Here is a 72,089-nt window from a genome sequence, read left to right as displayed (position 1 = left end):
TTAGCCTGTTTTCTATTTCTGCCAATTCAAGCTCTTTTGTTCCAAGGAATCTACCTGCAGCTTTAGCAATGATCCTGATCCTTTCAGTGTTTCTTTCAGCAGCAGACAAAAGAATGTCCTTTCCACCCAGACGTTTAGCTCCAATCGCCTTCCTCTGCTGAGCCGCGAGCCATTCTTAAGGACACTCGCACGCTTGATCACTCCCACAGCTACAATTAGGCTCTTTGTCAATGCCACTGCATTCCACTCTTTAATTCAATTCAATTCATTTTTGTAAGGCCCAAAATCACAACAGCTGCCTCTGAGGGCCACAGTAGAAATGAATCAACAATGTCTGTGGTGGTGATGGAGTCAAACAATGTCTGTGGTGGCGAGGGACGATGTCCCAGAGTCCTCTGTCCTTAGACCCTCCTTCTCGGCCAGGAAAAACTACAAAACACCTCCTTGGGAAAAAGTAGAAACCTGGAGGAGTTCCAGAGTGTGGTGGGCTCTGAACCCTGACTGGAAAACTTCAAATAAGTTATTGTCCTGCAGGTGGCGACAAAGCTGTTTTACTACAACTTTTTCAAGGATTTTAGAGACAAAGGGAAGATTTGAAATAGGTCTGTAGTCTGTTTACCAATAGGTCGGGATCTAGATTAGGCTTTTTCAGAAGAGGTTTAATGACTGCATGTTTGAAGGATGTGGAACATAGCCACTTTCGAGTGAAGTATTTATTATAGTGAATGTCTTTGGCCTCACGCAGAGCCTGCTTATAGGACAGCAGGCAACTTTTCCATGCTTTTAGGGATTCTTCTGTGTGAGAGCGACAAAATAATCCCTCTAACTTTCTAACTCTTTTTTTATGTGAACGCAGTTCTTCGTTGTACCATGGGGAGGCGCGCTTTGGCCTAATGACCTTCTGTTTTACAGTTTTTTACAATTGAATAAACACTAAAATCTAAAGTTTAGCCCAATTATCAAAACCTTACACTCAAGGAGCAAAACTGGGCCTCAGATCTGCTCCACTGTAACACAATAAGTCAGTACACTACACTTACACACAGTGATTTACAACACTGAACACACTTGTGCATTTACACACAGAAGTATAGCAAGATGTCACTTCTTTGCAATTCTAAAGCACTGACTGTCAAATGACCACACCCATGTGCCAAATGACCACACCCATGTGCCAAATGACCACACCCATGTGCCAAATGACCACACCCATGTGCCAAATGAACACACCCATGTGCCAAATGACCACACCCATGTACCAAATGACCACACCCATGTGCCAGCCCATTGAACACTGCCATTAGGTGACCAAACACAAGATCCCTTAATTGTAGACGCACCAATCAGGTTTAAGCACTATAAAAATGCAGCAGGTGAGTTCATCAAACTGAACCAAAATGGAAGGAAGAGGAAGAGTGAGGATGAGAAGGAGGAAGAGGAGAAGGAGAGGAAGGAGGCAGAGGCCGTGCCAGAGGTGGAGGTCGAGGTAAAGGTAGAGGAAGAGGAAGAGGAAGAGGAAGACTTCAAGCAGGAGGAAGAGGGGGAGGAGTTTGGGAGGATTCTTTTTTGTACTGGATAAAATGTAATGTTCATGAAAACTGGGTATTTTTTTCTTTTCCACCATGTTGGCTTGAGTTTATGGAAAAAAATAAATGACATTGTCAACAGCATGAGTCTTGTGTCCTGTGTGGTGTCTACAGTGATGCACAAGTGTGTGTAGTGTTCAAGTGTGAGCAGACATTGTGTTTACCGAGCCATGTTTTACAAATTCACTGTGTTCTTCACCCACACGACTCTGTGCAGCAGTGTGTAACTGTGTGTAACTGTGTGTAACTGTGTGTAACTGGTGTGTAACTGGTGTGTAACTGTGTGTAACTGTGTGTAACTGGTGTGTAACTGGTGTTTAACTGGTGTTTAACTGGTGTTTAACTGGTGTTTAACTGGTGTGTAACTGTGTGTAACTGTGTGTAACTGGTGTGTAACTGGTGTGTATCTGGTATGTAACTGGTGTGTAACTGGTATGTAACTGGTGTGTAACTGGTGTGTAACTGGTGTGTAACTGGTGTGTAACTGTGTGTAACTGGTGTGTAACTGGTGTGTAACTGGTGTGTAACTGGTGTGTATCTGTGTGTATCTGGTGTGTAACTGGTGTGTATCTGGTGTGTAACTGGTGTGTAACTGGTGTGTATCTGGTGTGTAACTGGTGTGTAACTGGTGTGTATCTGGTGTGTAACTGGTGTGTAACTGTGTGTAACTGGTGTGTAACTGGTGTGTGTAACTGGTGTGTATCTGTTGCAAACATAGTTAAGTCATATGCAACGTGTGTGTTTCATATGGTCAAAAAATATGGTTTTGATCAATTAGTGTGTAGTTTTTACAAGAGTGTTTCATTTTGCAAAGGAGCTAATGTGTTTTGATAGTTGGGTTTGTGCTAATTGTGTGAAGGGTTTTGCTAAATAAAACAAAACCTTAAAAATTGTGTTTATTCAATCGTAAAAAACTGTAATGGAGCTGCAACATCAAGAGCAGACTTCAGAGAATTCATGGTCAAGTCGACAAATTGATCACTTATACTGGGACTAGAACTATTCTCAGCAGGATCACATGACATGTCACTGAATATTGGCTCTATTATTTCTTTGAATTTTGAGATAGATTTTTCAGATATTGTCCTTTTCATTCTAACTTTATTCTGTGGCTGGATGATCTTTAAGAATAAACTGAAAGGTAATTATGAAATGATCTGACATTATAGTGTTTTGAGGGAAGACAATGAGGTCATTAATCTCTATTCCATACGTTAGGACAAGATCCAGAGTGTTCTTATGACTGTGAGTCGCTTTATTTCCATTCTGACGCTATAACGCGGTTCACTTTTCACGGTCTCGCTGCTTCACGGATTTGCATCATGCATTGTGTTCTGCATTCTGATTGGCTAAACAGTCTCTCCGCGTCTTCTCTACCTGTGTGTCAATAACGTTACACCCTTATTGACACCCACAATGTCGACAAAACGTTCTGCACCGACAAAGGTGTTAGTCCAAATGATAACTCCACTTTAGGTTTGGTTCATTTATTTAGCGAACACCACGTTCACGTTAGCCAACACAACAACGTCTACCTCGGTCCCACCCAGACACGTAATACAGGTAAACAGAACAGTATTGCCCCCTAGCTGTCAGGCATGAGAAGTGAAACTAAGAGAAGTGAAACTTAAGAAACTAACAAAAGTGTTGTTGTCATTTGTGATTGTTATTTTCCTTAAGTTATTTGGTCTTTAAAGGACGCATTATCCTGTGCAAGCTTTATGAACACGTTACACTCTCTGCTCTCACCCCGATATCAACAGCTTCATCCTGCTGCTCACTTCCAGAACCCTCGGACGAGCTAAGGGACTTTCCAGGCACCATCAGCCAGAAAAGGCTGCTCCTCCACGCCGTCCAGAACGCCACCGATTATCGATCCACTCTTCGCCATCCCCTGTCTCTCCAGATCAGCTTTTACCAGCTTTAATACAAGGGTCACCCGCAACCCCGAAAGGGAACAAGCGGTAGAAAATGGATGGATGGATAACTATATATCATCATATAACTGCTGTAAGAGTGTTACTTTTGTTACTATTATTATTATTTTTTACTTTTTTATTAAGAGTTTTTTATAAGAACTTCTCTATTAAGAGTTATCTGTTCTTTTACTTCTGTACCTACTTTGTGTTGCAACACTGGAATTTCATTGTGGGACAAATAAAGGCTTATCTTATCCTAAGCCACAGAGACAAGTAACACACAAGGGGACATTTTTCACACAGTTTTTATGTTTCAAAGTCTCATAATCATCATTTGTGTTTTTACCTCATATTTTACTATTAATTTTATTTTACATTTTATATTACTCTGGCCCGCCATACGTTTTAATCCGGCCCGCCGAACATTTAAAATTTATACATAAAAAAATTATGTATTTTAAAAAAATATTTTTTAAAATCGATTCATAGAACCGTAGTTACATCCGTAACCGTTTTTATGGCTAAAACTACGCGTCCCACAATGCCGCCGGTGGGCGCCCCTCCCCCACAGGGCTCTGCTGCACTGCTGTGTGAGCTGTGAGGGAGAAGTGCACTTTAAGCACTTTTGAGCAGAAGTTTAGTGGTGAGTCAGTTCAGGTGAACAGAGAACTACACACACATGGAAATGTTAGAACATTTAAAAGGTTTTTTAGATCTTGAGAAGGTTATTTTGTTATAAAGTCAAATGTTTATCTGTAGATCAACTCTGAAGTTGTGATGACATAAACTGAAGCTCAGAGTTGGTGAAATTACACTTGTTTTTCTAAATACATTTCAGTTTATGAGAACAAACGTTTTGTCATTTTTTTAATTGATCCATTAATTGCTTCAAAACAGCGTAGGCTTTATAAAGCTATTTATTTCTTATATTTTAATCGTTTTATGTTTTACTTTATGTTCGGGCCGCGACCCAAATGAGTTTGACACCCCTGCTCTAAAGCTTCATGTGTCTGAGCAAACACACCCGCCCCCGCCCCCTGAGCGGCCCCTCAGGGGGCGGGGCACCATTAGACGTGTGCACTGTGTTCCTGCCACTACCGTGTCCAAGTTACAGGCTTTGTTAAAATCAATCAAATTAGAGCTGTGCTTTCTGTTAGATTACTTTTATTCAAGTTATTTTATCCACTTATAATGAAAGGATGAATATCTTGTTCATGACCTGAAACGGGTGAAACTGAGTGAAAAAAGTGTCTCGGGAGTTAAAGTCATATTTACTCCTGGGAGTTCTTTTAATTTTGGTATTTGCTTACATTTTCTTATTGTCTGGGTTGAGCATTATTCAGATTTCTCGTGATGCTGTGGACTGTCAGATTTATGTTCCAGTATACACGCATTTGAACACATTTTATATTTAAAAAAATCAAGCCCCTCCACATATTATATATATTATTTCACTCACACAAACTGACTTTACTGTGAGAGTGCTTGCCTCTCCATAGCCTGACATGTAACTGGGCCTGATGGAGAGTCCACCACATGCTTGTTTCCATGGAGATGTGATTTTTGAGCAGGTCTTGACTCCATGATAACGCTCGTCACCAGAAATTGGTGTGGAACATTCAGGCGACGCAAGAACATCACCATGGAGACGAGCAGGCAGATTAGGCTATGATTTGGCTTATGACGTCATGCACTGGAGCGTTTTAAATATTGAAAACTGCTTTACATAGTTTTATTCTTATTTAGCTTTAATGCTAATTGTGAACAAAATGTAACAAAAACAATGTAATTACTCACATATGACAAGTGTCCTGCCCAAGGACACGACTGCAGTCTGCGCTGGAGGAACTGAGACCAAACTGCTGAACTTCAGATTAGTGGGTGAAAGTTGTGCCACAGACAGGAAGAGGCGGAGTCAAACTGACACTTATACAGACCTGTGACAGTCCACAGCATCACAACCAGAAGCACCATGAGACCAGCACCAAGGCTCCAACGTGAGTACAGCCTCTTTTCACCACCTAAACGTGCACTATTCTCAGTCTAATGCCACCGGCTTGTCTCCATGGAGAAGTCTGCCTGAAATGTTCCACAGTGTGGCATTAAGTGTCTCAGTATGTGGTCCTTTGATGTAAAGATTTCTGAGTGCCTTGAAAGTGGAAAGTCGTATAAAAATGATATTTATTACCTTTCTCCATAGAGACATAAGGTTTTTGGCATGGAATATTGTAAGTACGAGTCATGTTTATGGAAATGCAAGCCCGCTCAGCGTGAGGACAAAGGATTGTATTTGAGAGCAAAAAACATTCAATTGATAAAATAATCAAAATGTTTGCTCCAAATTTACACAATGAGGTTTTAAATGATGTTGTGTGGAACATTTAAGGCAAAGCATCTCCATGGAGACGAGCAGGTGGTCGACTGTTCAACAGAAATGTGACATAGTGCATCTGTTATTATTATATTATTATTATAATCTGTTATTTAGATTGTGTGTTTGTAGTGGCTATAGTTTTTAGTTAAGGCAGTTGAGATTTGATCTGGAAGAGTTTTCGTTTGACACGTTTCACTCTCTCCCTGTTACAATCGACTCGCTGATATTGATCGTTTTTTATGATGATTTCCTCAGTGAATCCAGACACGTCCCACTTCTTCAAATTTGACCCTGTGTCTCTGAGCTGTTCTTCTGGAGACTCTGGACCATGGGCCGTGGTCAGGAACACCAGCAGAGACACCAGGGGGCGCTGTGGAGAGGACTGGGGCAGACTAAATGACTCTGTGTGTACAATCAGAGCACTTTTCACTGATGACACTGGTCTGTACTGGTGTGAGAGAGACAAACTCACCTCTGAACCCGTCAACATCACCGTTTCTGAAGAACGCAGAGGTAACTTCACAAACACAACAACCCACAAACACCAAAGGTCCTGTGCACCTCACAACTGCCTTATGAAAATTATTGTTGCTTCAAATCCTGTCGCTGCCAAATATTTATAAATCATAGAAAACCAACCATTTCAAGAAATAAAATGTGTGAAATATGAATTAAAGTTACAGTTTTATGTTCGCTAATCCACATTTATACTGAACAGTTCTCACAATTTACATGTGTGCGTTTGTTTTAGGGACATTTAGCACCAGTCGTCCTCGTCCTCCTTCCACGTTCTCATCAGCTCCTTCCACGTCCTCCACAGCTCCTTCCACAGCTCCTCCTCCTCCTCCCTTCAGTCCCTCCTCCTCCTCTGATCTTCTCGTCCCCCTGGTGTGCTCCGGCCTGGGCCTGTTTCTCCTCCTCCTCCTCGTCCTCCTGCTGCTGTGGGTCAAACGCCGCAAACAAACTCCAGGTCAGACATTCAGACCACACGGTTGTCAGGGTTTGTGCCTTGATTTATTTATCGATTTTCGAATGTAAAACACACAAATACACGTCACGGTGGAGGTGTTTAGTTTAGTTTTTCTGAATGTTGTGAAGTTTGAAGCCTAAACTGAGTGTATGATGATGTAACATGCTGGAATACAGTTACTCAAACTTAGGATGGCAATCAGAACTGTAAAATGAAAATGATGAAACTCAAACAGCTGCACTAGTCTGATTTTAGTTTTGCTACTAACTAAATCACTTCTTCGGTGCTGTAACAAGAGCAGAAATAGATTGCAACGTAGTTTATTTTGTATTATTTAATCAGCTCTTTTTGCACCATTTTAAATTTTGCATAACCTAAAAAAACGTTGATGTGGTTTGTTGGTGTATTTGAAGCCTGTACTCGGAGCCCTTTACCAGGTCAGCCAGACAGGGTTGTGACTGGTCACCACACTTGTTCACTACTTTTTGGAACTGCTGGTCTTCAGACCGTCAACGAGTTCCTGCCAACTCTATTTCCTCTGTGGTTACTGACAAATATTCAAACCTTTTCTGGGAATAAAAGCAATCGGCATAAATCGCCAGCGTCCGAAACGTATTAATGGGTTTCAACATTAGATGGCTGGAAAAACTGTGAAATATCTTGGAATTCAACCATTGGAATCCTCATTGAAGCTATTGTTGAACAAATAGAAAACATACTTGGATCAGGGTAAATTTACTTCAACAATGTGGGTCAAACTTGTTAACTATTATAAGAATGTTACCTCTCGACGCCTCATAGCATAATTATAATTTTTTTTGAATTGTCTCAATGTTTACTCTCCAGACCATGGTTCAAAAACAACATATACCAGAGACTCATAACTAGTAGGACCGCCTCAGGAGCAAGAACACCGCATTCCACAACTTCCAAAATTTGGCAAACTACTTTCCATAAAAAACTAGCTCATGTACAAATCTGACGTGGTGGATGTTTCACTATTTGAATTTGGGTGAATTACGACAGTACGTCCGCTTTCCCGTTCACCGATGCGCTTTGTCCCAGGCATACGAGACGACGCCCGTCCAGAAGAGGGAGGAGCCGGCGACGTCATATACAGCGACGTAGTACATCATCAGCAGAGACGACCAATCAGACGCACAGGTCAGAATAATGCTGTTCATTTTTATGTTTGTGTGTTTGTGTGTGACAGGCCACCAATAAGTCACCCTGAAATGTTGATGTTATACAAAATTTGTATAATGTGTTTAATGGCTCAACCCTAACTGTGCTATAAACGTACTAAAATGTCACAGTTGTACATTTTACCGTTGGTGGTACAAAGTCTGTGAGTGGAACAAACTGTGCTTTATAAAGTCACTGCTGCAGGTTCCTGTGCAACGCTCTTTAGAATGCTGCTGCTTCACACCTCGTCCACTCACCAGTTTCCTGTGCGCGTTTAGGCACGATAAGAAACGTTTTGGAGACTGTGGTTTTTCATCATCATTTTCAGTTCCAAAATGAGAGCTGTAACTGAGCTTAAGGTCAAATAAGTTTATCATGGACCGTTTAACTGTCAGATTGTTTTGACCTGGTTTATGGTCCGTGTCGCTACAATAACTGGATCTATCACAATTCCAGCAGCCGCTCTGACATCCAACTTCCGTTTTTCCCTGGTGCTGACACATATATATATATATATACATACATATATACATATATATATTGTGTCAGCACCAGCAGTGATCCCTCGCTATAACGCAGTTCACTTTTCGCGGTCTCGCTGCTTCGTGGATTTGCATCATGCATTGTGTTCTGCATTCTGATTGGCTAAACAGTCTCTCCGCGTCTTCTCTACCTGTGTGTCAATAACGTTATGGATTCATATGTATACGTATGTAAAACCGCTTGCCAAAGTGAAGTTTGCGAGGCCGTTGAGAGCGGCGCGCGTGAGCTTCAATGTTTTATGGAGTATTTCATTGGATAATAACTGTAAAAAAATAAAGGTTTCTACTTCACGGATTTCAACTCCCGCGGGTTCTTCTTGGAACATAACCCCTGCGATAAACGAGGGATCACTGTATATATATATATATATATATATATATATATATATACAGTGAACAAAATGAATATTCATGACGGTAGAATCTGGTCATGCTTCCGTTTTTTCTAGCAGAGAAGTGTTCTTTTGTCCACTTTAAGACAGGAAACAGCGTCTGTAACACTCAGAAGTGACACAGAAGTGACCTTTACCGTCTGCTAACCCATGACACTTTTCTGCAGAAACGCGTCTCGTGGTTTGACCGTCGAGTGAACTTGAGTGAACCATTGAGCAAAGCAGAAGTGGGCTTTGTGTGAGACGGGTGTACGTGCTGACTATCAATCAATCAATGCACAAACAGAAAAATATTCATAAATAATTTGAGAAAGTAAAAGGACTACGGCAACTAGGATTAGCAACTTGGATTCATGCTTAATCATGCTTTTTTTTTAAAGTTTAAATATGTTTGAAATCAAACTCACCAGCAGTGGATCAGTGGTTGTGGTTCCTGGTGTTGCTGTTCTCAGGTGGAGAGAGGGACTTTGGTGTAATTACTTCACGTCCACAGACGGAGGCGATCGGTGCCGGACGCTCAAACGTCCCTGATGCACGTTCAACATTTTGGATGTTTATTTCAATCGAAAATGTGTAAAATTCTCAAATTGTACATTTTCAGAAAAGGACGAGAATTCAGTTTATTCCTCTGTGAAAACTGAAGACGTTTGTCATTCTTCCATCACCTTCAACAAGACCAAAGGTGAGACCAGGACTGAACCAGGACTAAACCAGGACTAAACCAGGACTAGACCAGGACTAAACCAGGACTAAACCAGGACTAGACCAGGACTAAACCAGGACTGAACCAGGACTAAACCAGGACTAGACCAGGACTAAACCAGGACTGAACCAGGACTAAACCAGGACTAGACCAGGACTAGACCAGGACTAAACCAGGACTGAACCAGGACTAAACCAGGACTAGACCAGGACTAAACCAGGACTAGACCAGGACTAAACCAGGACTAGACCAGGACTAAACCAGGACTAAACCAGGACTAAACCAGGACTAAACCAGGACTAGACCAGGACTAAACCAGGACTAAACCAGGACTAGACCAGGACTGAACCAGGACTAAACCAGGACTAGACCAGGACTAAACCAGGACTGAACCAGGACTAAACCAGGACTAGACCAGGACTAAACCAGGACTAGACCAGGACTAAACCAGGACTAAACCAGGACTAGACCAGGACTGAACCAGGACTAAACCAGGACTAAACCAGGACTAAACCAGGACTGAACCAGGACTAAACCAGGACTAGACCAGGACTAAACCAGGACTAGACCAGGACTAAACCAGGACTAAACCAGGACTAAACCAGGACTAAACCAGGACTAGACCAGGACTAAACCAGGACTAAACCAGGACTAAACCAGGACTAAACCAGGACTAGACCAGGACTAAACCAGGACTAAACCAGGACTAGACCAGGACTAAACCAGGACTAAACCAGGACTAAACCAGGACTAAACCAGGACTAAACCAGGACTAGACCAGGACTAGACCAGGACTAAACCAGGACTAGACCAGGACTAAACCAGGACTAAACCAGGACTAAACCAGGACTAAACCAGGCTTGCTCTTGTGTTTCAGGTAAAGGCCGTGGCACAAACAAAGGTGAGAGTCAGTGATGAGCAGACTGAGGATCTAAGGATCTGTTCATAAAGATTTCCTTAAGTCGTCGTCAAGGAGACGGTGGATCATTCTTATCATTTTGTTTTTGCAGAGAATGAGGAGAATTCAGTTTATTCCACTGTGAAAACTGAAGACGTTTGTTATTCTTCCATCACCTTCAACAAGACCAAAGGTGAGACCAGGACTAAACCAGGACTAGACCAGGACTAAACCAGGACTAAACCAGGACTAGACCAGGACTAAACCAGGACTAAACCAGGACTAAACCAGGACTAAACCAGGACTAGACCAGGACTAAACCAGGACTAAACCAGGACTAAACCAGGACTAGACCAGGACTAAACCAGGACTAAACCAGGACTAAACCAGGACTAAACCAGGACTAGACCAGGACTAAACCAGGACTAAACCAGGACTAAACCAGGACTAGACCAGGACTAGACCAGGACTAAACCAGGACTAAACCAGGACTAGACCAGGACTAAACCAGGACTAAACCAGGACTAAACCAGGACTAGACCAGGACTAAACCAGGACTAAACCAGGACTAAACCAGGACTAAACCAGGACTAGACCAGGACTAAACCAGGACTAAACCAGGACTAAACCAGGACTAAACCAGGACTAGACCAGGACTAGACCAGGACTAAACCAGGACTAAACCAGGACTAGACCAGGACTAAACCAGGACTAAACCAGGACTAAACCAGGACTGAACCAGGACTAGACCAGGACTAAACCAGGACTGAACCAGGACTGAACCAGGACTAGACCAGTACTAAACAGATAGATTAAATCCCAAAAGAAACTCAAAAACTGAACAACAATAACAACCAGCGCCCTCTGCTGGTCACAAGGGACATTTTGAACTGAGCTGCTTGACACAGGGTTGAAACTAGGTCATATAGGGAATTGGACAGGAAGTGACGAAATCCGACGGTTCACCATCTTGCTACACCGTTTTACTACACCTGGTGGTGAGAGAAATAAATTTACTGTCTCGCAATACTGATTCAGCGGACTTGCTGGCCTGATAGTTAGAGACACGGCTTAGCACAAAGAGTTCGTGGTTTCAATTCCTGCCCAGAGCTTTATTATCTCGAGTTTAACATTTTTTTGCAGTCTAGTTTGTTTTGGGATGAGTTAGCTACACTTTTGCCAATACAAAGTCATGGTATAAACTAGTTTTAACCAAACAAAGTAAACCTAAAACTTAGGGTTGGGTTTAGGGGTTAAGGATTAGGGTTAAGATTAAGGTTAAGGTCAAGGGTTAAGGTTAGGGTTAGGGTTAAGGTTAAGGTTAGGGTTAGGGTTAGGGTTAGGGTTAGGGTTAGGGTTAAGGTTAAGGTTAGGATTAGGGTTAAGGTTAAGGTTAGGGTTAAGGGTTAGGGTCAAGGTTAGGGTCAGAGGTTAGGGTTAAGGTTAGGGTTAAGGTTAGGGTTAAGGTTAGGGTTAAGGGTTAGGGTCAAGGTTAGGGTCAGAGGTTAGGGTTAAACCCAGACCCATGTGATTTACATTTTCACAATTCTTTGTTTTACATTCAATGCACGCCCATTTAACACTATTTATTTCTAAATTATGAATATGATACGACCGTTCGCCATGTTTACTACGGTCGACCACCTGTTTACTTCCGCCCGGCTCCCGCCATGTCGTCACGGGCCATGTCGTCACTTCCTCCTGTCCGATTCCCTATATGACCTAATGCCAACCCTTGACACAGGCCTTTAGACATGAACTGACGCCCTCTGCAGGTGGAAAAGGGAATCAGTTCAATTCAGAATCAGAAATCAAACAAAAACTAAAATTCACCAACTACAAACTTGCTTCAGTGATGACATACATCACACAAATAAATAAATAATACCAAAATATAAAAAAGTAGGATATGAATAAAAATACTTTCAACTAAATATATTTACACACAATTTACAGTTTGCAGACATAGTGCCAAACTAAGTACAAAAGGACAAGATGTTTCTTTGTTGTTCATCTTTTAATTGTATTTTTTTTTTCCAGATCCAGCCAAATGAACCAAGAAAAAGACAAGGGAATGAATTGACTCAAGTACCTACGCCCAGATCAAAGTCAGGACTATGTAAACCTGGACTAAGATCCATGCACCACAAACAGGTTCAAACAGGACTAAACCAGGTCTAAATGAACCTTTGTTTAGTCCTGGTTCAGCCCTTGTTTACTGCTGGTTTAGTCCTTGTTTACTGCTGGTTTAGTCCTTGTTTACTGCTGGTTTAGTCCTTGTTTACTACTGGTTTGGTCCTTGTTTACTGCTGGTTCTGTATTTTTTCTATGCTTTTCACAAGTGTTTTTGTATTATTATTAGGAGTAAAACTAAATAAAATGAGAAGTATGACTAGATAAAAGTACAAAGTGGCAAGAATAAGTAAGACTTATTGAGAAGACCAGGTATTGTATTGAACAGCTACAAAATCTCCCCTTTAATATCGACGAACATTTAGAGATAATTAATCATACAAACCAACCACCAGTCCTGAGAAGTGCAGTTCAGGAACAGCAACGAAACTGAAGAACTATCATTTAATTCATACATTTGTGAAACATTCTAACAACCTTCTTTTCAAGTTGTCATTGTGTTGTATTTTTTGTAGAATTTTGTGGCAAATAATGAATTTAATATTTTTTGGAATAAGGCCGTTACGTAACATAATATGGGAAAAGTGCTGTGAATACATTCCGGATGTTATTATCTTATATTATAGCGCTGTGCTGGTGCAACCAATGAAAACTCAAAAATACAGTCAAAATGAATATAATTTATTCCATATTCAAAACATACGACACCAGAAACAACACGACAATCACCACATTAAAGACTGGCTCTCGGCACAAAGCAGGACACTTACACAGCTCTCCACTCCTTCAGTGCGCCTCCACCGTCACCGGGTGGCGACGTCACCACAACAGTCCCACTGTCAATCTCACGCTCCATCCTTCCCTCACTCGTGAACAAGACCCCAAGATACTTGAACTCCTCCACTTGGGGCAAGGACTCCCCGCCCACCTGGAGAGGAAAAGACACCTTTTTTCAGTTGAGAACCATTTCTGGGATAGAGCCCCCAGTACGTGGCCGGATCAGACAATAGGTTTGACCTAGAAGTTTGCCACGTAGGAAATACACTGCGGTTCATGAGTCATTCTCCTTGAATTCCATCCCTCTGTAACTAAAAATGTGGATAAAATGTTCTAAATGAAGTCGAAAGAGAAGTTAATAATGTACGAAATTACATAATAAATAAAACAAAGAAAATTAATCTTAACAGGAACGATGTTAATGCTAATTCTAATTATATTAAAGGGACTATTTATACATTATTAGTTTCCGGGTCATTGTTTCAGCCAAATTAAAGCAATTCTAGAAAATGTATTATGTAGTAAAATGGGGACCTGATGTTCAAAAAATGGGTCAGCTAAAAAAGTAAATGGCGAGTCAAAATGTAATTCAAAGGAAATCTTATCTTGGCTTGTGAAAATTTGAGATTTACAACTAAAAGGTCAAGACAAAAAAAAAGTACAAAATGTCAATGTGCCGAATCATGGTTTAGTTTTGCAAAGAAACAAGCTGCAAGAAGAAAAAAGTCCAAGACAAAAATGTTAAAGAAACCGTTTTTTCCGCAAACCAGATATGTCTGTTTTATATTAAGTCTCATTGTTTAATGAGTTTGATATATATTGGAATAAATGTGTTCACCTATAAACATATGAATAATAATGATTGTGATAAAAGAATCAGTTTGTGCTCTCTTTATAGACTCAATATAATTTTATACTGTATTTCTTTCCAACAACATTTTGAACTATTGTGAACTGAGTGAAAAGTACAGATTGTTCAGAATGTGATGATGTCATAGTCTAAGAATATTGATTATATTGATTATATTGTATTTACCATGAAATATCTCCAAGATGATGATTTATAAGAGTGACATATTCACTTCTTCCATTAGAACAAAACACTACATTATAACAATGTATTACATACATATGGCCCGTGGAATGTTACAAAACATGATCACTGGGTGTGATTACACCAAAGACTGTGGAAACTCCCGGTAGAACGTGTGACGCTGTTCAACAAATCAGAAAGCAGCAGTGTTTACAGAGAAAAGATCTGTTTTGTGCAGGTAATCTAATGGTTTGAGTCTGTGGAGTGTAAACTCTGCTCTAGACTAGAATACATGACACAAGTAAAAACTATATTTATTGAATAAATGCCACAAAGTCTACAAATGTATGTAGTTATAGTATATAAATATTCTTACCCACGGAGCAAAATACTGAGTCAAGTAAAGTCAACGAGAGAATTAAAAGCAAAATCCATATTTACAAATGTGAGTAGTTTATATTGCGTACAGCCACATCTGTACGAAAAGGAGCTCTGTGTGCACACGCCTAGAGATGAGTAATTTGAAGCCCTGCGAGGCTTGCGTTAGTTTGTGACCGGTCAAAGGGAGGCTTCACTTTTGTCCCTGGCAATGTTCCCTCGAATTTTTCATGTCTCTGAGCAAACAAACATCCTGGGCAGTCCCTCGGACCAGTGTGAAAAACATCAGGCGTGTGCACATTGTGGTCACACCAGTACCTTACATACTTTCTTAAAATAATCAAATTGCAGCAGTCATTCCTGTTAGTTTACTTTTAATTAAGTTATTTAATCCACTAACAGTGAAAAAGACCCAAATCTTGTTCGTGACCTGTGTATCAGGCGCGGAGTTGGAATAAGGCCGTTACGTAACATAATATGGAAAGAGTGCTGTGAATACATTCTGGATGTTATTATCTTATATTAGAGCGCTGTGCTGGTGCAACCAATGAAAACTCAAAGATACGGTCAAAATGAATATAATTTATTTTCATGTTCAAAATATACGACGCCAGAAACAACACGACGATCACCACATTAAAGACCCCTCCCTTGTCACGTGTCTGGGGTTGCCGGTCGACGTTACCGGGTTGCGACACCTCACAGGGCTCACCTCAGACCTGAGGGGGGGGGGGCGCTCCATCAGGCCCAGTTGCAGTCGTTCAAGTCGATAGTTCAATTCAGTTTATTTTTGTAACGCCCAAAATCATAACAGTCATTGTCTCGAGGAGTCTTGGAGTGCGACAGTGAAAAACTGATTAAACAATGTGACGAGGGGCGATGTTCCAGAGTCCTCTGTCCTTAGACCCTCCTTCTCGGCCAGGAAAAACTACAAAAAACCTCCTTGGGAAAAAGTAGAAACCTGGAGGAGTTCCAGAGTGAAGGAGAGATCTGACTCTCACAGACGGACAGACGGACGCGAGGGAGACTGGAGCTGGAGCCACTCAGAAGGAGAACCAGATCTTCAGGAGGAGAACCAGATCTTCAGGAGGAGAACCAGATCTTCAGGAGGAGAACCAGATCTTCAGGAGGAGAACCAGATCTTCAGGAGGAGAACCAGATCTTCAGGAGGAGAACCAGATCTTCAGGAGGAGAACCAGATCTTCAGGAGGAGAACCAGATCTTCAGGAGGAGAACCAGATCTTCAGGAGGAGAACCAGATCTTCAGGAGGAGAACCAGATCTTCAGGAGGAGAACCAGATCTTCCAGGCAGATGAAGAACCGTTCATATGGGGTAGAGACCGCTTCACCAGGAGAGGAGCATCTGGGTCCAAAGGTCCTCCTGTCCCACTCCCCACGGAGTGCGGAGAAGTGGGGAAAGAAAAAGAAAAGGCAAACAGTTTGCAAGTGAAATTAATTATTAAATATTGTTTGATAGAATAAGTAGTCAGAAGCACAGGGATAGTGCCAACAGGACCAGGATTGAGACCAGACCATCATCTGCAGCTAATAACAAATCATTTGTGACTTTAACTAGTGCAGTTTCAGTGCTGTGGTGGGCTCTGAACCCTGACTGGAAAACTTCAAATAAGTTATTGTCCCGCAGAGAAGAAAGTTGGAGTTTCAGGTCACGTTGATTGCTGCGGCAACAAGCTGGAGAAAAATAGCTAAAATCATGCAATTATTTAAGATTTACTCATTTATGAACAAGCAATAGACATTAAGACTTTAAAACCGCAGTCAGCCCTTTATTTAACGTATAACGAGTCTTCCCGGTGAGACAGGGAGGCGCGTGGGAGGCTCCGGAACAGATGCCCGAGCCACCTCAGCTGGCTCCTCTCGATGTGGAGGAGCAGCGGCTCTACTCCAGGCTCCTCATCCTCTCGCTCCGGTCGTCGAGGCCCCCGCCGTTAACTCCCGCGCGATTTGTTCTCTCTTCCAGCACGAGATAATAACTATTATAACTGATATAAGATAAACCCTAGAGCCACTACTACTGTAAGACTAATGTTGGTTTTATCTGCTGTAGCACCCGCTGCGTTCTTTGCATCTCCTTGAGCCGTGTCTTTCTCTGTAAACAAAAGCAGAATGTTATTGAGAGGAACGCAGTGGTCAGAGCTTGGACTGGAGGATCTGTACCTTCTGGACTCTTCTCTGACACAAACAGATGAACGTCGGGAATGAAGACTTTTCTCTCGCCTTCTGATGTTTGCACTAAAGCCTCACACGTGAAGATGCCAGTGTCCTCCAGTGTAACGCTCTGAAGGATCACGCCCAGATTCCCACTCTTCATCCCAGGATCCTGCAGTTGGACTCGCTTTGTGAAAGGCTCGTCTTGATGACCCTTTATAATTTTACCACTTCTGACAAACAGAAGGGTTTTATTTGTGGACTTCCTCCACTCCACAGTCACGACTCTCCCCTCAGACACCACACACGGCAGGTCAGCATCCTCGCCATCTGTTTTATTGACAGCTTCAGAGGCTGAAGAGAATAAAAGAGTGTCATTTACATGTTATTTGTATACATTTACAGGCAGCATTTCCTTGTTTCTACCTCCCAGTTCCTGGAATTCATGTGACACTATTGGACCAATCGCATGACCACACGTTGACGGACGTCGCCCTGGTCTAAACGTACATTTACAGATTTGAACACGGATCATTAGCCTTTGGTCAGTAAATACGATATAAATAAGATCCCAAATCCTGCCTGTACATTTTTTATAACTAATATGTCAACAAAATAAATTAGGACAGTTTAATCTGGCTCAGTCCATTCTTAAATCCAATCTTATTTCTATTTAAAAACCTTACATCAGATGAAATAGTATGTACAGTTAGATATTCTTACCTTCTGTCATTAACGGCAGAAAAATGATAAACAGAAGTTTTTCCATTTTGCAAAAACAGAGACGTTTAGTGTCCAGTAGAGACACCAGGATCTGATCAGGTGCAGCAGGTGCAACCCAGAGTACCGCCCCCTGCAGTCCTGTGTGTGTGTGTCTTTCTGTGTCTTTGTGTGTCTTCGTGTGTGTGAGAGTGTGTGTGTGTGTGTGTGTGTGTGTCTGTGTGTCTGTGTGTGTGTGTGTGTGTGTCTGTGTGTGTGTGTGTGTGTGTCTGTGTGTGTGTGTCTTTCTGTGTCTTTGTGTGTGTGAGAGAGTGTGTGTGTGTGTCTGTGTGTGTGTCTGTCTATGTCTGTCTGTGTGTATGTGTGTGTGTGTGTGTGTGTGTGTCTCTGTGTGTCTGTCTCTGTGTCTGTGTGTGTGTGTCTCTGTGTGTGTGTGTGTGTGTGTGTGTGTCTGTGTGTCTGTGTGTGTGTGTGTGTCTGTGTGTCTGTCTGTGTCTGTGTGTGTCTGTGTCTGTGTGTGTGTGTGTGTGTGTCTGTGTGTCTGTCTGTGTCTGTGTGTATGTGTGTGTGTGTGTGTGTGTGTGTCTCTGTGTGTCTGTCTCTGTGTCTGTGTGTGTGTGTCTCTGTGTGTGTGTGTGTGTGTGTGTGTCTGTGTGTCTGTGTCTGTGTGTGTGTCTGTGTCTGTGTGTGTGTGTGTGTGTGTCTGTGTGTCTGTGTGTGTCTGTGTCTGTGTGTGTGTGTGTGTGTGTGTGTGTGTGTGTGTGTGTGTGTGTCTGTCTGTGTGTGTGTGTGTGTCTGTCTGTGTGTGTGTGTGTGTGTGTCTGTCTGTGTGTGTGTGTGTGTCTGTCTGTGTGTGTGTCTGTGTGTGTGTCTTTGTGTCTGTATAAAATCAAAATGCCAAAAGCGAACACACATTTTCTGATTTTCTTTTCATAAAACACTTTATTCTCAGTCACAATAGTTCCTTTGTCGATCGTGTAAAAGTTGAAATTACTCAATGGCCTGAAGCTAAAATGTATTGATAAAACATAGAGCTGCATTTACAAGTGAACTGACGCCCTCTACAGGCTGTGAGGAGAACTGACCCTAAATCAATGAAACTATTGCAATAATAAATGTGATGGAACTGTGCAAATGTTGTTTATGGAGTTATTCTTTTAACTGGATGTTTTATGATTATGATTATGATTATTCAGATCCAGCCACAAGGAACGAGGAAAGACAAGAACAAAAGGTTTCAGAGGCGAGGACGATCTACGCAGCCACAAACAGGTCCGACCACAAACCGGGACTAAACCAGGACTGAACCTGAACCAGGACTGAACCAGGACTGAACCAGGACTGAACCTGAACCAGGACTGAACCAGGACTGAACCTGAACCAGGGCTGAGCCAGGACTGAACCAGGACTGAACAAGGGACTGAACCAGGACTGAACCTGAACCAGGACTGAACCAGGACTGAACCAGGACTGAACCAGGACTGAGCCAGGACTGAGCCAGGACTGAGCCAGGACTGAACCAGGACTGAACCAGGGACTGAACCAGGACTGAACCAGGACTGAACCAGGACTGAGCCAGGACTGAGCCAGGACTGAGCCAGGACTGAACCAGGACTGAACCAGGGACTGAACCAGGACTGAACCAGGACTAAACCAGGACTGAACCAGGACTGAACCTGAACCAGGACTGAACCAGGACTGAACCAGGACTGAACCAGGGCTGAGCCAGGACTAAACCAGGACTAAACCAGGACTAAACCGCTTCCATTTGCAGATAGACTGTGGAGAGAGAAGCTTGTCGTCGTTTACTTCCTGTCCATCTCTTGTAATAAACACGGCCCAAAGTCACTGATCACTGTCTTCACTTCAAGTCCAAACTACTCTGACGTCTGAGGCTCTTGGTGGAGACCTCCGAGCTCCATCTCAGGTCTCCATCCTCGTGCTCTCCGAGATCACAATTGTGCGTGACCCTCTCGCTGTGAGGCTACAGAGTGGACCAGAGCCTGTGCACACAAACCTTTTATCTGTGATGAAGCGATCACTTATATGACCGAGTCTGCGTTTGACCGCTTCAGTTTCAGCCACTGTTGGATTTGTTCTCTTTTACAATAAATTACAATGCCCATGGAAACTAGAAGCACCCCCACCACCACCACTGCTGTAATTATATTATTTGTATCTGCTGGATCAGGACTATTATTATTTGCTTGTCCTTCATTGTTGAACTGTCCTTCACGAATCGTTCCTTGAGGGTCCTGAGCCGTGTCTTTCTCTGTAAACAAAAGCAGACTGTTATTGAGAGGAACGCAGTGGTCAGAGCTTGGACTGGAGGATCTGTACCTTCTGGACTCTTCTCTGACACAAACAGATGAACAACGTGAATGAACTCTTTTCTCTCGCCTCTTGATGTTTGCACTAAAGCCTCACACGTGAAGATGCCAGAGTCCTCCAGTGTAACGTTCTGAAGGATCACGCCCAGATTCCCACTCTTCATCCCAGGATCCTGCAGTTGGACTCGCTTTGTGAAAGGCTCGTCTTGATGACCCTTTATAATTTTACCACTTCTGACAAACAGAAGGGTTTTATTTGTGGACTTCCTCCACTCCACAGTCACGACTCTCCCCTCAGGCACTGCACACGGCAGGTCAGCATCCTCGCCATCTGTTTTATTGACAGCTTCAGAGGCTGAAGAGAATAAAATAAGTGTCATTTGTGTACATTTACAGGCAGCATTTCCTCATTACTAATCACAGTGCTACTACATACCACACTTCCTGTTCAGACTACCAGACACTGTTCGATTAATCAGGTAATGTGCAGGAGAGACACATTCCACTTGATAATAGTAAATGTGAATCTTTTTTTTTTTCAAATCAAACGATAAACGAACACAATACAGATGCGTAGCCAAGTCCCTGTTTTTTTAAATAGAAAAATAATTGATATAATTAGATATCCTCACCTTGTAAGACCGGTCTTACCGCTGTCGTCAACAGCAGAACCACACGCCACAGAACATGTTTATCCATGTTTATCTATGTTTATCTATGCGGTAAAACAAACAAACAAACTTCAGCTCCAAAATGAGCAGCCGAAACACCTGCACCGGCGCACGGAAAGAAAGAGCTGCAACTGGGAATCATGACACAAAGCCCCGCCCCCTTGAACTGAAGCACCGCCCCCTGCACTGGAGCACTGAAGCACTGAAGCACTGAAGCACTGAAGCACCGCCCCCTGCACTGAAGCACCACCCCCTGCACTGAAGCACCACCCCCTGCACTGAAGCACCACCCCCTGCACTGAAGCACCACCCCCTGCACTGAAGCACCACCCCCTGCACTGAAGCACCACCCCCTGCACTGAAGCACCACCCCCCCTGCACTGAAGCACCACCCCCTGCACTGAAGCACCACCCCCTGCACTGAAGCACCACCCCCCCTGCACTGAAGCACCACCCCCTGCACTGAAGCACCACCCCCTGCACTGAAGCACCACCCCCTGCACTGAAGCACCACCCCCTGCACTGAAGCACCACCCCCCCTGCACTGAAGCACCACCCCCTGCACTGAAGCACCACCCCCTGCACTGAAGCACCACCCCCCCTGCACTGAAGCACCACCCCCTGCACTGAAGCACCACCCCCTGCACTGAAGCACCACCCCCTGCACTGAAGCACCACCCCCCCTGCACTGAAGCACCACCCCCTGCACTGAAGCACCACCCCCCTGCACTGAAGCACCACCCCCCTGCACTGAAGCACCACCCCCTGCACTGAAGCACCACCCCCCTGCACTGAAGCACCACCCCCCTGCACTGAAGCACCACCCCCCTGCACTGAAGCACCACCCCCTGCACTGAAGCACCACCCCCTGCACTGAAGCACCACCCCCCTGCACTGAAGCACCACCCCCCTGCACTGAAGCACCACCCCCCTGCACTGAAGCACCACCCCCCTGCACTGAAGCACCACCCCCTGCACTGAAGCACCACCCCCTGCACTGAAGCACCCCCCCTGCACTGAAGCACCACCCCCTGCACTGAAGCACCCCCCCTGCACTGAAGCACCACTCCCCTGCACTGAAGCACCACCCCCCTGCACTGAAGCACCGCCCCCTGCACCGAAGCACCACTCCCCTGCACTGAAGCACCACCCCCCTGCACTGAAGCACCGCCCCCTGCACCGAAGCACCGCCCCCTGCACCGAAGCACCGCCCTTCTCCACGGAGAGGGACTTTTAAAAACCTTTACTACTAAACAAAATCTGTGAGCCGAAGAATGTGAAGACACTATTCTGGACTGAACAGAGTAAGAGTGGCACAGTCCACTTTCCAGATAAAAGAAAAGACTACGGACATAATAGTACAGTCCTGTGAGTGGAAGATCAAAGCCCACACAGACAGGAAGAGGAGGGAACAGCAGACACTCAAATAGACGAGTGACAGTCCACGGTCCACAGCGTGAGCCACAGCGTGAGCCGCAGCGTGAGCCGCAGCGTGAGCCGCAGCGTGAGCCGCAGCGTGAGCCGCAGCGTGAGCCACAGCGTGAGCCACGACCAGAGTATATTTATACATCTGCGCTGCATCCGCCTATTAATGATTTATTTCAGAGACGATTTAAATGTGTTCATGTGTCAGGTATTTAATGAATTTAACATTTTATTACTGTAATATGCATTAATTTTAACGTCTATTTATCTTCAGTTTTATTTGATGGCTTATTTACTATGTATGTCTCTATTTAATGTCACAGTCGATCCTTAGTTACTGTGGTAACACTTTCTGCTGATGTTGAGTCCAAGGTTTTCCTCTGTTACAACCTCATAATGGTAAATCAGAGGCCAGATAAATACACTATAAAGTATTAGTACTGTTTGAAGTAAAGGCTCTCAAATGAAGTGTACATCAAGGGTCAAAGAACTTCCTACTTTTACAATAGAAAAGACCATGCTCTAGACCAGGACTGTCCATTCTTTTTTCCCTGAGGGCCACATTTTGAAACATAAAGAGCAGAGGGCCACACACAACCCGACAAGGAAGTGAATCATTATGTTGCATCTGACATAGTTTTGATGCCTCCACCTTCAATAAGACTTGGAACATTAATATTAGGTCAGTATAACATCAAAATCCTTGAATTTTTCAAATTTTACTGTAAAAAGTACCACTTTTCGCTATTTGGACCAACTTAGCAGGAAGCCTGAGGGCCAACAAAAATTGGTCTGAGGGCCACATTTGGCCCCCGGGCCGCAGTTGGACATGCTTCTGTCTGATTTACTGTCGGTTGTACTCACATTTACTTGAGTTACTTCATCAAGAAATTGTACTTCTTGGAGTAACTTTCTGACACTGTACTTTTACTCTTATTGGAGTAATAACTTCTGTAAAAGTGTGGCTCCTCCCCCCACTGTGAGTAAATCTACAAACGCTTTATGTTGATGATATATGATGTTTCCTTGCAATATGTTTCAGTTGTTCCATTCTTATCTATTGTAATGCCAGATTTTGTGCTGTTTTAAACGTTTCAGTTCAGAGTCATTTCTTAGACCATTTTGCACTTTTGCTTGAGTAATATTCATGCTAACTAACGGTACTTTTACTTGAGTAATATTCATGCTAACTAACGGTACTTTTACTTGAGTAATATTCATGCTAACTAACGGTACTTTTACTTGAGTAATATTCATGCTAACTAACGGTACTTTTACTTGAGTAATATTCTTGCTAACTAACGGTACTTTTACTTGAGTAATATTCATGCTAACTAACGGTACTTTTACTTGAGTAATATTCATGCTAACTAACGGTACTTTTACTTGAGTAATATTCATGCTAACTAACGGTACTTTTACTTGAGTAATATTCATGCTAACTAACGGTACTTTTACTTGAGTAATATTCATGCTAACTAACGGTACTTTTACTTGAGTAATATTCATGCTAACTAACGGTACTTTTACAATCAAACTGTTTAAAATAAGAAACACATGTATTTATGGCTCCTGTGCGAGTGCAAAGGTCTTTTTCAAACTAACTTCTTCCTGTTCCGATGCAGCCGCCGGGACGGAGCAGAGGATTCTGGGACTCGGCGACGCCCGGACCGACTCTGAGATCAGGGTCCGGACTAACAGAGTCCTGCCGAACCCACAAACCGACAAACTGTGACTGAAACGTGACGTCTTCTGACGTCCGCACGCTCGTTGTGTGAATAACATCGCTTCCACAATAAACGGCTCATAAATATTTCCTCAGATTCAGTTTTTTCCCCCTTTACAAAATAAGTAAATATTAATGTAGAAATCTTTCAGGCAAAATGGTCTGTCATTGTTGAGGTTTTGGTTTCAAATTGTTGATCGCTATGGTAACAGTCCCAACTGCTCAGAAACCCGTGGATACGCAAGAACAGCAAGGCCTTTTAACGTGCTTAAGAACCCCTGTGTCGCAACTGATTTCAATGTGTGCGGATGGTGTGTTTATTTGCTTGATAAAACATGATTTATAAAGATGATCTTATTGCTCTGGTAATGTGTGTTGTTCTGTCAGGCAGCGCCATCTGCTGGTCGGAGTGAAGGAACACTATCGTAATTGTTGTTTAGTTTCCTGACTTTCTTTCTAGGCTAAACGTTCAAATGAGTCTGCACAAAATATGGATTTGTATTTATGTGTTCGGCGTCGTCGCTTATGGGAATGTGTGGAATTAAAAAAATTTAAAAAATCTCACGATAACAGAATACTCTTATGTATAAGTCGGGTAGCTCCTGTACCCATCGAACCCTCATGTCCCTGATATCCTAGGCACGGCTCCTACAGAGGATTACTTTACACAGTGAGGAAAAGAAGTGTTTGAACACCCTGCGATTTTGCAAGTTCTCCCACTTAGAAGATTTAAAAAGAAATCCGGAAATCACATTGTACGATTTTTAATAATCTAACTGCGTGTTATTGTTGTGAGTATTTGATCAGAGTAATCAGAGTAAAGGAATGGAGGTAGGGGCGTCGCCGGTCTCCTGTCCACAGAAGATGCACGAAGACGACAACGGAAGTAACTCAAGAAATCACAATTACAGTAGATGCACTGGGAAGGGGGAAGAAGAAGAAGTGGAGAAGACAAAACACCAAAGAAGAAGATGGGGAGGATGAAGAAGGAAGGAAGGAAGAAGAAGAAGAGGGGCCAGAGGAAGTGGAGAAGACAGAACACCAAAGAAGAAGAAGATGGGGAGGAGGAAGAAGGAAGAAGAAGAGGGGCCAGAGGAAGTGGAGAAGACAGAACACCAAAGAAGAAGAAGATGGGGAGGAGGAAGAAGGAAGAAGAAGATGGGGATCACATGTCCTTGGAACTCATGTGCTTTGAACTGTAGAATGAAGCCTAAAGAATAACGTCCAAACACTTGGATACCAACCACCATAAAACCTCAAAGAAGAAGACGTAGGAAAAATTGCAACTTTTGACGACGGATCAGGAACAAACGACCAGACCGAGGGACCAAAAGCAAATAGCAAGAATCAGAATGAGCGACTGCGTCATTTACAGTCACTCAATTAATTGTTCTTTTTGCATCAATAAATGAATACGACACAAATTTCACCACATACACTAAAGTCAAACTGGCACCACTGAGGCACCTGGTTTTCTCCCATCCAAGTACTAACCAGGCCCCGACTTCTTTGCTTCTGAGATCGGGCGTTTCAACTAAAAAAATCTTCACCATTCGTATGATGTTTTTATGACATCATTATTGGCACATCATCAAGGCTGATTAGTGACAGCATTTTGGAACCCAGCCGTCTAAAGAATAAAGCCTGGGAAGGAAGAATAATGTCTGAAGAATAAAGTCTAAAGTCTAGGGGGTGGCCGTAATGTAACGCTTGGATACTACAGAAGTTCACCTAAAACAGCACGCGCACTGAAGTCTCCTGCATTCTCCCTGAGGTCTCACAGGCCAAAAGATGATGCCCCCCGAAAAATATCAGACTGTGTTTGATGAGTTGCGGCACAGACATTTATTTTGTGACGCTGTCCTCAAGGTTGAGGGGGAGGAGTTCCCGGTTCACAAAGTCATTCTTTGTCGCTCCAGCCCTTACTTCAGGTAAGTTACAGTAAAACAAATATTTGCATTAGGCATGATTCAATTATAAATGGGAGTTTTAGACCTTTTATAGACTTAAAATTACATTATTGTATATACTATTACTCTTACACTTAAATGTTAAGGATTGCAGTAAATGCAAAGTTGTGAGACATTTTGAAAGTTATATTTGATCAAACCAGGCATTAGCAGCTGCATCTTTAATCATACATAACATTATGATCACATGTGCACCTGGTGAACCTGGTGAACCTGCTGTGGGTACGTTCTGTCCGTGAGCGACCTTTTATGTACTCAGACTGAAACTCCATCAAGAGATGGAAGCTCTAACCCCATCAGTTACTTGGACCATGGTCAATGCACTCCTGACTTACTGATGCACAAAATGACCATTAGTAGCAAGAATAGTTTCCCTTCTTTATGCACAATAAAATCTGAATGAATCCATCTCCTAAATTGTTTTTGGTGTGTTCTTTAGAGCCATATTTGAATGCAGGGGCACTCGGGATGACAGAGACTTCCCACTGGATGGAATCTCCCCTAAGATCATGTCTCTGGTGCTTGACTGGATCTACACCAAATCCATCACCCTGAACTCGAAGAACATGCAGGAAGTACTGCTGGCTGCCGACATGCTGCTGCTGGAGAAACTGGTTGATGTCTGCTTTCAGTTCATGAAGGACCACATGAGCCCGGAAAACTGCATCGGCATCTGGAAGTTCGCCGACGTCGTCGTTTCGGCCAAAATGAGAGACTTAGCTCAACGATTCATCCTGCGCCATTTCGAGGAGGTGGTGATGCGCGACGAGTTCCAGCAGCTGAGCGCGCAGGAGCTGAGCACATTCATTGAAAACGATGAAATAAACGTGAGGAATGAGACGGTCGTGTTCGACGCCGTTCTGCACTGGACTAAGTATGACCTCAAGCGACGCAAAGCGGAATTTTCACATCTGTTGTCAAAGGTGTGTTAACTATGTACAGTTAAGACAAATTTCACATATGCACACTGAAACACACGCACATTGAAACTTACCCGCCCTTTAATGTCTTTCAGGTCCGTTTTTCTCAGCTCGATCCCGAGTTTGTGAAGAACAATGTCCTCAACCATGCTCTAGTGGATGAACTCGTCCGCACATCTGCTGGGGTCAATGCAGTGGACGGCATCTTTAAAGCAGTTAACAAGGATTCCCACAACCTTCTGTACTACCCCCGACTTCCTGGAGCCATCCTATTGGCCATTGGAGGCTGGCGCGGCACCAAACCAACCAACGGCATTGAGGCATATGACATTAAGACCAATAGCTGGGTTAATGTCTCAAAGAACCGGGAAAAGCCCTGGGGTTACCATGGCACTGTGTTCTTCAATGGCTCCATCTATTGTGTGGGAGGATATGACCAAATAAAACATTTAAACAATGTGCGGCGCCTGGACCTGAGCACCTTCGTTTGGCACGAGATGCCCCCCATGTACTACCGGCGCAACTACGTGAGCGTGGCTCTGCTCAACGGCCGTATCTACGCTATGGGCGGACAGGATGGGCAGAGGGGCCAGAGGGGACTGATGACGGCCGAAGTCTATGACCCCCAAACCAACCAGTGGTCATTGATCGCGCCGATGTGCCAGCAGAGGAGCGGCGCCAGCTGTGCCGCGCTTAATGGCAAGGCAAGTGGAGAGAAAGATATAGGAGGAATTATTTCACGAAATACACGTTTTGTTGACGTCGTTCACCACCTTCCTGTGTTGTGCAGATCTACATTTGTGGAGGCTTCACTGGAGCTGAGAACCTACAGACGGCTGAATGCTACTGTCCAAAAACCAACCGGTGGACCTTGATTGCTCCTATGACCGCCAGACGCACCGGTGTCGCGGTCGTTGCCCACGCCAACAGCATCTATGCAGTAAGTACTATCTAAAGGTATCTTTACTTTAGGCCGTGGCTCCAGAGCCGCGGCGCGGTCCCATAGCCTCATGGCTAACCCTAACCCTAACCCTAACCCTAACCCTAACCTTAACCTTAACCTTAACCTTAACCCTAACCCTAACCCTAACCTTAACCTTAACCTTAACCTTAACCTTAACCTTAACCCTAACCCTAACCCTAACCCTAACCCTAACCCTAACCCTAACCTTAACCTTAACCTTAACCTTAACCTTAACCTTAACCTTAACCTTAACCTTAACCTTAACCCTAACCCTAACCCTAACCCTAACCCTAACCCTAACCTTAACCTTAACCCTAACCCCAAGACCTAACCCTAACCCGGCGCGGTCAAATAGTCCAACAGTTTCAGGAGCCGTGGCACAAAATAACATGGCAATTTCGTGGGTCTGTAGACACTCCCTTTATTTTAATAATAATAATAATAATAACTTTTATTTACATAGCTTTTCAGTGGTAATCTTGTACCATTTTTTATTGGCATAGGTTTGTGTTTTTCATTCATAAGGCCTGTGTCTCACGTGAAGGAGGATCTTAAGCCCGGAACGCACCGTTTAATTTGCCCGGTATAAGCCTGATCCGACCGGTCATACTTGTGAAAAGTGTTTGAGCCGTTGCACTCCTCATGCTCGTGGCGTTAATACAACTCTGAGCCCGATATCGCAACTATAGAACATCACCACTCAGTCAGGGTTAATTAGGGTTTTTTTAAGTTAAACCCCTTATGCTCAGGGCCTAATTTTCCTAAAACGCCCAACTAAAATGAGACCGATTTCAAACGGAAGCTGTTCCTGAACCCTTTGAAGCACAAACACTCGGCTGGACTCTTTGTGAAGCTGAGACTCTGTAGTTTTGTATTCTGGCGTTTAGTTTACTCTAGTCATATGTAGAAACGAGCAAAGTAAAGCTGGTGTTTGGAGGGATGGTTTGATTGACACTAGGCACAGGTTTTGACAATTCTTTTTTGAAAGCTGAAGTTAAATTAGAAAAAAAAAATAGGTTTAGGGACTTGTTATAAAGATTTGGTTTTGCCCTAGTGTGGACCTTGGATAGACCTGTTTTAGACCTGGTGGTACTTGGAAGGCCACATTTGTTCTTAGGTGGTAATTGGTGTGAAAGGTTTGAGAACCATTCTACTGGATTATCGAATCGTGCTTCCAACTTACGGACATCTCTCTCTCTCCTGTAGGTTGGAGGTTTCGATGGGAATATTTGCCTCCGCAGCGTTGAAGTCTACAGCCCCTGCACAGACTCCTGGCGGCAGGTGGCCCCCATGACCATCCCTCGCACCTACTTTGGCATGGAGGTGCTGGACGACCGCATCTTTGCCGTGGGAGGATGCACCGGCCAGAGCACCACCTGCAAAGTGGAGTCATACAATCCGCTGTTGGACGCCTGGACCGAAGTCTGCGACATGGACAGCTTGAGGAGCGGCCTGAGCTGCTGCGTCATTTCGGGGCTCGATAACATGGCCGACTTCATCATCCCCCGCCACATTCTGGCCATGATTTGCTCTGCATTGTTCGAGTCGGATGGGTCAGAAGAGTCAGAAGAGACGGATGAGTCAGAAGAGTCGAATGAGTCAGAAGAGTTAGATGAGGAGTTCACAGATGAGGAAGATGAGTCAGTTGACGAGTCGAGACTACTAAATTCAAGAAATAATGCAAGCCGTTGAAAAATCTTTAAAGTTTGTAGTGAATGAGGAATAGTAAAGTGTTTTACAAACCAGGATGGAATTGTGCGTTGGACATTTGGGTAGAGTTTCTAATTTATTAAAGACACAGGAAATGCCACATAAAAACATTGCCTAAAATACAAAATGTAAATTCTAAAATATGATTTATCAGTGTATGATGAGTGTATTGTCTTTATTGTGTATTGCACATTGTCTATAGTGTATTGCACTACTGATTCCTCCATTCATTCACTTTATATCTCTGACAGGGATTTTGTACAAAGTCACACTTTAAATTGACTCTCCATTTCGAGTTTTAAAACCGTGCACAGGGTTTGTAAACTCTGCCCCCGGTGTGAGATTCACTGCCTCGTGAATGAGTTGGGCGGGATCAAGAACGCAAAATGTTTGTGTCAAAAAGATCCTGGACAAGATCAAAGGCTGAATGTGGCGAGCAATCCACAAATTCAATTCAATTTATTTGTGTAACGCCCAAAATCACAACAGCCGTTGCCTCTGAGGGCAGTGAAAAATAGATTAAACAATGTCCATAGGGACGAGGGACAATGTCCATAGGGACGAAGGACAATGTCCAGAGTCTCCTGTCCTTAGACCCTCCTTCTCGGCCAGGAAAAACTACAAAACCTGCTTGAATGAGAGAATTTGAGTCTGTATACAAATGCAAACTCACATTTTCACATGCCAAACTCTGTTTCAAAATAAAATGTGAATTGTTTCAAATAGTTTGCATGCAAGCCCAGTTCTTCGGGGAAAAATGGGATTTTGGGGGGATTCAAAGCCGTGCATATACATTTGTCACAAAATGTCTCATAAAAATTACATTCACAGAGGTAAAAAGCTCAGTTTTGATGATCCACAAACAAAAATTCTCCTTGCCAAAAACACTCCTTGCCACCATACAAAAGCACAGAGTCAAAAAACAAAACTATGTTTTATTCACAAATATATATGTACAGATGAGATAGTATATGAATAAATCCCTAAATGCATGTCAGCAATACGACACAAGTTTCACCCCATCAGAATGGAATTCTATTTTTTGGGCCGTTATGAGCCCAGCGAATAGTCATATCAGAAGTCAAATCAGTACAACCTCTGAGTGTGGGCGAGTGGCTCTGGGGGAGTGGCTCTGGGGGAGTGGCTCTGGGCGAGTGGCTCTGGGGGAGTGGCTCTGGGGGAGTGGCTCTGGGGGAGTGGCTCTGGGGGAGTGGCTCTGGGGGAGTGGCTCTGGGTGAGTGGCTCTGGGGGAGTGGCTCTGGGGGAGTGGCTCTCATACAGAGATGGCTAAGAGCTCTCAGCAGCTCGTATTCATAAAGCAAAGATTGAAAATGTAAATTGCTGGTCATGACTCATAACAAAACTTTATTAAATTGTACTTTCTCTATCTTATAATGTGATAAAATGTGAATATATGATTATATTTCTGTGATGTATTTTATCTGCATAATAGTGATATTTTATCTGCATCATTAGTCTAAGAGAAGAACGGGTGTGTGACAAACTGCATTTGTGAAGGGGTCGTAAAGATGGAGGGGGGGTGATAACCCAGAGGAGTCTGGGTAATGTTTACCCAAGGCTTGATCTCTACGGAAAAATACCAAGTGCCTTGATGTGAGGCTGACCAATGAGAAATGTGACCCGCCTATTCCAGAATATCTAATAAAACCAACCAGCATGGGAAAAACAGGGTGAGACGCAGGAGGGTCAGCCAGGCTCCTTACAACGGCCTGGCTGACACAGTCCCGCGTTTTCTCCCATGCATGCCACACAAATGTCTGATGTTTCTGTGTTGTTTCATATTCTAAGTTGAATTGTGTTCTCAATGTGTTAAGGAATAGCATCGGGTGTATGTCTAATTCCATGACATTTTCTGGTCCTTCGAGCCGGATGACAAGCAGCCCCTTCGCGGAGATTGACGGGTGAATCGGTGAAGTCTGTGCACAGCTGAAAGAAGTCCACTTTTCCCGTGGCCGCCCATCGCACCTCATTCTCCGCGAGGAGAGCGCGTCGTTTCGAAGCAGCAGGAGAACACAGGCGACAAAGAAGGTCAGACAAAAACATTGTGTGTGAAAAAGAGTTAGCCATAAAACGTTTTTATGCATTAGTTTGATATTTACTGGAAAAATATTGTATGCTTTTATGCGCAGTTAGGTATTACTGAGGAAATACCCAGTTTCATATTACTGAGGAAATATTTTAGGCAGTTAGGTATTACTGAGGAAATACCCAGTTTCATATTACTGAGGAAATATTTTAGGCAGTTAGGTATTACTGAGGAAATACCCAGTTTCATATTACTGAGGAAATACGCAGTTAGGTATTACTGAGGAAATACCCAGTTTAATATTACTGAGGAAATATGTGTGAATGTAAGCGCTGTGCACGAGCGAAGTAAGTAAGAGAGAAGTGTGAATGTGTGAATGAGGATTAATAGTGATTAACTAACGAGTGTGAGAATCACAATTAATCATTCAAGGGTCACAAGGCGTTATTCTGAGAGATCTAAAATTTGCAGTCACGGGTGAATCTTAAACACCACGTTTATGTCCGGAGGAATCTAATAAGGAATTTTCTCTAGAAGCTTGACATTGACCGTGACTGTAAAGCAAGTAGCATTTCTCTCAGACGACCGAGACCACATAATGCCAAAATTATCACCCCAAACTGTAAAAAGACAAAGGAAAAGTCATAAGAGGATTTTGGAGGGAGACTTCCAGCGTGCTCAGATGACGTGGCAGAGAGGGGGAGATAAGGGGGGTCAACAAGATAGGAGAAGGGAAAGCAGTTCAGAGGACGCTCTGAACTGATGAAATAAGTAAAGCTAAACTCAGCTGGTTTTAAATTTTAGTTAATGAGAGCTCTGTAGAACAAATTTAAGGGTTTTGTTTGATTGACAACAATCAATTATAAAGATTTCATTAAATTTGATAAGAGATGAAGATGAATTCAGATTTTTATAGATGGCCAATATTTTGGGGGAATGTGATGATCACAGACAGGACACTTCCTGTCCCCGACATAGAAGACAAAAGTTGTGTTTTTACGGTATCGTGTTTTTTGAGTGCACAGAACAAAGCTACGTTTTGTTTTGTTTTGTTTTGTTTTATTATTGGACTTGACGGAAAATTATCTTTTTGGACTTAATGCATGACTAGATGAAAGTACAGGACAAAAAGACAGAAGTGTTTTTAAATTTAGAATAAAATGCAGGCACGGGCCTGGGAGTGATAATGTGGGTAAATGAGTGACTACTGATGTTTTTGGACATAGGAGTAGAATGGGTAGTAAGTAAAGTGATAGTAAAAGTTATATCAGTAACTTATTTATTTGTATTATCATGAGGAAACCTCGTATTGCGATGTAGACGTAAGTGAGGGAATAAGTTAAATAGTGACGTCCGATGTCCTCCTTGGAAAGACATGAATGGGTCATTAACTAAAGGCAAACGACACCAAGTCATAAAAGATAGTCAGAGATAAGGGGCTATTGACTGGCAAAGAATCTGGAGGACTCAGGATGGAGCAGATGTCGTTATCTTTACGTATCACAGTGACAATTAAGAGCAACACCACCTCAGGGGGAGGGTTGACGTGATGGGTAATAGGAAAAGCTAAAATTAACAGGGAAAGAATTTGACATTCTAAAGTAAATACCTGAAGGATTGTTGAGATTCAATCAAGAATTGAATAGATTTAAATTAGACAATATCATCTAAATTTAGACGCTATAGAAGTTATGAAAACCAATGATAACAGGACTTAAACATTATAGGACTCAGGACGGAGACAAGAGATGGTAAGACTGATAAAATGATGTGCCTTATGTACAAGGGGAAGGTTTAGGATCATTTTGATTGTTATACACATATAGACTTGCTAGAACAAACTAATACACAATGTTTGTAAAGCACCACATGAGCAGGTGTGAGAGATCGAGTTTGAAACTCACCTGAAGCACATATAGAAGATTAGCACATATTACATTAGATGTGTGACTTTATGCAGGCCACACAAACAGAGGAGATGTGAAATTATTAATTATGTGAAGAATTCTAAGTTGTGAACTGACCCTTATGGCCAGCTCAACGGGGGAATTATTGAGACAATTATTATTGTTTGATGTATTTGTATTGCACACACACACACACACATACGCGCGCACACGTGGAGACCAAACATTTTAGAGTTTGAAACATTTGGAGTTTGAAACTTTTAGAGTTTGAAACATTTAGAGTTTGAAACATTTGGAGTTTGAAACAAATGGTGGTAAAACAGATTTACAAGTTACAGGTTTGGCAGTGTAAGATTACACACATAGACTGATTGGACACACAGGGTGGGGGCCCAGTGCCGTGGAAGGGGGGGCTCAGCCAGGGATGTGACCACTGACCTGTGAAAGGTCAAGAGGTGACATTGCGGAGTGGAAGACAGACGCAATTCCATCTCTTCCTTGATTACATCTTGGATTAGTGAACGTTGTAAACTATCTGGATTATTTAATTTTGTTTAAATGTAGTAGTTTGAGAAATGGGAATTCAATATCTCAAAAAGGAGGGATATGTACGTGTAAACAAATATTCCGAATCAATAATTACTAAAAAAAAAATTGTAAACAAGAAAACTGTTTGAAATACACTGAATTGTCGAAAAGACTTTGTTTATCACCACAGCAGAACGTGTTGGAGATGTGGTGTTTACAAAGACGAGCCAGGTGGACGAGCAAAGTGGACGGAGCCACACCGTGTCGTCCTCACACCGACCATTGGAGGGACAAGAACATGGGTGCTCTCATGGGAAAGTGAGAGAAATGTCTGGACAACACAGCGGCAGATCCATAACATCGCAGACGCAGGACTTCGTTTGTATGAGTTTTGTCCAGAGTCTACGGTAGAGTACGATACTCTGCTACAATGGACGAGAGACAGAGGCTACGGTGCGCAGAGTACCATACTCTGTGGAAAAAGAATCAACAGTTATCATCATCACAAGTGATGACAATAATATGGGTGCTGAACACCTGTATTATGCACCGGACAATCGGGACAATCGGGACAATCGGGACAATCGGGACAATCGGGACAATCGATCAACATACACAACGGTGTATACCGGTTAATGGAATATAGAGGGAAGAAAATAAGTGATCAACTTGAAGGAAGGTTATGAAATGTATAATGTATAATGTACAATTGACATGACAGAGGCTGAAGAAACACAATGGCATATTATACAGCCACAGTTGTTTGCACTAACTAAGAGAGTTCTTTTTTATCTGCTACAACATAACTACATGTAATGTTAATGAGATTATGAATTGAGATGGGAAATGTACCAGTTCATATGTGTCATAGGTGTGATCGAAGCGAGCAGAGGGAGGAGGTCTCTTAAGGAACCAAGAGAGGACGTATGGTGGTGTGGAGACACAGTGCTGAGGGCTTGGAAACAAAGGGACTAGGACGTTGTGCCTATGTCTCTTTTGTGACCAGCATCACCCAGAACCATACCGCAGGGTCAAGGTCGAGAGGTTAGTGGACAGTCTGGTTCCAGTAGCACCTGATACAACGTATTTGATGTTATTGGGGTGTCCAGAGAGGTCCCTGACGAGTCAAAGTGACTGACCAGAGAGCAGCGGGTTTAAGGGCTTTCCGCTTGTACTTCTATATTTCCCATCACACCGCACAAAATTATAGACAAGATAAACTGTCTGTTCGTCAAATTACAGAGATTGACCAATCTGACTAAAAATATAGGACAGTAATGCAGTAGACATGTTGTGGGCCGAGAGAAAAGAAGTGTGTTCAATGTTGAGAACCGTGCATAAACTTTTTGAGTGTAAAAGTGTCATTTTAACACCAATATGAAAGACATGTTGAAAACTGAAAAGAATAATGTGTTTGGCATATGATACAGTAGACTAATGCTTTGATAAACGGGAGGGAAATGTGATAAAATGTGAATATATGAGTATATTTCTGTGATGTATTTTATCTGCATAATAGTGATATTTTATCTGCATCATTAGTCTAAGAGAAGAACGGGTGTGTGACAAACTGCATTTGTGAAGGGGTCGTAAAGATGGAGGGGGGGTGATAACCCAGAGGAGTCTGGGTAATGTTTACCCAAGGCTTGATCTCTACGGAAAAATACCAAGTGCCTTGATGTGAGGCTGACCAATGAGAAATGTGACCCGCCTATTCCAGAATATCTAATAAAACCAACCAGCATGGGAAAAACAGGGTGAGACGCAGGAGGGTCAGCCAGGCTCCTTACAACGGCCTGGCTGACACAGTCCCGCGTTTTCTCCCATGCATGCCACACAAATGTCTGATGTTTCTGTGTTGTTTCATATTCTAAGTTGAATTGTGTTCTCAATGTGTTAAGGAATAGCATCGGGTGTATGTCTAATTCCATGACATATAAGTATATGTACGCACAGTGACATCTAGGGATGACGGAAAAAATGCGATTGTGCGTTTGTTTTTTGCACCTCCTTGGAACGTGATGATGTAAATGCACAATTCAATAAAAATGTGATTAAAAAAAAGACAAAAAAATAATGTAGACTCAGCTACAGGTTCTGGTCCTTCATTAACCACACCCTCTCCATCACAAAGAGAAGATCTGCACGCCCTTCAAAATCACATCGTATCTAGACCGTCTAACGGCCGGTGTTAGCGGCGTCTGTGCCGTCTTGAACTCATCTTGCTGCATCATGCTTTATCCCTGCCAATGATGAAGGTGGCGCTGCAGTTCAAAACAGTATCGCTAACGTGACTAAACTCAGAAAACGTCTCGAATACTCCGGCCTCTTCTGCGTTTGAATTGGTTCTCTCGTCCCGGCGTGATCTCTGTGGTAGTGATCATCATTCTGTTCCCAAAGCATGGACTTCAAAACCCTTGTTGCTCGATTGAAAACAAATAAAAGAAATTGAAAAGATGAATAGATTGTCTGATCAGGTTGATCTTTCACCTTATTTGTATCCCTTTGCACAGTGGTCCCCAAACTACGAGCCACATCCGGCCCGTTGGGCCTTTCAATCCGGCCCGCCAAGCTTGTCCAAGTTGTATTAAAAATTAAAATAAAAACTTTTTTTTTTTGCTGTAGGCTTTATTAGACAGTAGATGGAATGAGAGAGAAAGGAAGGGGAATGATGAGAGAGAAAGGAGGACATGCAGCAAATGTCGGAGTCGGGATTCAAACTCATGATACTGTGGCTGGCCGTTCATTTTACCTTTCGCCTGTAATGCCCACATTTCCCCAAGAGATGGCCACTGTTCCCTCTAAGCTGCGCGCCTGCGCAGCTGCGCACTGCTCGCACTTGGTGCACAGCTCGCACTTAGTGCACAGCTCGCACTTAGTGCACTGCTCGCACAAGAAAATAAAATTCACCACAAACGGCTACCGGGGCCAATCAAGCAGGAAGCGCAAGTGTTTGACACTGAAGAAGACTCTTGTGGACAGTAGAAGACTCTTGTGGACAGTAGAAGGACTCTTGTGGACAGTAGAAGAGTCTTGTGGACAGTAGAAGACTCTTGTGGACAGTAGAAGAGTCTTGTGGACAGTAGAAGACTCTTGTGGACAGTAGAAGACTCTTGTGGACAGTAGAAGACTCTTGTGGACAGTAAAAGAGTCTTGTGGACAGTAGAAGAGTCTTGTGGACAGTAGAAGACTCTTGTGGACAGTAGAAGAGTCTTGTGGACAGTAGAAGACTCTTGTGGACAGTAGAAGACTTGTGGACAGTAGAAGACTCTTGTGGACAGTAGAAGACTCTTGTGGACAGTAGAAGACTTGTGGACAGTAGAAGACTCTTGTGGACAGTAGAAGACTCTTGTGGACAGTAGAAGACTCTTGTGGACAGTAGAAGACTCTTGTGGACAGTAGAAGACTCTTGTGGACAGTAGAAGACTCTTGTGGACAGTAGAAGACAGTAGATAATTAATCATCATTTAATGCATTTGGAAAACAATTTGTACATTGAGCCTTGCATTTGTTGCTTTGTTACAAGTTACAGGTCAAATCTTCGTGTAATTTATAGTAATTCCTTCGTTCACACAAACACACCATATTTTCCTGGCCCGGCCCCTCGGCCAAATTTTAGAACCCAATGTGGCCCTCGAGTCAAAAAGTTTGGGGACCACTGCCTTAGCTCAAAGGTTTGGTGCTGACGTCCTCAAAAACAGCGGCATGCATATATTTCCCAGTTATTATTTTATTATTGATCTTGAATTTCTTGATCTATTGGCAACATATTTGTTGACAATGTGTGTAATAATAACACCAGGTTTCACTATAATCATGAGAATGGGAGGGACCATTGTCTTGAAGGTTAATTGGACATGGGTTGAGATGGACCTTGGGTGTCTGAGTAACTACCATAACTTATTATCTAAATGTACCCGATTCCCATTTCTCGGCTCCACGGCTGGTTTAGGCTGGTTTAAGCTGGTTTAGCCTGGTTTAGGCTGGTTTAGGCTGGTTTAAGCTGGTTTAGGCTGGTTTAGGCTGGTTCTAGTAGCCCATATGGCACCCCACCTCCTCTGTCTTTACAAGGATCATTGTTCTGGGCTTCGGGAAAGACGACATTGACAGGGAATTGTTTCTCTGCTATCAAAACCAAGCACATTTTTCTGTCAATGTATGTCGAGCTGATGGGAGCACGTTCTGACTTTCTTTTGGGAGTTGGCATTGCTAGATTGAGGTCAGCCACAGCCCAATGAATCTCACTGTTTAGGTTTTGTCTTTTGCGCGAGCTTTAGACATTGATGCGATTTCGTGAGAGGTAGACGCGGAACTTAGCTGTCACTGGCCCTCTTTGTCTAACTCCTCGCCGTTTGCATTGGCTGTTGTGTATTTTTGTGTACTTTGCTCAAAAGAGAGCAAATTTAGGGGTGCTCCGGAGCATTGTCCTTCTGGGTCCCAGCAGGAAACACACACGTTGTTGATCAGGTCGTGTGTTTCGAGCATCATGTGTTTTCCTCCTCCTCCGATGGATAAGACAGTTTGTCTGCTGACTTGCATAAAATAGTTACACATCCTCTTTTCGATGATTGCATTATTATTCGTAGGCTTTTCAGCAAAATACATGTTAAGCAAAATACATGATTACATGATACATTAGTAAGATAAAATATAAATCCAACAATTTCGGTATAATCTCTCATTTGTCCAGGAGGGTTCCATTGTAGAAAAAGACTCAGTTGCATCATCACGACTCTCATCCAAGAGTCATTCTCAATCTGTGAACTCAGATATTTATCCTACTCTGTGTAAGCCCTGCCCCCTGGGCGGGACCTCCTGATAAAGGGGATTTTAGATCAGCCTCCTATTGTAAACTCTTTCGCTCCCACATCACTGAGTAAATGATTAGCATCCGAATGCCCTGGACGTCGACCTCTCCAGGGATTCAAAATTCTATTATAAACAAACAGAAGTTTGAATCTTAAACCCCTCTTTAAGGGCGGATTTAAATAAAAAAATAGCCTCTTTAACTCTTCTTTCAAACCATCTTTTCTCCTGTTTAGAATCTTCTCCTCACTGTTTTTGATAGAGAGGTCAGAGGCTTTAAGGTGCAGATGCACGGCGCTCTGTGGTCCTGAACTCCAGTGTCTTCTGTGCTGATAAAGCCTCTTGTGCAGTGGCTGTGCCACAGTCAGTTCAGGACCGTCCTCTCAGGTGCAGTTTGCACTCTCACCCACAGGGCGGTGCTGTAGAGCTGTTACAGGACAAAGAGACTGGAAACTGTTTATTCTGCTGTGAATAAACATAATAGTGAAGCACCTTATGGCACTCGGGTTTTTTTAAGTTTAGTAGTTGAATTTGTATCTTTTATTTTGTCATTTTGTTTGTGTCTGATCTTTTATGTGTTTAGTGTTAAAGTAGCACCTATTTTCTTAAATAAACAATAAAAAGCCCGATCTTGAACGCATGAGCAAGTAAATGATAATAAGGAATATAATAAAACAATAATGAAAATAAATAATAAGGGATGATCGTAGATTGTTTTTGTTTGATACACTTTTGGTATTTTGATTTAACATGACCACCTATTATAAGAGTTATATTATAAAAGGTGACACCTGTAAACTGTGTTCAAGATTCTCAAAGACGCTTTACAGAAGGAGACAAACAACAAACATAAAGTTATTGAAGAATATTGCTTGAGAATAAGAGGAAGATGATGTCATCAGAATGTGACGTGTCGAGGGTTTAAAAGTGTTTGGTGCGAGTCACTTCCTGTAGCTCTGAGAGTCTCACATGAACTGCAGCTCTGCCATGGACCGTGAGTACCTCCTTTAATAACAACTATCATTATATTCAACAGATGAAATCACACACAGTTAAACAAGACTGGGTCATTTATGAGTTGTTTTAAACTGTGTTCAAATGTGTGTGTTTGATGCTAAACTGATATTGTGCTGAATATTAAAGTGTGTTTGTCACTGTTTAAGTCACATTAAGCTCCTCTTCAGACTCTGTGTCTCGTTTAGTGACCATCGTTAAAACAGGATTCAGGCTTAAATGGACCCACATTTTGGCTCTTGCAAAAACTTTAATCAATCAATCAATCAATCAATCAATATTCAATTTATAAAGCCCTTTACAACACTCAAAGTGCTTCACAATAAAAATCAAGTCAATACAAAACATAAAACTACATAAAAACAAACTGTACATTGGCAGTGTTGCAGGACCAATAGACCCTATGTCCTGCTGGGGCTCGAGCCTAATCAAATAAAGTCCCTTTTGGTCCATCGTCGTTCACATTTGTCCATTTCGAGATCGTCTCTTTTCTTGTCCACAGTGTCTCTGAAGGTGAGTCCAGACCAGTCTCAGTTCTTCTCACGGGACAAAGTGTCTCTGAGCTGTGGAGACACTGGACACTGGGCCGTGAAGAGGAACATCACAGGACACGTCCAGGAGTGTTCTGAGTGGGGGGGAAAGAAGAATGGATCATCATCAACATCACTGTCCAAGGTACAAACTCATCAACTTTTTACCCAAATTAAACAATTATTGATTTCTCGGTTGACTCCAGTTCAATGTAAAATAAATGTTGACTATTTCAATAATGGAAACTAAAATAAGAAGACAGCAGCTTTTTTAAATCAAAATGCAAAATGACATTAAACAACAACATCTCTCTCTCTCTCTCTCTCTCTCTGTCTCTCTCTCTCTCTCTGTCTCTCTCTCTCTGTCTCTCTCTCTCTGTCTCTGTCTCTCTCTCTCTCTCTGTCTCTCTCTCTCTCTCTGTCTCTCTCTCTCTGTCTCTGTCTCTCTCTCTCTCAGATGGGGGCGTGGCTCTGCAGGTGCCTGTCCGTCCTGTGTCTCCGGGACAAACTCTCTCTCTGATTTGTCGTCATCACACTGGCTCCGCCCTCCCTGCTCGTTTCTATAGAGACGGTCACTTCCTGTCGGAGCGGCCTGCAGGGAACATGACGCTCCAGCAGGTGGCGCTGTCTCATGACGGCCTGTACGAGTGTGAGATGAGCGGACAGAGGTCACGGCCCAGTCGGCTCCGGGTCAGAGCAGGTGAAACACACTTTGGTTTTGTTTGTCTCTGATTGGTCCATGTCCCTGGTTCCTCTGATTGGACGTTGCACTTTTGTAGATGAGAAGCTTCTGACCAGCAGCGTTCCTCCATCAGTGCAGCCTTCTGTCCAGTCTCCTGCCCCGACAGCAGCCTCCTCGTCTCTGCTGCTGGGGTCCATCCTCGGGTCGGTCCTGATCCTCCTGATCCTCCTGGTTCTGCTGGTTCTGCTGGTTCTGCTGGTCTTTATGGTGAGAAGATGCCAGAGACAGACAGGTCAGTGCTCTTCATCTTCATCACTGAGACTCTTTTCTCCTCATTTTGTTCTAATTATGACTTTGTTTGGTAAAATAGTCCCCGTGGTAACTATTTATCATTTTGTTGTTCTTTGTTTGTGAAGAAAGAGGGACAAACAAAAGTTAAAAAATCCAGGAAATTACATATTTTCTTACAGTTTAAACATTAATTTTATAAAATATCAGGTATTATTATTTGTCAAATCATCTCTTGTGTAATTCATATGGATTTTGGCCCTTGTTTATAATCTGGTTGTTAAGTTACAGTTGTGGAATCATTTGTAGTTGAACTTTTTAAGTTAATAAGTAGAATGAGCAGAAATAATAATAATAAAGATAGATTGTATTTTTCACACAGCACAAAAGGACAAGATCATGGAACAATAAAACCGATGCTGTGCCAACGTGTGCTCACTTTGTCGTTGTTGGCATGTTCTCTCTTGACCACGACCTGAAACTGGAACAAACTGTGGTTTATAAATGTCGGTGCAAAGCGTGTCTAGGCAACGTCTATCTAAAAATACACCGCACTTGTGTGTTTGTTTCACTGACCGTTTCTCACCCATTTCCTGTTTCAAGGTTTGAGTTTAATGTGCAAAACACAGTTTACACAAGCACAGAATGTTGTATTAATCAGATACAATGTGATATTTTGATATATATTTTTAGAACACTTATATGTAGAACACTGGCTCTTTCTCCATCTGAACAAATGTGTTTCTGAAACGTCTCATCCTTAAATTCTTGCTTTTTCCAGAGAGTGACGAGAGTTCATTGTATTCCACCGTCATTTACTCCTGCATCGACATCAGCCAGAGCAGAGGTAAGATCAGGACTAGGCCAGGACTAGACCAGGACTAAACCAGGACTAGATCAGGACTAGACCAGGACTAGACCAGGACTAGATCAGAACTAAACCAGGACTAGACCAGGACTAGACCAGGACTAGATCAGAACTAAACCAGGACTAGACCAGGACTAAACCAGGACTAGACCAGGACTAAACCAGGACTAGACCAGGACTAGACCAGGACTAGACCAGGACTAAACCAGGACTAGACCAGGACTAGACCAGGACTAAACCAGGTCTAAACCAGGACTAGACCAGGACTAGACCAGGACTAAACCAGGTCTAAACCAGGACTAGACCAGGACTAGACCAGGACTAGACCAGGTCTAAACCAGGACTAGACCAGGACTAGACCAGGACTAAACCAGGAACAGACCAGTCTCACCCTCCACATGTGGTCTCTCTTCCTCCCCCTTCAAGCTTGGGTCCTCTCCCAGAGGACACACACTTAGCTATAACTATATACATTTATACAAATAAATGAATTAGTTTCATATGAATCAAACCCTAAAATACCAATGTACACAAGTGATTTCAAGGGTTTTATGAAGTTATTAAGGAGTTTGATGTTTTTGTTCAGATGCAGACGCCGGGACGAAGCAGAGGATTCTGGGACTCAGCGACACCAGGACGGATTCAGAGCTCAGAGTCCGGACTAACAGAGTCCTGCCAAACCCACCCACAACCAGCCCAAATCTACAGCATTCCAGTCAATTCCTCTGATGCACATTCAAATCACCCCGATTATCACCACACGAGTGTCTAATGTCTACAAACATTTAGAGCCTTTTGTCAGGGCTTCATTTGAGTCACTGCATTTCCTGTTTTCTCTTGGTTTTTAGCGGTAAAAGATCCAGAAAAGCTTTTGGGTCATTTTCTAACTCTGTGTGAGATTATAACGGAGCCTAACGGGAGGAATCCAGGAAATGTTTGCTTCTGTTTCTCTGGATTCAAGCCAAACAAGAATAAAGTCTCAGTTACATCCTTTATCTCCTCCTCTAACTGTGCTTCTTTATTTTTTTATTGTAATTACTTTCATATGAATGTGCAAATATTTCAGGTACAATTATAAGTAAAAGTGTAAATATGACGAGCGGCTCTAAAACAAATGAAATCAATAAGTTGTCATAATGAGGACTTTTGGACATTCAAAATACTTTAGTGTTTTTGTTTTCAATTGTTCATTTCCATGGCAACAGTCCCTCTTTTTCATCACTCAGTGTATTTTACCGTATGTATGAACCCGAGTGTTGTTTGTTCGCTTAATAAAACATTTGAAAAATGTCATTTCTTCGTGCGCCTCGTTCAGTTCTGAGAGAAATGTGTTTGAAAGACAGTTTTATGTTTATAAGAGACGTAATGGCAGTCGTCTTGTGGTTTTTATGTCTGAATGTTCAAATACGTCTGTTCAGGATCTATAAATGTGTTTATCTGTGTTCGGCCTCATCTCTTATGGAAATATGTGGAATTAAACAATACAAAAACATCACAATAATAATATCAAAAAGAAAACGCCCTGAATGAATCCTGCTTGGTGCTCATGTGCCTCTAGAGGCACTGCACTCATGTTTACAGGAAGCACTATTATTATTATATTTATATATTTTAGGGCTAATAGACTAACTGTGAGTTGTAGTGTATGAAAAACCATCACAGTCTTATTTTGATGATTGTAAATGTTCTCTAAACAGACTCTAAGACTAAATATAGACTTTAAACGAGTGAAACGTGTGAGATAAAGACGAAGCAGGAAGAGGAAGGAACGACAGAAACTCGAACAGTCGAGTGACATCGAGAAGCAGCATGAGACCAGCACCACGACTCCAACGTGAGTTTACTTTATTTAATATATTATATAACACTTACTATCATATATAACACTTACTATCATATATAACACTTACTATCATATATAACACTTACTATCATATATAACACTTATTATCATATATAACACTTACTATCATATATAACACTTACTATGATATATAACACTTACTATCATATATAACACTTACTATCATATATAACACTTACTATCATATATAACACTTATTATCATATATAACACTTACTATCATATATAACACTTACTATCATATATAACACTTACTATCATATATAACACTTACTATCATATATAACACTTACTATCATATATAACACTTACTATCATATATTACACTTACTATCATATATTACACTTACTATCATATAAAACTCTTACTATCATATATAACACTTACTATCATATATAACACTTACTATCATATATAACACTTACTATCATATATAACACTTACTATCATATATAACACTTACTATCATATATAACACTTATTATCATATATAACACTTACTATCATATATAACACTTACTATCATATATAACACTTACTATCATATATAATACTTACTATCATATATAACACTTACTATCATATATAACACTTACTATCATATATAACACTTACTATCATATATAATACTTACTATCATATATAACACTTACTATCATATATAACACTTACTATCATATATAACACTTACTATCATATATAATACTTACTATCATATATAACACTTACTATCATATATAATACTTACTATCATATATAACACTTACTATCATATATAACACTTACTATCATATATTACACTTACTATCATATATAACACTTACTATCATATATAACACTTACTATCATATATAACAGTTACTATCATATATAACACTTACTATCATATATAATACTTACTATCATATATAACACTTACTATCATATATAACACTTACTATCATATATAACACTTACTATCATATATAATACTTACTATCATATATAACACTTACTATCATATATAACACTTACTATCATATAAAACACTTACTATCATATATAATACTTACTATCATATATAACACTTACTATCATATATAACACTTACTATCATATATAACACTTACTATCATATATAACACTTACTATCATATATAACACTTACTATCATATATAATACTTACTATCATATATAACACTTACTATCATATATAACACTTACTATCATATATAACACTTATTATCATATATAACACTTACTATCATATATAACACTTACTATCATATATAACACTTACTATCATATATAACACTTACTATCATATATAACACTTACTATCATATAAAACACTTACTATCATATATAACACTTATTATCATATATAACAGTTACTATCATATATAACACTTACTATCATATATAATACTTACTATCATATATAACACTTACTATCATATATAACACTTACTATCATATATAACACTTACTATCATATATAATACTTACTATCATATATAACACTTACTATCATATATAACACTTACTATCATATATTACACTTACTATCATATAAAACACTTACTATCATATATAACACTTACTATCATATATAACACTTACTATCATATAAAACTCTTACTATCATATAAAACACTTACTATCATATATAACACTTATTATCATATATAACTCTTACTATCATATATAACACTTACTATCATATATAATACTTACTATCATATATAACACTTACTATCATATATAACACTTGCTATCATATATAACACTTACTATCATATATAACACTTACTATCATATATAACACTTACTATCATATATTACACTTATTATCATATATAACACTTATTATCATATATAACACTTACTATCATATATAATACTTACTATCATATATAACACTTACTATCATATATAACACTTACTATCATATATTACACTTATTATCATATATAACACTTATTATCATATATAACACTATCATATATAACACTTACTATCATATATAACACTTACTATCATATATAACACTTACTATCATATATAACACTTACTATCATATATTACACTTATTATCATATATAACACTTATTATCATATATAACACTTACTATCATATATAACACTATCATATATAACACTTACTATCATATATAACACTTACTATCATATATAACACTTACTATCATATATTACACTTATTATCATATATAACACTTATTATCATATATAACACTTACTATCATATATAACACTATCATATATAACTCTTACTATCATATAAAACACTTACTATCATATATAACACTTACTATCATATATAACACTTACTATCATATATAACACTTACTATCATATAAAACACTTACTATCATATATAACACTTATTATCATATATAACACTTATATAACACTATCATATATTACACTTACTATCATATATAACACGTACTATCATATAAAACACTTACTATCATATATAACACTTACTATCATATATAACACTTATACTATCATATATAACACTTACTATCATATATAACTCTTACTATCATATATAACAGTTACTATCATATATAACTCTTACTATCATATATAACACTTACTATCATATATAACACTTACTATCATATATAACTCTTACTATCATATATAACACTTATACTATCATATATAACACTTATTATCATATATAACTCTTACTATCATATATAACAGTTACTATCATATATAACTCTTACTATCATATAAAACACTTACTATCATATATAACACGTACTATCATATAAAACACTTATTATCATATATAACACTTATACTATCATATATAACACGTACTATCATATAAAACACTTACTATCATATATAACACTTATTATCATATATAACACTATCATATATAACACTTACTATCATATAAAACACTTATTATCATATATAACACTTATACTATCATATATAACACTTATTATCATATATAACTCTTACTATCATATATAACAGTTACTATCATATATAACTCTTACTATCATATATAACACTTACTATCATATATAACACTTACTATCATATATAACTCTTACTATCATATATAACACTTACTATCATATATAATACTTACTATCATATATAACACTTACTATCATATATAACACTTACTATCATATATAACACTTACTATCATATATAACACTTACTATCATATATAACTCTTACTATCATATATAACACTTACTATCATATATAATACTTATTATCATATATAACACTTACTATCATATATAACACTTACTATCATATATAACACTTACTATCATATATAACACTTACTATCATATATAACACTTACTATCATATATAACACTTACTATCATATATTACACTTACTATCATATATAACACTTACTATCATATATAACACTTACTATCATATATAACACTATCATATATAACACGTACTATCATATAAAACACTTATTATCATATATAACACTTATACTATCATATATAACACGTACTATCATATATAACACTTATTATCATATATAACACTATCATATATAACACTTATTATCATATATAACACGTACTATCATATATAACACTATCATATATAACACTTATTATCATATATAACACTATCATATATAACACTTACTATCATATATAACACTTATTATCATATATAACACTTATTATCATATATAACTCAGGACTAAAGTAGTGGTTTGTTCATGTAAAAGTGAGATAACAAGTTAAAACGTGATGGAAATAAGTTGTTTTCTTCTTGTTTTGACTATATTTGGATGAAGATTGGCAGTGGAAGCGTAAAGTATCTTGTTTTACTTCAAATAAAATAAAACGATGAGCATTTTATGTCTCTAAACTTAATAAAATAAATGCTACTTCACGTTAAATTATAATAAAACTCACTTTTGTTGGCAAGTCTTATCTGAAGAAAGTCACACAGTGTAATCTAGATGAACACTACTTAACTCAACACATAGTTTTACATATTTCCAGTGTTTCAAGAACTATTTTTGTCGTAGAAATTGATTTAACATTTGGACTTGCTGTGGTTTGACTTCTGGGACGGATTAGATGCAAAACACATTTAAAAAACCTCCATGTTATTTATTGTTTTTCCTGATCATTTCCTTTATTAAAGTGAATCCAGACACGTCCCACTTCTTCAAATTTGACCCTGTGTCTCTGAGCTGTTCTTCTGGAGACTCTGGACCATGGGCCGTGGTCAGGAACACCAGCAGAGACACCAGGGGGCGCTGTGAAGAGCACTGGGGCAGACTAAAGGGCTCTGTGTGTACAATCAGAGCACTTTTCCCTGATGACACTGGTCTGTACTGGTGTGAGAGAGACAAACTCACCTCTGAACCCGTCAACATCACCGTTTATGAAGAACGCAGAGGTAACTTCACAAACACAACAACCCACAAACACCAAAGGTCCTGTGCACCTCACAACTGCCTTTTGAAAATTATTGTTGCTTCAAATCCTGTCACTGCCAAATATTTATAAATCATAGAAAACCAACCATTTCAAGAAATAAAATGTGTGAAATATTAATTAAAATGACAAATTATTAAAACAGTTTTGTGTTCTCATTTAACGCTCAAGTGAGAATTAATTACTAGTTAAAGTAGTAATATCCACATTTATAATGAACAGTTCTCACAATTTACATGTGCTTTTGTTTTAGGGACGTTTAGCACCCGACCTCCTCCAGCTCCTCCCACCTTCTCCACAGCTCCTCCTCCAGCTCCTCCCACCTTCTCCACAGCTCCTCCTCCAGCTCCTCCCACCTTCTCCACAGCTCCTCCTCCTGCTCCCTTCAGACCCTCCTCCTCCTCTGGGCTGATGTACTCCGGCATGGGCCTGTTCCCCCCCCTGTTCCTCTTCCTCTTCCTCTTCCTCTTCCTCTTCCTCTTCCTGCTGTGGTGCAAACGCCGCGGATCCAAACAAACTCCAGGTCAGTCATTATCGGGGGAGTTTTCATCTCCTTTTCCCCCACGTAAAGTGCTTTCACTTGACGTACGACCAAATGACGAGTCTCGGGGCACCAACGGCTCATTCTCTAAACGATATAGAGAAAAGTCAATTAACGTGTGAGCTTGTTACGATGTTCCTCCTCGTAATTCGTTTACTCAAAGGCAGAAACCGCGACCTGCAGATGACCTCTGAGCTCGGTCAGTTTTGATAATTTATCATTGTTAATGACCTGAAAAAGGCTGGTGCCCCACATGACTCTTGAAATATGATAAATAAACACACTCACGTACAACAGTGAGTCGAGTGCTACATTTTTACAGTTTTACATTTAGTTTTGACACATGAGTGAAAATGTACGAGTCACACTGTCCAGTTTGATCAAAATATAGAGACATTAGTGGGCGTGGCACAAGAATGACAGAAAAACTCCCCTTTAAAGCTGGAGTCGGTGCGTTCTGTCCTGAGAGTGGAACAAAGTGTGGTTTACACGTGTCACTGCTGCTCGTGTCCGTGCAACACTGTTTAAAATAAGTTCCGGTTCTTTCTTCTGACACGGTTTAGAATCCCACTCACCGCTCACTCAGACGCTTTGAGTTTGACAGTGTGGTTTTATTTACATGTCGTATTTGTGAAGCGTTTGTGCATTTTTATAAAGTTTCCAGCTACTTAAGACACACCCGACTGAATAAAGTCCTGGAAATGGACAAAATAACTCAAATACATGACAGGACGCGCTCCTGCAGCAGGTGAAAGGTGTCGTTGATCTGCAGATGTTGTGGTTTTGTTGGAGACTCGTCACTTTTCACCAGATTCAAGAGTTTTGAATGATTTTGTTGTTGTTTTTAAATAAGTGTTTCATCCTTAATTTTTTATTTTTCCAGAGCGTGACGAGAGTTCATTGTATTCCACCGTCTGTTACTCCTGCATCAGCCAGAGCAGAGGTAAAACCAGGACTAAACCAGGACTAAACCAGGACTAAACCAGGACTAGACCAGGACTAGACCAGGACTAAACCAGGACTAGACCAGGACTAGACCAGGACTAAACCAGGACTAGACCAGGACTAGACCAGGACTAAACCAGGACTAAACCAGGACTAAACCAGGACTAGACCAGGACTAAAACAGGACTAGACCAGGACTAAACCAGGACTAGACCAGGACTAAACCAGGACTAGACCAGGACTAAACCAGGACTAAACCAGGACTAAACCAGGACTAGACCAGGACTAAAACAGGACTAGACCAGGACTAAACCAGGACTAGACCAGGACTAGACCAGGACTAAACCAGGACTAGACCAGGACTAGACCAGGACTAAACCAGGACTAAACCAGGACTAAACCAGGACTAGACCAGGACTAAACCAGGACTAAACCAGGACTAGACCAGGACTAGACCAGGACTAAACCAGGACTAGACCAGGACTAGACCAGGACTAAACCAGGACTAAACCAGGACTAGACCAGGACTAAAACAGGACTAGACCAGGACTAAACCAGGACTAGACCAGGACTAAACCAGGACTAGACCAGGACTAAACCAGGACTAAACCAGGACTAAACCAGGACTAGACCAGGACTAAAACAGGACTAGACCAGGACTAAACCAGGACTAGACCAGGACTAGACCAGGACTAAACCAGGACTAGACCAGGACTAGACCAGGACTAAACCAGGACTAAACCAGGACTAAACCAGGACTAGACCAGGACTAAACCAGGACTAGACCAGGACTAGACCAGGACTAAACCAGGACTAGACCAGGACTAGACCAGGACTAAACCAGGACTAAACCAGGACTAAACCAGGACTAGACCAGGACTAGACCAGGACTAAACCAGGACTAGACCAGGACTAAACCAGGACTAAACCAGGACTAAACCAGGACTAGACCAGGACTAAACCAGGACTAAACCAGGACTAAACCAGGACTAGACCAGGACTAAACCAGGACTAAACCAGGACTAAACCAGGACTCGACCAGGACTAAACCAGGACTAAACCAGGACTAAACCAGGACTAAACCAGGACTAAACCAGGACTAGACCAGGACTAAACCAGGACTAAACCAGGACTAAACCAGGACTAGACCAGGACTAAACCAGGACTAAACCAGGACTAAACCAGGACTAGACCAGGACTAAACCAGGACTAAACCAGGACTAAACCAGGACTAGACCAGGACTAAACCAGGACTAAACCAGGACTAAACCAGGACTAAACCAGGACTAGACCAGGACTAGACCAGGACTAAACCAAGACTAAACCAGGACTAAGCCAAGACTAGACCAGGACTAGACCAGGACTAAACACTAGTAAACAAGAGGTCAAAGTTGTTTTTAACCCTTATTATAAAGTTCCTTTCACATGTTCAGGCTCCAGGACTGAGGAGAAGATGCCGAGACTCGAGTCCTGGACCGACTCAGGGATCAGAGTCCGGACTAAGAAAACCAAGACCTAAACCTTGTTCAAGCTCATTATTCTGGTTTGTTATGTTGGTGATTCTGATGTAAAAAGGATAAAGTTTGTTTTTTAGAGTGTCCTCTTCTCAGTCACATTAAAAAGAGCTGTTCTTTATGTACATTTGTAATTATTTTGAAAAAACTTCCTGATGATTTGTTTATTGTTGGTTTGTTTGATCCCAGTTTTTCATCACTTAGAAACCCATGGACATATAAAACATATTTTAACATATATAATATAATATAACATATATAACAAGATGACAGACTGGCCATGTTCTGTTGTTCTGCCACACAGCGCCATCTGCTGGTCACAGTGTGGTATGTTCACAAAAGCTAAATATACTTTTACAAAAAAGAAAATACATTGTTTTGAGATAATTTGCACTTATATTATGTTCATCATGAGCCACGTGGAGGAAACTGTTCATGTTGGAGCCACATTTACTGACTCTTACTCTGGTTTCTCTGGAAATGTTTTACTCTTTTTTAAATGACATAAAAAAGAACAAAAATCCCATGAACATAATTCATCAACATCTCAATGTGTCTTAACCTGGTTTATTGTTATTTTAAACCTTTATTCTCTTTAATCTCCTAAAGTCCCCGTCACAATAAGACTGCATTGCGTCTGGCGCCCTCTTGTGGTGACTCTCTGATCTGTGTATTCATCTTTTACATGTTTTACAATAAGATTATAATAAAAATATCAGTTCTCAGCGTTTAGCCCCGCCAACCCAAAAAAAGAACAAATAAACCAGGGCGTGTTTTGATTTTTTTTTTTTGGTTCATTTTGTGTTTTTATTAAAAAAAAAGTTTCTACGTTTCAGTGAAGCAAATAAAAAAACATCACGAACAACACGAAGAGGTGGAATGGTGTCTACAACAGTTCAGCCGCGCACGCAACACACGCACACGCCTCTTTAAACCTGTTCAGATCCCGCTCTAAATCTGTTCAGATCCCTCTCTAAACCAGTTCAGATCCCCTTGCACGGTTTAGATCCTGGTTTGGTCCGTACCCGGTCATACTTCTCCCGGAGCTTCTGGGCCTTCTCTTCGTACGGGTGCTTGTCGTTCTGGTTCAGTTTGGACCACATCTCGCCCAGTTTCTTGGCGCAGTCCCCGATGGACAGACCCGGGTACTGCTGCTTCACTGTGGGTCTGTACTCGCCGCAGAAGACGAAGAACGCAGACCTGCAAGACCAAGACCGGGTTAATCCAGGGTTTGATCGGGTAAAGACCGGGTTAGTCCAGGGTTTGATTGGGTAAAGACCAGGTTAGTCCAGGGTTTGATCGGGTAAAGACCGGGTTAGTGATTGTGGCGCAGCCTGCGTCTCTTTTCTAAGTACCCGTGGGGCGGTTTGAAAAGCGCCCCAGAGCCTCATAGAAAAGCAATGGGAATTTTTAGCCAATCAAATCATATTCAAAAGTGACTACGTCACTTGGGAAAAGCCACAGGAAAATGTTCTGAGTGGGGCGCTTTCTCGTCCGCCCATTTTATTGTAGCAGATATTCCATGGAGCTACGCTATTTACGCTGGAGACACAGGGCGACAGGTGCGCACCCTGTGCACACGGCTCACCTCACACGTGATCATGGCGCGATCTCTGCTTCAGAAGCCTTTCGAAAGAAGACCTTTGGCTGAAAAAATACAAATAAAGGAAAGTGGACGGGACCAGCCCCCTATTGAGGTCAGACAGGAGGTTAAAGACAAAGCGTCATCTTAAACCAGAGGCTTTTCGTCAACTTGGTACAGCAAGAAGCCGTGGCTAGCAGGTTCCAGGCAAACGAATGCTCTTTTTGTTTTCCGTGTTTACTCTTTAAAACTACATCTTGGTGTGAAAATGGTGTCAGAGACATGAAACACCTTTCTGAGAAATTAAAAAACACGAAAGCACAAAAGTGCATGTGGAAAACAGTCTGAAGTTGGCATTATTGAGAACAATAACTGGATGACAGCCACAGGCAGTAAAAAAACACAATGAAGAAGTGGACAGAAGTCGTTACATTCTCTGAAAATGAATTGACTGTTTTAAATGTTGTGGTGCTTTTGAACTGGCTTCACGAGGCCATGATGACTCAGGGGTTTCTCCGGGGACTGGTCAGTTTTGCATCTTCCTTAGACGCTGTGTTTAAGGAGCACTTGGACGGAGCGTCTGTGATCAAAGGAACATTAAGAATATTCAGAATGAGCTCCTGGACTGTGCTGGCTGTGAATGAAAACTTCATTTGTGAAGAAGTGAAAGCGGCTGATTTCTTATCCGTCCAAACAGAAGAGACTTCAGATGTATCAAACCAGTGTCAACTCGCACTTGTGCTCCGTCACCGTGACCACAAAGACAGGAGCGTTCTTTTGAGTTTATTACGCTGGATAATGCCAACGCTGAAGTTATCTTGGAGAGGCTGAGTATATTGATCCCGCCTGATGATAAAGCCAAATTAACCGCCCGAGTTTATGACGGAGCAAGTGTTATGTGGAGGAGTTCATCGTGAAATAATAGACATTTATCACAACGCACACCATGTGCACAGTTACGCACACCAACTCAATCTCATTATGCAGCAAGCGACATCCAAAATAAGATGTTCCTTTATTGTCCACACATGGGGACATTTCGTTGTTACAACGCAGTAGATACTGAGGAAAAGGACAGAAAACTTATAGGAAGTTTAAAAACACTCTTAATAGAAGAACTCTTATAAACAAAACAAAAAACTCTTATTAACAAGACTCCTCTCATATCTTAATAGGGAATGGAGGGAGAAGAAAATAAAATAAAATAGATAAATAAAATAAAAAGATAATAATAAATAATAATAATAAAATAAAGTAAAGTAAGAAATAGCTAGCATAAGACTAAATAATACTAATAGTAAGTATGTAAACAAAATAAAAACACTCTTGTTTACATCAGTAATTGCACATGAATATGACAGTATTGCACATGGTTAAGTCAGTATTGCACATGTTCAGATGTAACAGTGTTTGTTATAAAGTCTGACAGCAGCAGAAGGAAAGACCTGTGAAACCTTTCCTTCACACAGCGAGGATGGATCAGTCTCTCACTGAAGCTGCTCTCCAGAGCGGACAGAGTGTCCTGCAGGGGGCAACACTCATGGTCCAGCATAGATGTGAATCTAGCCAGGACCCTCCTGTCCCCCACCTCCTGCACCGAGTCCAGAGCACAGCCCAGGACGGAGCTGGACTTCTTGATGACTCTGTCCAGCCTCTTCCTCTCCCTCTCTGTGATGCTGCTGCTCCAGCAGGCCACACCGTACAGGAGGGCTGATGCCACCACAGAGTCATAGAAGGTCTTCAGGAGCGGCCCTGTCACTCCAAAAGACCTGAGTCTCCTCAGGAGGTAGAGCCGACTCTGGCTCTTCCTGTACAGTGCGTCTGTGTTATGAGTCCAGTCCAGTTTGTGGTTCAGATGAACACCCAGGTACTTGTATGAGTCCACTCTCTCAATGTCCCGTCCCTGGACGTTCACTGGTGAGGGGGCAGTGGGGTGGCGTCTGCAGAAGTCCACCACCATCTCCTTGGTCTTCCCCGCGTTGATGAGGAGGTGGTTCCGCTGACACCAGTCCACAAAGTCCTGCTCCAGTCCTCTGTCCTCCGCGTCATCGTCGTCCGTGATGAGTCCGATGATGGCAGAGTCGTCAGAGAACTTCTGAAGGACACAGCTGTCTGTGTCATGTCTGAAGTCTGCAGTGTAAAGGGTGAAGAGAAAGGGCGCGAGGACAGTGCCCTGGGGCACCCCCACACTGCAGGTCCGAGTGTCAGACACACAGTCCCGGGCTCTCACAAACTGGGGTCGGTCTGTGAGGTAGTCCAGGATCCACTCTGCCAAAATTGCAACTTTTTTTTTCGGACCTTGGTGGATTTTATGCTTTTTTTTCAAGGTCACCCAAAGGAACGAGCGTACTTGATGATGTAGTAGCCACAGACTTCCTCGAGCCTCTGCAACGAGGTGGAACTTTATTAGTCGCTCTGTAAACACTGTTTATGAGAACAAAGATGACCTTCTGGAGTGTTTTGAGACACTGAGATTCAGGGACTTTAGATGTCGTGACTGTGAGAGAAGCAGCAGGATTTGTGAGGATGCAGGAGAAAAGCACTTTTCATTTCTTTCTCCGACTGTTTCCCAAAATCATGCCAGACGTGGACGTACTCTTTTAGCAGCTTCAGAAACGAAACATCGACCCGGTCTTCATCAAAGTTTCAAAGATTCACAGACAACATCATTTACGTCAGGTAAGTGCAAATTGATAATGAAATTGTGAGGCATAAATCATTTGTAATTATTGTCACATTTTAATTTAAACCAGATCCTCCATATCCACTGTGTGTGAGGAGATGGGAGGGGCGGAGGGAGGGGCGTGTGCGCACAGTTTCCTGTTTGCTGTTGCAATCCCTTTTCACAGGTGAATCTGTGCGGGACATAAACTATTCACATTTTTAAATATGGATTGTTTTGGATTGTTGTTTTTGTTTCTCTCGTTGACTTTACTTGACTCAGCATTCTGCTCCGTGGGTAAGAATACTTATATACTGTAACTACATACATTTGTAGACTTTGTGGCATTTATTCATTAAATATAGTTTTACTTGTGTCATGTGTTGTTAAAGTCTAGAGCAGAGTTTAAACTCCACAGACTAAAACCATTAGATGATCTGCACTAAACAGACCTTTTCTCTGTAAACACTGCTGCTTTCTGATTGGCTGAACAGCGTCACATGTTTTACTGGAAGTGTCCACAGTCTTTGGTGTAGACACACCCACTGATCCTGTTCTGTAACGTTCCACAGGCCAATATGTAATACATTGTTATAATGTAGTGTTAGAAGTGAATGTGTCACTCTTATAAATCATCATCTTGTAGATATTTCATGGTAAATACAATATAATGTCAGACTTTGTGGCAGGCACTGTTGGTACAGAACACTCGCAGTACTGACCTGACCATGTGCGGTTCCGTCATGTGTGCAATTGCTGTGAAATTCATGTGCAATCTATGTGCTGTCGTGACACATATTCATGTGCAACTACTGTCGTGATCACATGCAATGGTATTTATTTATTTATTTGTCTATGGGAGCTTTTGTTTATTTGTGGGAGATCTTCTACTGAAAGTGTTTTTCAGACTTCCTATAAGTGATCTGTTCTTCTGTATCTACCTCTGTATCTTCCTGCGTTGCACCAATGAAATTTCCCCATGTGGGACAATAAAGGAATATCTTATCTTATCTTATCTTAATCAATATTCTGAGACTATGACATCATCACATTCTGAACTTTCTGTACTTTTCACTCTCAGATTAGTTCAAAATGTTGTTGGAAAGAAATACAGTATAAAATAATATTGATTCTATGAAGGGAGCACCAGCTTCCTGATTCTTTTAACCTGTCCACTACTGCCTGCACGGGCAGGCGAAAACCATACTTTAGAAATTCTATTGCATCATCAATCTTATTTTCATTGTCAATCCCATTAAGTTATACATCATTTTAAAGATTATTTTATCAACAAAACGAATATGTCATTGATTTACATTGAATAATATGCCCCAATAAGCAATTACCAATAGTTTTTGATAAGGCCCTAACCCTAACCTTAACCTTAACCCTAACCTCAACCTTAACCCTAACCTCAACCTTAACCCTAACTTCAACCTTAACCCTAACCTCAACCTTAACCTTAACCTTAACCCTAACCCTCAACCTTAACCTTAACCTTAACTCTAACCTTAACCCTAACCCTAACCTTAACCCTAACCCTTAACTCTAACCCTAACCCTAACCCTAACCTTAACCCTAACCCTTAACTCTAACCCTAACCCTAACCTTAACCCTAACCTTAACCCTAACCCTCAACCTTAACCTTAACCTTAACTCTAACCTTAACCCTAACCTCAACCTTAACCTTAACCCTAACCTCAACCTTAACCTTAACCCTAACCTCAACCTTAACCTTAACCTTAACCCTAACCTCAACCTTAACCTTAACCTTAACTCTAACCTCAACCTTAACCTTAACCCTAACCTTAACCCTAACCCTTAACTCTAACCCTAACCCTAACCTTAACCCTAACCTTAACCCTAACCCTCAACCTTAACCTTAACCTTAACTCTAACCTTAACCCTAACCTCAACCTTAACCTTAACCTTAACCCTAACCTCAACCTTAACCTTAACCCTAACCTCAACCTTAACCTTAACCTTAACCCTAACCTCAACCTTAACCTTAACCTTAACCCTAACCTCAACCTTAACCTTAACCCTAACCTTAACTCTAACCTTAACCCTAACCTCAACCTTAACCTTAACCCTAACCTCAACCTTAACCTTAACCTTAACCCTAACCTCAACCTTAACCTTAACCTTAACCCTAACCTCAACCTTAACCTTAACCTTAACCCTAACCTCAACCTTAACCTTAACCCTAACCTCAACCTTAACCTTAACCCTAACCTTAACCCTAACCCTTAACTCTAACCCTAACCCTAACCTTAACCCTTAACCCTAACCTTAACCCGGTGCGGTCTAAAACGCGGTCAAATAGTGCAGCAGTTTCAGGAGCCGCGGCACAAAATAACATGGCAGTTTCGTCCGCGCGCCGCGGCTCTGTAGACACTCCCTTTTGATAAAGTCTCAACTTTTCACATCACAATTCTTACCTGTTTAGCGGTTTTCTGACGGACTCATCAGCGTTCAATCCATCAGTAAGTGGACCCGTACCGTCCGTAATAATCCACAGAAAAACAATATCCACTTGTATTTTTCCTAACGTAATCCCATTTGGAGGAATAGTCCAGTAAACAGCATGACCTGTTTGAGTTATAAGACGTGTTTGGCATCGATGTTTACCTCACACTGTCAGCTACAGAATGATACTATTGACACATTTTTCTGTTGACGCTTCCGTCTGGAACAGCCCTTGGAAAAAAAACATGTACCGCAAATGTGACGCTTTTAACGCGTGCCTCATTGTTGTTTGCGGGGACCTAGCTTCCTGTAAAGATGACGTAGAACATTTTGATTGACATTATTCTAGCCAATGAGCCAGTGAACACTACACACACTTGTGTGCATCACTGTAGACACCACACAGGACACAAGACTCATGCTGTTGACAATGTCATTTATTTTTTTCCATAAACTCAAGCCAACATGGTGGAAAAGAAAAAAATACCTAGTTTTCATGAACATCACATTTTATCCAGTACAAAAAAGAACCCTCCCAAACTTCCTCTTCCTCTACCTTTACCTCGACCTCTACCTCTGGCACGGCCTCTGCCTCCTTCTTCTCCTCCTCCTCTTCCTCCTTCTCATCCTCACTCTTCCTCTTCCTTCCATTTTGGTTCAGTTTGCTGAACTCACCTGCTGTATTTTTATAGTGCTTAAACCTGATTGGTGCGTCTACAATTAAGCAATCTAATGGCAGTGTTCAATGGGCTGGCACATGGGTGTGGTCATTTGGCACATGGGTGTGGTCATTTGGCACATGGGTGTGGTCATTTGGCACATGGGTGTGGTCATTTGGCTCATAGGTGTGGTCATTTGGCACATGGGTGTGGTCATTTGGCACATGGGTGTGGTCATTTGGCACATGGGTGTGGTCATTTGGCACATGGGTGTGGTCATTTGGCACATGGGTGTGGTCATTTGCTTTAGAATTGCAAAGAAGTGACATCTTGATATACTTCTGTGTGTAAATGCACAAGTGTGTTCAGTGTTGTAAATCACACACAGTGTGTGGGGCCCAGTTTTGCTCCTTGAGTGTAAGGTTTTGATAATTGGGCAAAACTTTAGATTTTAGTGTTTATTCAATCGTAAAAAACTGTAATCTATATCAACCTAGAATGTCGCACTCTTTCAGAAGTTGTAGGACATGAATAATATTACAGTACTTGTACTTGTACTTGTACTTGTACTAGTAAGAATACACTACATTTCAACACATCTGCTCAAGTCTATTATTGTATTGGAGAATCGAAAGTTTGAAATGGGACAAAAGACAGAAAATTCCTCCACAAACTTATATTATTGTTGTTTTTGAAGGACTGGCCCCTGAGTACTTCTCTGACCTCCTCCAGTGTTTTAAGTCTCATCTTAAGACTTCTTTTATTCTGAGGCTTTTACGTAACACGCTGTGTGTGTGTGTGTGTGTTTGTGTGTGTGTGTGTGTGTGTGTGTCTGTCTGTCTCCGTGTGTGTGTCTGTGTGTGTGTGTGTGTCTGTCTGTCTGTCTCCGTGTGTGTGTCTGTGTGTGTGTGTGTGTGTCTGTGTGTGTGTGTGTGTCTGTCTGTCTCCGTGTGTGTGTCTGTGTGTGTGTGTGTGTGTGTCTGTGTGTGTGTGTGTGTCTGTCTGTCTGTCTCCGTGTGTGTGTCTGTGTGTGTCTGTGTGTGTCTCCGTGTGTGTGTGTGTGTGTCTGTGTGTGTGTGTGTGTGTGTGTGTGTGTCTGTGTGTGTCTGTGTGTGTCTGTGTGTGTCTCTGTGTGTGTGTGTGTGTGTGTGTGTCTGTGTGTGTGTGTGTGTGTGTGTGTGTCTGTGTGTGTGTGTGTCTCCGTGTGTGTGTGTGTGTGTGTGTCTGTGTGTGTCTGTGTGTGTGTGTGTGTGTGTCTGTGTGTGTGTGTGTGTGTGTGTGTGTCTGTGTGTGTGTGTGTCTCCGTGTGTGTGTGTGTGTGTCTGTGTGTGTGTGTGTGTGTGTGTGTGTGTCTGTGTGTGTCTGTGTGTGTCTGTGTGTGTCTCTGTGTGTGTGTGTGTGTGTGTGTGTCTGTGTGTGTGTGTGTGTGTGTGTGTGTCTGTGTGTGTGTGTGTCTCCGTGTGTGTGTGTGTGTGTCTGTGTGTGTCTGTGTGTGTGTGTGTGTGTGTCTGTGTGTGTGTGTGTGTGTCTCCGTGTGTGTGTGTGTGTGTCTGTGTGTGTCTGTGTGTGTGTGTGTCTGTGTGTGTCTGTGTGTGTCTGTGTGTGTCTCTGTGTGTGTGTGTGTGTGTCTGTGTGTGTCTGTGTGTGTGTGTGTGTGTGTGTGTGTGTCTCCGTGTGTGTGTGTGTGTGTGTCTGTGTGTGTCTGTGTGTGTGTGTGTGTGTGTGTCTGTGTGTGTGTGTCTCCGTGTGTGTGTGTGTGTGTGTGTCTGTGTGTGTGTGTGTGTGTGTGTCTGTGTGTGTGTGTGTGTGTGTGTGTCTGTGTGTGTGTGTGTGTGTGTGTGTCTGTGTGTGTGTGTGTGTGTGTGTGTCTGTGTGTGTGTGTGTGTGAGAGAGAGAGAGAGAGAGGGGGGGGGGGGAGGGGGAGGGGGAGAGGGAAACAAAAGTGTGCAAAGGTTTCATCTCTGTGGATAAAAAAAACATTTTTGGCCTTCATTATTATGGTCATAAATTGTGCTTGTGGAATTCAGGGAAAGTCGGAACGAATAAATGTAGTTCTTGAAGCAGCGAAGACTTTTTTTGAAGTTAAAGATGTCATCAGGGAAGAACTGCACCAGGCGTTAAGGGAAGGGGCTGCACATACTGCAGAATAAGGACTCTTTATGATGGACTGGGTGAGCACTTATACATAGCATCAAGTAAGACGCGAACAGTAGATGGCGGAAATGCACCTAAATGATGACTCCCCCAGTGGCCACTCCATTGGTACTGCATCGTGCGTCCAGAAAGCTTTTTTTCCCTAGAGCGCAATGTAACTCAAAACTGCTCGTGTTCGGCTGACGGGGACGTAGAGCTTTTAAAAAAGTCGGATATGGCGGCAATTCTTACTTATTTATGGGTCATTGACTTTTTCCAATTTTAAGATACTTCAGTTGTCGCATTTAAAGCTGTTAGCTTCGGCTACGCTCTAGCGCGCCGCTCTAGCCCAGCTCGTGACCGTCTAGACCAATCAGAGCGCGTGTAGGGGAAGTGAACGGGCCGAGATGCTGTGGAAGAGCTCAAATGCCACGACTGAGTTACAGGCGTAAAACTATGAATCTATGAGTTTAATAACTGAACAAATCATGGAACTAATGACAACCACGGACCTGAGGGACGTGTATCTACTGCTCAGAAGTGATGTCTTGAAATGTTTCTGCCTGAAAAACTAAATCACGTAATAAATGCTGTGGAAATGGAATGTTTTGCCAGGTATAAACTAATGGACGTTTCATGTCCATCAGTGTGTTTTCTGTATTACACAGACAAGAAACCAAAATACGGACTTAGTCATGAGTTTAGCATGTTTTGTAGATAAACATGTCATCTGAATACATTTGACATGTTGTAGAATGATATGACTAAAAATCCGTAATTTAAGAAATCAATTTTAGATCATACATTCCATGTACTTAATAAGGACCAGAATTATTTCCATTGACAGTGAAAAAGTTTACTAACTAGACATTATTTTATGGTTATATATTTTATTTGCGATAAACCACAAAACACTGAATAATAACTCTAAACTATTGAGCCATTGCAATAAATAGATTTACTTTTTTCCGGTTCAAAATCCTTCAGTTTTCTTAAAACCAGTTGTTTAATATTTGGCTTTATCTCACACTGTGCTCTGCGCTGCTCTAGTAACTCTCTCTGATTGGTCAGTACGATCACATGGTACGCTAACCGGACGCAGACCTACGTCACTTCTGGGCTGCGGTGTCCAAAGAGCTAAAGGCTAAAGAGCTAAAGGCTAACTGGCGACATGCGCTGAGCAGCTCTCATTGACTTGAATGGACGGCCATCTTGGCTGCTGGGGGCTTGCGCGCCGCTTATAACTGATGGCCTCTTATATAACTGAATGGACAATGAAAACAACGGACTGTGAAAACATCATCGATTATATCGATACATTTGCATTAACTTAAACCTTTCCTCTGTCGTTCCAACAATGAACGTGCCTTAGATTGGTCCTGAGCCAGAACCTCAGGTGGTGCTGATCATTTGTGTACGTGAACAGTGTAGAAAATTGTTAGTACATTTAAAAGGTTTTTTTAGATCTTGAGACATTTATTTTGTTAAGTCAAATACGATATTTTTCTTTTCCAAATACCTATTTAACAATATTTAACAATAGAGTTGGTGAAATTACACTTGTTTTTCTAAATACATTTCAGTTTATGAGCACAAAGGTGTTTGTAATTTCTTTTAATCGATCCAGTAATTGCTTCAAACAGCGTAGGCTATATAAAGCTAATTATTTCTTATGTTTTTTTTATTGTTTTATGTTTTACGTTATGTTCGGCCCACGAAGCAAATGAGTTTGACACCCCTGATCTAAACGGTCACTAGAGCGTTAAAATGCGTTTAAGTCAATGACCCATAAATAGGTAAGAATTGCCTCTATATCCGACTTGTCTTAAAGCTCTAGGTGCTCTTTCAGCCGAACACGAGCAGTTTTTCATTACATTGCGCTCAAGGGAAAAAAAGTTTTCTGGGCCGCGGGATTTCTTTGGCTGCAGTACCAATGGAGTGGCCACTGGGGGCGACATGCTGCGGCGAGCCAGACCCTATCCAGATAATATATAATATAATATATATAACATAATAGATCCATGGCTCAGACGCATGAAGCATTAGGAACATTGCCAGTGACAAAAGTGAAGCCTCCATGTAACCGCTCACAAACTAACGCAAGTCTCATTATTATTCAGTGTTTTGTGGTTTGTCGCAAATAAAATATAAAACCATAAAAAATGTCTAGTTTGTAAACTTTTTCACTGACAATGGCAATAATTCAGATATAAGTACATGGAATGTTTGATATAACATAGCAGGGCTTCATTTGACACGCCCCTTTTATTCAGTACTCAAAGCCTCTGCTTCAAATGACTCATCACCTGACGTGTGCGCAGTTTGTTTCCTGTTGCAGTCTTTTTCACAGGTGAATCTGTGCGGGACATAAACTATTCACATTTCTAAAGATGGATTGCTTGTTTTTAATTCTCTCGTTGACTTTATTTGACTCAGTATTTTGCTCCACAGGTAAGAATATTTATATACTGTAACTACATACATTTGTAGACTTTGTGGCATTTATTCATTAAATATAGTTTTTACTTGTGTCATGTGTTGTTAAAGTCTAGAGCAGAGTTTACACTCCACAGACTAAAACCATTAGATGATCTGCACTAAACAGAACTTTTCTCTGGAAACACCTGCTGCTTTCTGATTGGCTGAACAGAGTCACATGTTTTACGTGACATCCATGGTGTAGACCAGACCTGGGCAAAATACGGCCACCGGGCCACATCCGGCCCTATGTGCGTCTGTCCGGCCCGCATGAGGCCAATCATAAATTACATTTGATTACAACTTAATTTAAAAAAAAAATCAGTGTCGTGTGCAATACATGCTTTTATTTTGAAAGGTGTCCACTTCCGTGTAGCGTACGTGTGTGTAAGCTGTGTGTGAAGGTGAACAGCACGAAGTAATGCTGCCCTCAAAATGTGTGCTGACGCTTAAGGCGTGCTTATTGGACTGTTGCACTGATATGCCCCGAGAAGAAGAGCTCATTTGAGAACGTGTCACTCTCCCGACCCGTAACAAGGCGGCTTGAGGACAGAGCTGGAAACTTGGAGCTTCAGCTGAAGAACCGAGCGGCCAAATTGAACTGTTTTTCTCTGGCTTTGGATGAGAGCTGCGACTCATCTTCTTACGTAGAGGAGATGTATTGATGTGATTCTATAAATGTGTTGTAATTCACAGTTTGAGGAAAAGTTAAAGAAGTTAAGAATACATTGTACTACCAGTACCAGCTATTTGAAATAAATAATTTAGTGCATTTTACAATGGAAGAAAATCGAGCAGGTTTAAATTATCGTTGGTGTGGCCCTCTGACACAACTCAGGTTTTTCATGTGGCCCCTTGTAAAAATGAATTGCCCAGCCCTGGTTTAGGCACAGCCACTGATCGTGTCCTGTAACGTTCCACAGGCCAATATTTGATACAGATTGTTATAATGTAGAGTTTTGTTCAAATAGAATACGTGTATGTGTTTTGTTCCTCTCTAGTCACTCCTAGAAACCATCATCTTTTAGATATTTTAGTACAATATAATCACAAAATGGTGGCGTGTGTTACGAGGTTAAGTGACCCGGATGTTGTGAAGTCACGTGAAGCTTTGTATAAAGAGAGCACCAACTTCCTGATTCTTTTATCACAATCATCATTATTATTCATATGTTTGTTGTTTAAGTGAACACATGATTCCTATATGTCAGTTTTATTTCATGTTTAAGACTTAAACATTAAATATTAAACACATTAAACAACGTGACTTAATATAAATCTCTCCAATCCATTTTTATTGTATGTCCCAGTTTACCAACACAAAGTCTCTTCAGAGCAGAACAAGCATCAGACAAACATGTAGCACACAAACAAACAAATATAGAACTTTGATTAAGTGACTAAAATATTGTAAGTCCAATGTGTCTGTGTGTGTTCTTCAGTGTATCTAACAGCCACTGAGGGACACAACGTTGAGCTGCCGTGCATCTGCTCTGGAGATAAAGAGGTGGAGGCTCTGCAGTGGAGTCATCATGAGGAGAGTCTGTTGATCTACAGAAGAGGAGAGATGCACAGACAAGAGCGAGTCCAACTCAAACATCCTCAGCCTGAGAATGATTTCAGCTTGATCCTGAGAAATGTGATGTTTAAGGACAGTGGGAGTTATGAATGTCATGTCATGTATGAAGATGAGGATGAATTCAAACTGATCGATCTGTTCGTCGAAGAGTTGACAGGTACGTGACGTGACTGTAACAGAACCACATGTTCTTCTAATACTGTATAAATGTTTGACTGACGTAGCACATTAAGAAAGGCTAAATGAAGTGTGTAATAGTTTGGTTGTCTTCAGGAGTGTGACTGAGTGTGATCTTCTGTGCAGATGACACCACAGAGCTGGAGTCAAACACACCTCAGCTCACACTCTGAAAACTGACAATCTTATGAACAATAATCATCTGGACACGACAGAACTCTTGACTCTGAAGAGCAGATTTTCACTCACATGTCTTTTTTTCACAGGTGCAATGAACCCTGAGAACTACATCATCGACACACAGAGAGGACACAGAGGACTCGGGTCTGGACTGACAGTGGGACTCATCATTATAATAGTTATAGCAGTTATAGCACTTTTAAAATGTAAAAAAGTAAAGTGTTTCTGGAGTGAATGTTTCTGGAAAACTCTCCCCCTTCAGAATATTTACTCAAATAATTCAACAAAACTCATAGAACTGTCAACCAATGAGGATTGACCCCCTCCAAGAGCTGCCACCTCTTCGTGGTGGAGGGGTTTGAGTACCCGGGATCTGGGGTTCAGACCCGGTCCTTGAGTCAGACCAGGAGCAGCTCAGTCCCATTTCTCCAGAAGAGAGATCCTGAGGATGAAGACTTCAAACACATCCCATAGAGAGAAAATGATCGACTTTCAATACCAGTTTAAATAGAATTTGTTGTTAAGACATTTTCCCAAAACAATGTACAGATTTACAATGTGTTCTGTTTGCTGTGCAATTTATATCAAATGAGGGGAAAAAAAAAAATTAATCATTCATCCATTTTCTACCTCTTGCCCTCATTCGTTGTCGCGGGTGATTGGAGCCTATCTCAGTGACTTTGGGCATTAGGCGGGGTACAACCTGGACAGGGGCCAACTCATTGTAGGGTTACCATAGAGACAGAGACACATGGACAAACATTCACTCTAACATCCATTCACTAAGTTGCCAATAAGGGAGTTGTGCAATATTTAATAGTATTCAGTCTTGTGTCTTTTTTGTATCTTGTTGATCTTTAATAAATGCAAATCTATTTATTCTTTTATTTAATAAAAATAATGAACATGAATGAACTTCTTTTGAATAAATGTAAATCTGATGTAATCTTTTTTCTTTCTTTCTAATTATTAAATTTGTTTCTTTATTTTTTTCTTCTAATCTATTTATTATTAGAAGTATTATTTCGGTATAATCTCTCATTTGTCCAGGAGGGTTCCATTGTAGAAAAAGACTCAGTTGCATCATCACGACTCTCATCCAAGAGTCATTCTCAATCTGTGAACTCAGATATTTATCCTACTCTGTGTAAGCCCTGCCCCCTGGGCGGGACCTCCTGATAAAGGGGATTTTAGATCAGCCTCCTATTGTAAACTCTCTTTCGCTCCCACATCACTGAGTAAATGATTAGCATCCGAATGCCCTGGACGTCGACCTCTCCAGGGATTCAAAATTCTATTATAAACAAACAGAAGTTTGAATCTTAAACCCCTCTTTAAGGGCGGATTTAAAAAAAAAAATAGCCTCTTTAACTCTTCTTTCAAACCATCTTTTCTCCTGTTTAGAATCTTCTCCTCACTGTTTTTGATAGAGAGGTCAGAGGCTTTAAGGTGCAGATGCACGGCGCTCTGTGGTCCTGAACTCCAGTGTCTTCTGTGCTGATAAAGCCTCTTGTGCAGTGGCTGTGCCACAGTCAGTTCAGGACCGTCCTCTCAGGTGCAGTTTGCACTCTCACCCACAGGGCGGTGCTGTAGAGCTGTTACAGGACAAAGAGACTGGAAACTGTTTATTCTGCTGTGAATAAACATAATAGTGAAGCACCTTATGGCACTCGGGTTTTTTTAAGTTTAGTAGTTGAATTTGTATCTTTTATTTTGTCATTTTGTTTGTGTCTGATCTTTTATGTGTTTAGTGTTAAAGTAGCACCTATTTTCTTAAATAAACAATAAAAAGCCCGATCTTGAACGCATGAGCAAGTAAATGATAATAAGGAATATAATAAAACAATAATGAAAATAAATAATAAGGGATGATCGTAGATTGTTTTTGTTTGATACACTTTTTGTATTTTGATTTAACATGATTATATTATAAAATGTGACACCTGTAAACTGTGTTCAAGATTCTCAAAGACGCTTTACAGAAGGAGACAAACAACAAACATAAAGTTATTGAAGAATATTGCTTGAGAATAAGAGGAAGATGATGTCATCAGAATGTGACGTGTCGAGGGTTTAAAAGTGTTTGAGTGCGAGTCACTTCCTGTAGCTCTGAGAGTCTCACATGAACTGCAGCTCTGCCATGGACCGTGAGTACCTCCTTTAATAACAACTATCATTATATTCAACAGATGAAATCACACACAGTTAAACAAGACTGGGTCATTTATGAGCTGTTTTAAACTGTGTTCAAATGTGTGTGTTTGATGCTAAACTGATATTGTGCTGAATATTAAAGTGTGTTTGTCACTGTTTAAGTCACATTAAGCTCCTCTTCAGACTCTGTGTCTCGTTTAGTGACCATCGTTAAAACAGGATTCAGGCTTAAATGGACCCACATTTTGGCTCTTGCAAAAACTTTAATCAATCAATCAATCAATCAATCAATCAATATTCAATTTATAAAGCCCTTTACAACACTCAAAGTGCTTCACAATAAAAATCAAGTCAATACAAAACATAAAACTACATAAAAACAAACTGTACATTGGCAGTGTTGCAGGACCAATAGACCCTATGTCCTGCTGGGGCTCGAGCCTAATCAAATAAAGTCCCTTTTGGTCCATCGTCGTTCACATTTGTCCATTTCGAGATCGTCTCTTTTCTTGTCCACAGTGTCTCTGAAGGTGAGTCCAGACCAGTCTCAGTTCTTCTCACGGGACAAAGTGTCTCTGAGCTGTGGAGACACTGGACACTGGGCCGTGAAGAGGAACATCACAGGACACGTCCAGGAGTGTTCTGAGTGGGGGGGAAAGAAGAATGGATCATCATCAACATCACTGTCCAAGGTACAAACTCATCAACTTTTTACCCAAATTAAACAATTATTGATTTCTCGGTTGACTCCAGTTCAATGTAAAATAAATGTTGACTATTTCAATAATGGAAACTAAAATAAGAAGACAGCAGCTTTTTTAAATCAAAATGCAAAATGACATTAAACAACAACATCTCTCTCTGTCTCTCTCTCTCTCTCTCTCTCTCTCTCTGTCTCTGTCTCTCTCTCTCTCAGATGGGGGCGTGGCTCTGCAGGTGCCTGTCCGTCCTGTGTCTCCGGGACAAACTCTCTCTCTGATTTGTCGTCATCACACTGGCTCCGCCCTCCCTGCTCGTTTCTATAGAGACGGTCACTTCCTGTCGGAGCGGCCTGCAGGGAACATGACGCTCCAGCAGGTGGCGCTGTCTCATGACGGCCTGTACGAGTGTGAGATGAGCGGACAGAGGTCACGGCCCAGTCGGCTCCGGGTCAGAGCAGGTGAAACACACTTTGGTTTTGTTTGTCTCTGATTGGTCCATGTCCCTGGTTCCTCTGATTGGACGTTGCACTTTTGTAGATGAGAAGCTTCTGACCAGCAGCGTTCCTCCATCAGTGCAGCCTTCTGTCCAGTCTCCTGCCCCGACAGCAGCCTCCTCGTCTCTGCTGCTGGGGTCCATCCTCGGGTCGGTCCTGATCCTCCTGATCCTCCTGGTTCTGCTGGTTCTGCTGGTTCTGCTGGTCTTTATGGTGAGAAGATGCCAGAGACAGACAGGTCAGTGCTCTTCATCTTCATCACTGAGACTCTTTTCTCCTCATTATGTTCTAATTATGACTTTGTTTGGTAAAATAGTCCCCGTGGTAACTATTCATCATTTAGTTCTTCTTTGTTTGTGAAGAAAGAGGGACAAACAAAAGTTAAAAAATCCAGGAAATTACATATTTTCTTACAGTTTAAACATTAATTTTATAAAATATCAGGTATTATTATTTGTCAAATCATCTCTTGTGTAATTCATATGGATTTTGGCCCTTGTTTATAATCTGGTTGTTAAGTTACAGTTGTGGAATCATTTGTAGTTGAACTTTTTAAGCTAATAAGTAGAATGAGCAGAAATAATAATAATAAAGATAGATTGTATTTTTCACACAGCACAAAAGGACAAGATCATGGAACAATAAAACCGATGCTGTGCCAACGTGTGCTCACTTTGTCGTTGTTGGCATGTTCTCTCTTGACCACGACCTGAAACTGGAACAAACTGTGGTTTATAAATGTCGGTGCAAAGCGTGTCTAGGCAACGTCTATCTAAAAATACACCGCACTTGTGTGTTTGTTTCACTGACCGTTTCTCACCCATTTCCTGTTTCAAGGTTTGAGTTTAATGTACAAAACACAGTTTACACAAGCACAGAATGTTGTATTAATCAGATACAATGTGATATTTTGATATATATATTTTTATAGATGTAGAACACTGGCTCTTTCTCCATCTGAACAAATGTGTTTCTGAAACGTCTCATCCTTAAATTCTTGCTTTTTCCAGAGAGTGACGAGAGTTCATTGTATTCCACCGTCATTTACTCCTGCATCGACATCAGCCAGAGCAGAGGTAAGACCAGGACTAGGCCAGGACTAGACCAGGACTAGATCAGAACTAAACCAGGACTAGACCAGGACTAAACCAGGACTAGACCAGGACTAAACCAGGACTAGACCAGGACTAGACCAGGACTAGACCAGGACTAAACCAGGACTAAACCAGGACTAGACCAGGACTAGACCAGGACTAAACCAGGTCTAAACCAGGACTAGACCAGGACTAGACCAGGACTAGACCAGGTCTAAACCAGGACTAGACCAGGACTAGACCAGGACTAAACCAGGAACAGACCAGGACTAGACCAGGTCTAAACCAGGACTAGACCAGGACTAGACCAGGACTAAACCAGGAACAGACCAGTCTCACCCTCCACATGTGGTCTCTCTTCCTCCCCCTTCAAGCTTGGGTCCTCTCCCAGAGGACACACACTTAGCTATAACTATATACATTTATACAAATAAATGAATTAGTTTCATATGAATCAAACCCTAAAATACCAATGTACACAAGTGATTTCAAGGGTTTTATGAAGTTATTAAGGAGTTTGATGTTTTTGTTCAGATGCAGACGCCGGGACGAAGCAGAGGATTCTGGGACTCAGCGACACCAGGACGGATTCAGAGCTCAGAGTCCGGACTAACAGAGTCCTGCCAAACCCACCCACAACCAGCCCAAATCTACAGCATTCCAGTCAATTCCTCTGATGCACATTCAAATCACCCCGATTATCACCACACGAGTGTCTAATGTCTACAAACATTTAGAGCCTTTTGTCAGGGCTTCATTTGAGTCACTGCATTTCCTGTTTTCTCTTGGTTTTTAGCGGTAAAAGATCCAGAAAAGCTTTTGGGTCATTTTCTAACTCTGTGTGAGATTATAACGGAGCCTAACGGGAGGAATCCAGGAAATGTTTGCTTCTGTTTCTCTGGATTCAAGCCAAACAAGAATAAAGTCTCAGTTACATCCTTTATCTCCTCCTCTAACTGTGCTTCTTTATTTTTTATTGTAATTACTTTCATATGAATGTGCAAATATTTCAGGTACAATTATAAGTAAAAGTGTAAATATGACGAGCGGCTCTAAAACAAATGAAATCAATAAGTTGTCATAATGAGGACTTTTGGACATTCAAAATACTTTAGTGTTTTTGTTTTCAATTGTTCATTTCCATGGCAACAGTCCCTCTTTTTCATCACTCAGTGTATTTTACCGTATGTATGAACCCGAGTGTTGTTTGTTCGCTTAATAAAACATTTGAAAAATGTCATTTCTTCGTGCGCCTCGTTCAGTTCTGAGAGAAATGTGTTTGAAAGACAGTTTTATGTTTATAAGAGACGTAATGGCAGTCGTCTTGTGGTTTTTAAGTCTGAATGTTCAAATACGTCTGTTCAGGATCTATAAATGTGTTTATCTGTGTTCGGCCTCATCTCTTATGGAAATATGTGGAATTAAACAATACAAAAACATCACAATAATAATATCAAAAAGAAAACGCCCTGAATGAATCCTGCTTGGTGCTCATGTGCCTCTAGAGGCACTGCACTCATGTTTACAGGAAGCACTATTATTATTATATTGATATATTTTAGGGCTAATAGACTAACTGTGAGTTGTAGTGTATGAAAAACCATCACAGTCTTATTTTGATGATTGTAAATGTTCTCTAAACAGACTCTAAGACTAAATATAGACTTTAAACGAGTGAAACGTGTGAGATAAAGACGAAGCAGGAAGAGGAAGGAACGACAGAAACTCGAACAGTCGAGTGACATCGAGAAGCAGCATGAGACCAGCACCACGACTCCAACGTGAGTTTACTTTATTAAATATATTATATAACACTTACTATCATATAAAACTCTTACTATCATATAAAACACTTATTATCATATATAACACTTACTATCATATAAAACTCTTACTATCATATATAACACTTACTATCATATAAAACTCTTACTATCATATATTACACTTACTATCATATATAACACTTACTATCATATATAACACTTACTATCATATATAACACTTATTATCATATATAACACTTACTATCATATATAACACTTATACTATCATATATAACACTTACTATCATATATAACACTTACTATCATATATAACACTTACTATCATATATAACACTTACTATCATATATAACACTTATTATCATATATAACACTTACTATCATATATAACACTTATACTATCATATATAACACTTACTATCATATATAACACTTACTATCATATAT

At 41.1% G+C, this 72,089-nt stretch overlaps 3 protein-coding genes across 3 annotated transcripts in view; all 3 read left to right on the top strand.

Annotated features, from left to right (window-relative positions):
* Positions 1-25,686: 25,686 nt before the first annotated feature.
* Positions 25,687-29,477, top strand: LOC140371541 (kelch-like protein 10). Its single transcript, XM_072458712.1, has 5 exons — positions 25,687-25,862; positions 26,341-26,824; positions 26,932-27,525; positions 27,612-27,761; positions 28,992-29,477. Exons 1-5 carry the CDS (start codon positions 25,723-25,725, stop codon positions 29,475-29,477), a joined length of 1,854 nt encoding a protein of 617 aa, XP_072314813.1. The 5' UTR covers positions 25,687-25,722.
* A 14,444-nt stretch (positions 29,478-43,921) lies between these two features.
* On the top strand, positions 43,922-51,500 carry LOC140371540 (uncharacterized). Its single transcript, XM_072458711.1, has 5 exons — positions 43,922-43,999; positions 48,200-48,457; positions 48,749-49,018; positions 49,920-49,979; positions 51,415-51,500. The coding sequence occupies exons 1-5, from the start codon at positions 43,975-43,977 to the stop codon at positions 51,498-51,500; spliced, it is 699 nt and encodes a 232-aa protein (XP_072314812.1). The 5' UTR covers positions 43,922-43,974.
* Positions 51,501-71,560: 20,060 nt separating this feature from the next.
* The window catches only part of LOC140371397 (uncharacterized), a 4,960-nt gene continuing 4,431 nt past the window's right edge, over positions 71,561-72,089 (top strand). The window contains exon 1 of the mRNA XM_072458508.1: positions 71,561-71,638. Coding sequence (XP_072314609.1) covers positions 71,614-71,638 — 25 coding nt within the window. The 5' untranslated portion in view covers positions 71,561-71,613. The remainder of the gene's footprint in view (positions 71,639-72,089) is intronic.

The sequence above is a fragment of the Eucyclogobius newberryi genome, unplaced genomic scaffold (assembly GCF_026437365.1).
Source record: "Eucyclogobius newberryi isolate DKJ021-1_F unplaced genomic scaffold, fEucNew1.0.hap1 SCAF_22, whole genome shotgun sequence".
Lineage (NCBI taxonomy): Eukaryota > Metazoa > Chordata > Actinopteri > Gobiiformes > Gobiidae > Eucyclogobius > Eucyclogobius newberryi.
This window is presented reverse-complemented; position numbering and strand designations above follow the sequence as displayed.

Excerpts from the sequence above, each read along its gene's own strand:
- LOC140371541 (XM_072458712.1), top strand. The coding sequence starts at position 25,723 with ATGATGCCCCCCGAAAAATATCAGACTGTGTTTGATGAGTTGCGGCAC. Across the intron at positions 26,825-26,931 it reads TTTCACATCTGTTGTCAAAG|CTCGATCCCGAGTTTGTGAA; the intron begins GTGTGTTAACTA and ends CGTTTTTCTCAG. Across the intron at positions 27,762-28,991 it reads ACGCCAACAGCATCTATGCA|GTTGGAGGTTTCGATGGGAA; the intron begins GTAAGTACTATC and ends TCTCTCCTGTAG.
- LOC140371540 (XM_072458711.1), top strand. The coding sequence starts at position 43,975 with ATGAGACCAGCACCACGACTCCAAC. Across the intron at positions 44,000-48,199 it reads ACCAGCACCACGACTCCAAC|TGAATCCAGACACGTCCCAC; the intron begins GTGAGTTTACTT and ends CCTTTATTAAAG. Across the intron at positions 48,458-48,748 it reads CGTTTATGAAGAACGCAGAG|GGACGTTTAGCACCCGACCT; the intron begins GTAACTTCACAA and ends CTTTTGTTTTAG.